General features: G+C 45.5%; 2 protein-coding genes across 5 annotated transcripts; one reads left to right on the top strand and one right to left on the bottom strand.

The window, feature by feature from the left end:
- The first annotated feature begins 10,530 nt into the window (after nt 1-10,530).
- On the top strand, nt 10,531-33,454 carry PCNX4 (pecanex 4). Of its 4 annotated transcripts, none has more exons than XM_075614815.1 (12): nt 10,531-10,668; nt 13,104-13,156; nt 13,849-14,592; nt 15,201-15,380; nt 15,988-16,499; nt 18,296-18,396; nt 22,008-22,130; nt 24,829-25,192; nt 27,899-28,002; nt 28,370-29,418; nt 30,061-30,247; nt 32,677-33,454. In XM_075614815.1, exons 3-12 carry the CDS (start codon nt 13,904-13,906, stop codon nt 32,926-32,928), a joined length of 3,561 nt encoding a protein of 1,186 aa, XP_075470930.1. In that variant the 5' UTR covers nt 10,531-10,668; nt 13,104-13,156; nt 13,849-13,903; the 3' UTR covers nt 32,929-33,454. The 4 variants fall into 4 exon arrangements, with proteins under 4 accessions (XP_075470930.1, XP_075470932.1, XP_075470931.1 ...); XM_075614816.1 differs by lacking the exon at nt 10,531-10,668 and adding an exon at nt 11,514-12,899; XM_075614817.1 differs by lacking the exon at nt 13,104-13,156 and having other exon boundaries at nt 10,557-10,668.
- A 1,535-nt stretch (nt 33,455-34,989) lies between these two features.
- DHRS7 (dehydrogenase/reductase 7) lies at nt 34,990-45,507 on the bottom strand. The gene is made up of 7 exons (XM_075614819.1): nt 45,171-45,507; nt 44,700-44,852; nt 43,574-43,680; nt 42,477-42,716; nt 39,988-40,110; nt 36,290-36,505; nt 34,990-35,779 (listed from the first exon to the last, which is right to left on the bottom strand). Exons 1-7 carry the CDS (start codon nt 45,301-45,303, stop codon nt 35,741-35,743), a joined length of 1,011 nt encoding a protein of 336 aa, XP_075470934.1. The 5' UTR covers nt 45,304-45,507; the 3' UTR covers nt 34,990-35,740.
- Nucleotides 45,508-71,941: the final 26,434 nt, after the last annotated feature.

The following is a 71,941-nucleotide window of genomic DNA, read 5'->3' on the forward strand; positions in this document are numbered from 1 at the left end:
TCACGTGACACGGCCGGCGCAAGGAAAAAACAAATGTCTCTGTCTCTTCCCCAGCCGTCCGCATTGCAGTACGGCGCACCGCGACCATCGCCAGCGGTATAATCAGTTGCATTGGATGCAAGCTACCTTGTTTTGGCGCCACACTACGCCGCGCGCGTTTTTGTGTATAATCACGGCCTAAACTTCTCTGCTGAAGAGGCGGCGAGTGTGTGCGACTGACAGAAATCAGCGAAATCTGTGTGTGCGACTGACAGAAATCAGCTAAATCTGTGTGTGCGACTGACAGAAATCAGCGAAATCTGTGTGTGCGACTGACAGAAATCAGCGAAATCTGTGTGTGCGACTGACAGAAATCAGCTAAATCTGTGTGTGCGACTGACAGAAATCAGCTAAATCTGTGTGTGCGACTGACAGAAATCAGCGAAATCTGTGTGTGCGACTGACAGAAATCAGCGAAATCTGTGTGTGCGACTGACAGAAATCAGCGAAATCTGTGTGTGCGACTGACAGAAATCAGCGAAATCTGTGTGTGCGACTGACAGAAATCAGCTAAATCTGTGTGTGCGACTGACAGAAATCAGTGAAATCTGTGTGTGCGACTGACAGAAATCAGCGAAATCTGTGTGTGCGACTGACAGAAATCAGCGAAATCTGTGTGTGCGACTGACAGAAATCAGCGAAATCTGTGTGTGCGACTGACAGAAATCAGCTAAATCTGTGTGTGCGACTGACAGAAATCAGCGAAATCTGTGTGTGCGACTGACAGAAATCAGCGAAATCTGTGTGTGCGACTGACAGAAATCAGCGAAATCTGTGTGTGCGACTGACAGAAATCAGCTAAATCTGTGTGTGCGACTGACAGAAATCAGCGAAATCTGTGTGTGCGACTGACAGAAATCAGCTAAATCTGTGTGTGCGACTGACAGAAATCAGCGAAATCTTTGTGTGCGACTGACAGAAATCAGCGAAATCTGTGTGTGCGACTGACAGAAATCAGCTAAATCTGTGTGTGCGACTGACAGAAATCAGCAAAATCTGTGTGTGCGACTGACAGAAATCAGCGAAATCTGTGTGTGCGACTGACAGAAATCAGCGAAATCTGTGTGTGCGACTGACAGAAATCAGCGAAATTTGTGTGTGCGACTGTCAGAAATCAGCTAAATCTGTGTGTGCGACTGACAGAAATCAGCTAAATCTGTGTGTGCGACTGACAGAAATCAGCGAAATCTGTGTGTGCGACTGACAGAAATCAGCGAAATCTGTGTGTGCGACTGACAGAAATCAGCTAAATCTGTGTGTGCGACTGACAGAAATCAGCTAAATCTGTGTGTGCGACTGACAGAAATCAGCGAAATCTGTGTGTGCGACTGACAGAAATCAGCTAAATCTGTGTGTGCGACTGACAGAAATCAGCTAAATCTGTGTGTGCGACTGACAGAAATCAGCGAAATCTGTGTGTGCGACTGACAGAAATCAGCGAAATCTGTGTGTGTGTTATTACTTTTCACTAAGGCTTGGTCCCCACTGGGCTACTGCAGCGCTCGCTATGGGGGGCGCTGCGGGGACAAGAGCCGCCCCTCAATGGGGCCAGGCCCGCTGCGAGGAGCGGCCGCCGCGCTGCGCAGTGCGTTTTTCCTGCAGACAGGAAAATTGTGATTAGTAGTAGCGATGGAGCGCTAGGCCACACCCCCCGGCGGTTCAGCCAATGAGGGCGAACCTGCAGGGTGAGGACATGGCCGCGGCCCCCCACCCTCCTTCTTTCCCCCTCCAGCAGCTCACTGCAGACCAGGGAACTCGACGGCAGGCGCGGCAGACGCGCGTGCAGCACCGCCAGCGGGGCCGCAGCCTAAGGAACTTGTGCACTCCCCGTTTCCCTCCATAATGCTGAGGGAGTCTTGTTACTGGCTTTTGTGGGTTTTTAACTGCGATGAATCACAGATAGCACAAGGCTGCGATTATAGTGGCGGCGCGCAATGCTGCGCTCCGTTGCGCGCCGCTGGAACAAATGAATGTAGAGCGGTGAAGGCGCACGACCAAGCGTGACCAAGCGCGCGATTTCTGAAAATACAGCTGTATTTGTTCTTGTAGCGCGACGGCCGTGTCTCGGCCGCGTCACGTGAGCGGTTCAGTCATGAGAGCGAACCGATCCCTTGATGTCACGGCCACGCCTCCGCCACGCCTCCCTGTCACCTCCAGCCTAGTTCGTTTCGCCCGCGGCCATTACAACCATGGCCAATCGTATTCATTTAACTCTCTAGGCCAGGAGTGGCCACTCTAGTCCTCAAGGGCCACCAACAGGTCAGGTTTTCAGGATATCCCTGCATCAGCACAGGTGGCTCAATCAGTGGCTCAGTCAAGTCAAAGACTGAGCCGCTGATTGAGCTACCTGTGCTGAAGCAGGGATATCCTGAAAACCTGACCTGTTGGTGGCCCTTGAGGACTGAGTTGGCCACTCCAGAACTAGGCACGTTCACATATTTTTTTTTTTTTTTACTTAAATTTTTTATTGAGCATTTTTTACATACGAAATAAGAATTAACAAAACATATAACAGATAAAAGGGGGGGTCGGGAAGGTGGGGGAGGGGTAGAATTTGTAAAAATATAGCATTGTACACAGCAATTTAATTACCCCATGTATCACTCTGTTCCAAATATTCTAATCTATATATGGGGGTATACCTGCATGGCGAAACCAAGGGGCCCAAATCTCAGAAAATTGCGAGGTAGAGACGTTCAGATAGGCCGAGAGTTTCTCCATATTAACTATATGCCAAATATTGTTATTTATTTGGTTTAAGGATGGGGGGGCAGGTTGTTTCCAATTTTTGGCAATTGTACACCGTGTAGCATTTAACATTTGGGCTCACATATTTTTACCAAGTTTTTGTCCACAGGAGAATAAGAATTCTTTACATAGTATAGGTTCCTGCTATAATGGCGTTTTCCCTGATGAGAGTTAGCAGGATTAATCATTTCCTTTTTTTTTCAAAAGATGCAACAAAATGACTCCTTAGTTATAAAACTTAGGATCAAAATGTAGCATTTCACTAATAAATCTCTAGCCTATTTGGGAGGGGGGGGGTTATATTTGTTTTCTTTCTAAGGCCTCGGGCATGGTCAGCGCTTAGGCGCTGACCCGTGCTGAGGCGCGCTGCTGCTCAGCACTGAGCCCCTGCAGCCGCAATGAGAGCGGCTTTAGCAAGGGCTCGCGCACGCGTCCGCACGCCTGCGGAAGCGTGTGTCTTACCAAATCTTTAGTTTCTGTGCTTGCCGGAGCGCAGGGCCGGTCACGTGAGTGGTTCGCCCAATGAGGGCGAATCAGCTCCGTGACATCACTGGCCCGCCCCCAGACACGCCCTCGGACGGCGCGCGCTCTAAGGCCAGGGAAAGCACCACTTTCCCTGAGCCTCAGCGAGCCTCCGCACGGCTTCAGTCTCTATGGACTAAGCCTAATGACACGTTGGCTGGTATCGATCTCGGATGCTAAGAAGGAGTAGGTGACACTTTATCACTGATTTAGGTGCCTGTACATAAACGTTACCTTATGTTTTTGTAACTTGACCTAACAAAAGGACAGTTCGTATGATCTGCTCTTTTGCGTTCTTTCTTTTCTGTTTACATTGATTACATCTAATGTGTTTAACAGAAACGATGTTGCCTTTGGACCAGTGAGTAGCAATGTGGTAAATTGGACAATCGCCTTAACTTTAATGAACTGGGACGGCCCTGTTCACAAGTGTACCATCTGTACTTCCCAGGTTCTATTAGCTAACACCAGTGACCTCACGTAAGCACAATAATGTTAGACCAATTATGTAATTAGCTTTTCTGCTGCTGTTAAATGAGGATAAGGATAACATTAGGTATGTTTGATGTTGAACAGGTATATTGGCTGTAATTAGTTGCTGAAGAACAAATCTGCATATAGCCGCACAAATGCAGCAAGATTAGATGGAAATAATGGCTTCAGTGCCATGCTTAAAAGAGGCACGTATATGAAATGTCTGTAACCCCCCTACTGGGATTACTATTGTCTACTAAAGGGGTTAATAGGGAGTTAGCAGGTTAATGTATAGGAAAATCCCTAGCTAAGTGTAACTAATTCCATATAGCTCATTTCATGTAGGTAATGTAATGTTGCCAAAGTAGCTCATCTCAGGTGTCCCGTCACCTGACATGTATGAGTCCTAATAGGCTAAGGATGGCGGAATGTTGCCCAATTATAGGTGTAGGATGAGGATATCATACAGGGGTATAAAAGGAGCTGCAGAAGCATCTAGGCTCCTGGAGGACACCAGAGGAGGGGAGATTCACTGTGTTAAATGTATGGTGTTAAGGTTATGTCTTGTATGTGTAAAGTATGATCACCTTTTTGTGGTTCTGAAGTTAGGGAAGAGGGGCCCTTACCGAGGAAGGGCCACTGGAATAGTCAAGATGCCAACTATTAAGGGGTGTGTGTGTGTGTGTCACACAAGTAAAGGATCCCTAGATCAGGGGTCCAGGGAAATTTCACAGCGAGTTGATCTAACGCCATCTCTACGCCTACGCCTATGCACACCAGGTTGCCATAGTATGGACTGGTAGGAAATTGTAAGGAGGAGAGGTAGATGGGAAACTCGATAGAAGTACACCCCTACACCGAGTCCTGGACGGTTCCTGGCAATGCCTCCAGTTCACTGGAGACCGAGATTGCATGTCCCCCGTAACCCAGGGCAAGGGATGGTGACCCCATGTGTGCCTCTCTGGGAAGCTATGTGAGCGCCCAGGGAAGAAGGATGTATGAAACCTGTCTGTATAAATAAAGTGACCGGTCTGTCTAATAAAGTCCCTGGCGCCCTTTTTACATCTGCTTACAACACCAGCCAGCCCGGACCCCAGCACCCTGAGAAAAAGGTATGAGACTCTTAAGCACCAACACCCAGGAACGCAGACAGGAGGGAGAGCCGGGGCATGTGTCCCAGGCTCGGTGGCCTGCAGGGGGCCTGGCCGGGCACAACTTCTTTACCTGGATGCCAGGCCTCGTTGCCTCCAGGCCCCGGCTCTCCCCCAGCTGTGGGCCTCCCTCACTGACACTGTCAGACACTGAGCCTCTGACACCGGAAGCTGGGCCCAGCTTCCGACACGCACTGGCACGAGGGAGGCCCGGCGTGGGACAGTGTCAGTGAGGGAGAACCACAGCTGGGGGAGAGCTGGGGCTCGGTGGCAATGAGGACCGGCAGCCGGGCTCTCCCCAACTGCGGGCCTCCCACGCAGAGCCTCTGATGCCAGCACAGAGAGTGAGGCCCACACAGCTGGGAAGAGCCGGGCACCAGAAGCACGAGACCATCCCCAAGGTAGGTAAGTCTGTATTGTGTATATATTGGGGGTGGGGAAGAGGAAGGATTTATTTTTTTTTTTTTTTTTTTTGGGGGGGGGGTTATTTTGTATGTATTTGGGGGTGGGGTTTTAATTTTGTGGGGGACTAATTACTGGGGGGGGGGGGGTTGTGTGTATATGGCCAGGAAGGGGGGGAGGAAATGAGTGTGGGGAGGTTGAGTGAGAGTAGGGGAGAGTGAGAGCAGAGAGGGGGTAAGAATGAGATGGGGGAAAGCAATACATAGGCAGAGGGAGGGAAATAGAGGCTCACGGGGTGTGAAATGGGGGTGGGGGCTCGCAAGCCTGCCGACACAGGGAGGGGGTGCCCCGGTCATAACTCTAGTCCTGGGCCCCTGGAAATCTGTCGGTGGACTTGCCAACACCTTCACAACCTATTCCACCACAAACTATTCCCCTCTTTCAGAGCCAGGCACACAGGGGTTACACGTTGTTGTAATAGCAGAGGATGGTCGATTCCTTTTTGTAGAAGTGAGTAGATTTGAGCTACGCCATAGTGTATTTCAGCAGTTCCCATCAGAGATCCGGCTGGTCGCGGCTCAGTCCTCAAGATTCACCGAAAGGCCAGATAGGGCGACACATACCTGAGCACGGGCCTCCGTAATATGTAGTGCCACGTTAAGTGGTTTGTTACATGATCATTATAAACATCTTAAAAACCTGGCCTGTTGTCAGCCCATGAGGACTAAGTTTGACCAAGCCTGGTCTCTCTACCTCTCTCCCAACAATGCATTGGTCTAGAGCAAGCATGGTCAACTCCAGTCTTCAAGGGCCACCAACAGGTTAGGTTTTTAGGCTATCCCTTCTTCAGCACAGGTGGCTCAGTCAAAGACTTCCCCCACCTGTGCTGAAGCAGGAATATCCTGAAAACCTGACCTGTTGGTGGCCCTTGAGGACTGGAGTTGACCACCCCTGGTCCATAGTGTTCCAATCATAGCAGTATAGGCATGACATTGTGCTGAAAAGCAACCTTCACACTTAGAATACAGGCTGGTAAAAATGAACTCCTGCATTGCTAGTGAGATTCCCTCTTCAGAAGTTGGGGGGCAGCTATCTTTGATGTATGACCCCTGGAAGGCAGAAGTACATTTTAGATTGATTACTAATTTTTCTGCCGTCTACATTACCCGTAGCATCTATATCACAGAATTTATAATGTAATGAGGAATGGCTCAGTGAGTAAAGATACTGACTGAGAACAGGGGAACCTGGTTCAATTCCCGGTGTAGGCTCCTTGTGACCTTGGGCAAGTCACTTTATCTCCCTGTGCCTCAGGCACCAAAAACTTAGATTGTAAGCTTCACGGGACAGGGACTGTGTCTACAAAATCTCTCTGTAAAGCGCTATGTAAAACTAGCAGCACTATACAACAACCTGCTATTGTTATTATTATAATGTTGGATTTTCCCATACATCGAAATGGAATCCGGAGCTTGGTGCGGACATAGGGATCAAAATGGATTTCCTGCTACGCGTTTGTTTAGTTGATAACCATGTTACTGATTTTTCCAGCAGCCGAAGAGTTAAAGCACCAGCTAAAGCGCTAGTAAGTCAACCTGTTTCTGATAAGTGGAAGGTAGGTGACACTAAGGTTGGTATTATACCGAGCGCATGCGCGCAAGCATGCGCCCGCACGGCAATGAAAAATACCTGTCTTCCTACGACCGTGTATCCACTGCCGACGCGTGCAAGGCAGACGGCGTTGGCGCGGCAGCTTGGTGGAAATACAAAGAAATTTGTATTTTCAACGGCTGCCGTGACGCGTGACCCTGTGAGCCAATCACAGTGAGGCCTACCCGTGTGACGTCATGGCCACGTCTCCTAGCCTCGCGCGTCATCGTTTGGCCTATAGGCACAAAATGCGTGTGCCACATGCATGCGCAACGTCATACGCACACCCGCACTTAGTATAATACATGCCTAAAGGTGGACACACGCCTTTCTGATGACCGAGGTCCATCTGCATTGTGTCAGTATAGGACATTGCTCAAGTGCTCCTGCAGTAGATCTCATTCTTGCAGTTTGAAAGACAACTAGAGAGCAATCCTCCATTATTTTATTGAATTCACGTATTGTATGTTTAATACCATTCCCCCCCCCCCCTCTACATCTTAACTTGTGAATGAAACCTTCGTCTGGCAATTCTTGTGTCCTTCCGTTGGGCAGTGACGAATCCCATGTTTTATGCTAAAGCTCATAATTAGAGCAACCTAGAGGTTATGTTGATTCTACTATAAAGAGGCAGTCCAAGCGGCACTAGACATTTTTGTTTTTTAATATATGCAGCCTTTTACCTTTATTGAAAACTAATTACCTAAGCTGACGATCGATTGGTTTTCCCGTGATGATCAGCACAGATCCAGCTTCCCAAGGTTCACTAAATGGCCGCCTTTCACTTTCAAATCAATCCTTCAGTCAGTGTAACTCAGCAGCTACCATGTATTCTTATATTACTAAGGTAACATTATCCTATTGTTACAGTTTGCAGCTCAAACTGATGGAAATATTGGCAACAAATTATCCCAAACCGGAAAGTGTTGCAAAAACCTTGCACTGCTGGGGAGGTGGCTAAACAAACTCCTATAGAACATCAAAGGATTCTAAGCATATTAAAACGCATTATAAATAGCAATAAGAGTTGAATAATTAAAAAAAAGCAGTATTATCTATTACAGAACTGATTTATTTAAAAAAAAAAAAAACATGTAGGATATTGCTTGGATTGCCATGTAATATCTAAAAATGATTCTAAATAACATGCTCCAAACCACACAAGTTATACATCTCCATTCCCACCTCTGACAATTGTTCTATTTTATGGAAGGCACCTTGAGGGGTATTGTTCATTGAGCTTTAGCATTTTCTTTCTTTTCACACATTTTATCCCGGTCACATGAAAGGTGTTAATACAAAAACAAACCGCTTGTAAAGTAAGCCGTGTCCTCATGTTCTCACTCTGCATTCTGTCAATCTTTCTGCTTCAGCAAGGAATGATGTCAAAGAAAGCTGCTTCACATTGTGCTTATCTATTTCTCCAGTTCTTGGGAGTTCTGCTGCCGCAACAAAAGTACCACGCACAGCTGTTCCATTTAACACAGCGGTGGCCAACTCTAGTCCTCAAGGGCCACCAACAGGACAAGTTTTCAGGATATCCTTGCTTCAGCACAGGTGACCGTGGCTCAGTCAAAGACTATGCCTCTGATTAAGTCACCTGTGCTGAAGCAAGGAGCCTCTGATTGAGCCACCTGTGCTGAAGCTGGGGTATCCTGAAAACTTGACCTGTTGGTGGCCCTTGAGTACTGGAGTTGGCCACCGCTGTGTTAAATGGAACAGCTGTGCGTGGTACTTTTGTAGAGAGAGAAAAACAGAAAAGGTGCAGCTCTAGGCCTAATGGAAAATCCGCCGCTGCCTGCAACCCCATACAGCGCAACTCTGATATCTTGTTACACCCCATCTCACATCTTGCGCTCGACTCAAGGTCTCTTCATTGCATCTTTTACCTCTACAGCCCCCGTGACATAAACCGTTATCACTCACCTCTCCCTACATATGGGAAGCTCTTCCACTTAATATTCGTCATGTGGCTTCTCTTTAGACTTTGATAGCCCAGGGGAAAATTCACCCCCTAAAAGACGCATCCTCATTCCATGTGACCTCCCGGGCTGTACTTTTACTCAAACTGTCTGCAAGGCTCCCAATATATACTTATATCAGTGTTTTTCAACCAGGGTTCCATGGGCATCCCTAAAGGGCTCCCTGCAACTTTCTGCTCAATTTACAATTGTATCAAATACAGAAGAATTAACAATGCATCTGATCTCAGACGCGCTATTGGAGAGGGTCGGGGTTCCTTACAATGTATCTGATCTCAGACGCGCTATTAGAGAGGGTTGGGGTTCCTTACAATGCATCTGATCTCAGACGCGCTATTAGAGAGGGTTGGGGTTCCTTACAATGCATCTGATCTCAGACACTATTAGAGAGGGTTGGGGTTCCTTACAATGCATCTGATCTCAGACGTGCTATTAGACAGGGTTGGGGTTCCTTACAATGCATCTGATCTCAGACGCGCTATTAGAGAGGGTTGGGGTTCCTTACAATGCATCTGATCTCAGACGCGCTATTAGAGAGGGTTGGGGTTCCTTACAATGCGTCTGATCTCAGACGCGCTATTAGAGAGGGTTGGGGTTCCTTACAATGCGTCTGATCTCAGACGCGCTATTAGAGAGGGTTGGGGTTCCTTACAATGCATCTGATCTCAGACGCGCTATTAGAGAGGGTTGGGGTTCCTTACAATGCATCTGATCTAAGACGCGCTATTAGAGAGGGTTGGGGTTCCTTACAATGTATCTGATCTCAGGCGCGCTGTTAGAGAGGGTTGGGGTTCCTTACAATGCATCTGATCTAAGACGCGCTATTAGAGAGGGTTGTGGGTTCCTCAGAATTTCACTTGGGGTTCCTTAACCAAAAAAAAATTGGAAACCACTGACTTAGATTGTAAGCTCTTCAGGGCAGTGTTATTTACTTACTGAACTTATTTCCACTGTTTCTTCCTTTCCCCGCTGTACTGTAATTTTGTAATGCGCTCTATATATATAAAATTATTCGTACATACAATGGGATATATTGAAAATTGCGACACAAACACCGCTATTCGTTTCCTTTGCGTTAATAAAATCTGACTCATCAGGCAGCAGTGACCTCACCTGCCGCAAAAACGTAGGAAAACGCAAAGTGTTCTTGGCGTAAACGCCAGGAATTTTTTTTAATTTGCACTGCGTCAATGCCATCATTTTAACCCCTTGCATGCGAGTTACCATGTGGGGTTTGCATCCTGAGGTGAAATATTACATTTACTTATAAACACAACTATAGAGATAAATTATTATTATTTTTAGAAAAACAGCCAATTTTACCACAGGGGAAAAAAATGGAATTAAAAGCCATGAATATCATTGTATATTCTGCATTAGTAGACACACACCCCACCCTCCCGCGTGGCTGTGGAAATACAGTGAGCTGCACGTGCTGGGGGGACAGCAGCAGCAGCAGCAGCAGCGCGCGCTACCGGGCCTCGGGGACTACAGAACGCGCGCGCGCGACGGTCCATGCGTGCCCCCGCGAGCGCGCCACCCTTCCCTCCGCTCTCTGTTTTCCGAATTGGGGGGGAAGGGGGGTGAGGGAGTAAGGGGGGGAGAGAGGGAGGCAAATGGAGTCTGTGTTCGGTACACCGGGGCTGGCACCCGCCTGATGAGCACCGAGGCCCGCCAAAGGGAGGGGCGGGTGTGACGCGGTGAGTGGAGGGTAGTCAGAGGCCTGGGGGAGGGGGTGTCGCCATGGTAACCAGCACCTGGGGGGGGGGCACATATGGGGGAGGGTCCTTGCGAGGTCCCCATCACTCACCCACATGTTCCCCATAGCACTGACCCTGGGGCTGCATCACAAGCAGGAGCCTGCAACATTGTTGCACTGTACGAATAGGTCAGGGGGGCTCAGCTCCAGACACCCCCCCCCCCCAACAGGTCAGATTTTGAGGACACCCCTGCTTCAGCACATGTGGCTCAATCGAAAACTGAGCTACTGATTGAGCCACCTGTGCTGAATCAGGGACAGATTGAGCCACCTGTGCTGAAGCTGGGATATCCTGAAAACCTGACCTGTTTGGAGGCGGAGGAAGAGGGGCGGGGACTGGAGCTGAGCACCCCATAAATAGGTCACACTGTATTAGGCCGCGCTTATAGTGACAGCGACGCGACGTCGCATCAAAACAAATGCATTGCTGCCGTCGCGTGCGCTTATAGTAAACGCGACGCGCCGGCTTGGTCACGATCGCTGGAAGTCATCTCAATTTGATTTTTCCAGCGACCGTAGCCTGACGTCACCGTCGCATCGCCGGCACTATAAGGCTGCGTCCCCGCTTGCGCTGAGCGGGCGGCACTTGCGACAGTTACGTATATAGATACATGTATGTCCCCACTCACGCTGTGCGCGTGCACATACGCTCGGCGCTTAGGTAAACAAAAAAATTATACTTTTCAGCGCGCTCAACTATCCGCAATGCCCCCAGCGCGCGTGTACATGCAGGACACCCGGCACTCATGCTTGGAGCGCTCTCCAAGCATGAGCGCGCTCAGTGCCAGCGTAGACTTACCATTTACCTCCACTGGTGCTGGATGGAGATTCTCCCACCCCACCCCTAGCCATTCCTATGCAAATTTCCCAATCTGTGCAGCTTGCCACAAACACATATAGTGCGCCTGCGCAATAGGTTGGCATAAATAGGGCCGGCTATATTTTCACTGACCAGCACTGAAGGGGTTAATTAATTACTTTTTGTGTTGATGAACAGTGGGCCACCCTTAACACTTTCGCTGCTGGATGCTTGTGTCCTCTTCTTTCCCCAAAAGCCCCCCCACCACCCCCCATCCCGGCAGTGAAAGGGATAAGGTGCCCCCCAATATATGGAAAGGCTGGGGTCTTGGGGGTAACTGCCCCTGGACCCTGTTTAAAAGTACTGTAGAATTATCTGTCATCTTTCACTTTATTTTCTCTCTTTCGTTAACCTGATCAATAATGTGATTTAGAAATACTCCTAAATCAAGGCTCCTGTTTTGGGGAGAAAACCCACTCTTTTCTGTTGGAGCCTCTTGTGGAAAAAAAACACAGTATTGTGATTTATTACAGCAATTTGGTTCTAATCACAGTTGGGGAATGGCTGCATCACTATTGTCTTTATTAAGTACTATTTGAGCCCATAGCTACATATTTCTACTGTTGTATGTGATGTGTTATTTGTAGTTGCAAAATAAGATTTCTTACTATTTAGATTAAAGGGTATAAAAGGACTATATTGTTGTTGGTGCATTGCTATTGCAGACACTCAAGGTTTTAAAGCCGGGTATAAATATAATATATTGTTTTTTGTTTTTTTAAATCTGAACCTGACTGTGGGTCCTCCGAGCAATTTGGGGAAACAAAATGGCTGCCGAGATCAGGCGCTCATTCTGACGGCCAATAGAAAAGCTGCAACGTACTCTGGAGATGGAACTGTGGCTTTCTATAGGTGTCCCCGACTGCCATATCTGTAGTCCGCCACCATATTTGTATTGTTTTGTGTGGACAAATGGGTACATGAAAATTACAAAAAATCTCTGGAATTGTGGTGTCCCCAGATGTCGGGGGGCCGCCAATGAGTGCCGGTCCAGGTTAAACAAATAACCCCACGCCGCGATGCTGCTTTAAATGCATCTATTATAGGCACCTCCTGACTCCTAGGCCCGTCACCTGAGTGGCTGGTGTTGGGTGTCAGTGTTTGGGGTTGCTATGTGTTGAGTTTACAATAACTATGGGAACTGTAGGTGGGCAGATATAAAACTTTTGGAAACACAGAGGCACAAATTGCCCATGCAGACAGAAGTGAAAACCTTTGGTTAAAAACTTTTAACCATGTACAGCCCTGCAACGTTATCATGGAAAATAATGGTTCTTATTAACTGCACCTAGATGAATATGCATAAACTAAAGGTATGCTTTCTCCCAAAGTGAACGTACGATGTCTTCTGTCATATTACAACATAAAATAAACATGTTGCCAAGTTGAATTGCTGTGTGTAATGAAAATGTAGTCCTTTTTTGTTTCAGTATTTTTTGTTTTTAGGAAGGGATTTAAATGCCTTTTGCACCAAGAAAAGACTTGTTTACTGATGTTAATCCTACTTCTTTTGACAGAAAATCCAAAACTTGTGATGCAAAACAGAGAGGAAAATCCTTTCCTTTGGCTGGTAATAATGAGCCTAACCATACCTTCATTCTTGTGTTTATATTTCTCTTTCATTTCCCACTAGATGTTATGTTCCTCTGGCTGGGGATTTCCTTACCCATTGGGTCTGTTCCTACCAGTACATTCACTATGTACATGACTGTCTTTGTCTTTCACATTGTGCTGTTCTGCATAATATGTTCGTACAATAAATAACATTATAATAAATTATAAATAAATAATATTGCACATAAATAACATTCATAATTTCAATTAGTAACTATTGTGATTTCTTACTGTAAAACACTTCATACTGAGTTGCCTTTGGGCTTTTTTAAATGTTTTATTGTAAATAGTCTTGCATCGTTACATGGATGATATAGACTAGGGGTGGCCAACTCCAGTCCTCAAGGGCCACCAACAGCTCAGGTTTTAAGGATATCCCTGCTTCAGCACAAGTGGCTCAGTCAAAGACTGAGCCACTGATTGAGCCACCTGTGCTGAAGCAGGGATATCCTGAAAACCTGACCTGTTGGTGGCCTTTGAGGACTGGAGTTGGCCACTCCTGATATAGACTTATCCTCTGTAATGTTACAATTGCGAAATGGATAATTATTTACATTCTCATTTACCATTTAAGTGATATTCCTAATAAATCTGTTTTTGCTACAAAGTTCAGTGCTGCTCTAATGTACGTATCCTTTTCTTGTTTAGGTACTCTTCCACTTCACGGAAAATGAGCCCATATCCGGATTTCTGAATAATAAGAATGGGTCCAGATGTTCCTTTGCTAAATGATTATAAACAGGAGTTCTTTTGGAAACGCTTTCCACAGACTGTTTTTGGCGGTCCTCGGTTCAAATTGGGATATAGCGTCCCACCTTACATCTATGTCAATCAGATCATCCTTTTCCTGACACCATGGGTTTTAGGGGGTGTCGGTACAGTGTTGTGCGAGCTGCAAATACTGAACGACTATTACACAGCAGCTCTCTCAGGAGGATTGATGCTCATTGCAGCAATTGTCATCCAACTTTTAAACCGCTATGCAAGACAAAAAACCTCAACTGTCCAAAGGCTGCAAAATCAAAACGCCCTGACGGATGAAGACGAATATGACTTTGCTGGCTGTCTAGGCTCGGAAACTGTGAAATTCATTATCCCAGGCAAGAAGTTCATAGCCAACACTGTATTTCATTCCATTCTAGCTGGGGTGATGTGTGGGCTGGGGACATGCTATTTGTTACCATACCGAATAAATTTGCTTTACAGCAATATAGGAGGAACAGTTATGATCTTTGTGTTTGGCTGGGTAACCATATGCATAGGTGAATACTCATTAATTGTCAACTCCGCGACAGAGACTGCGACCTTCCACGCACAGGACACATATGAAATTACAGCTCTTCTGAGACCTACCTATATCTTTGCTTTTATTGCAGTTGATCTTGCACACAGGTAAACTTTACAGGGTGCTAATTATCGTTCTTATCGTTCTTATTGTGCTGATTATTTCACTTTCTTTGACCATGCAAGTTTTTTTTTTTTTTAAATATTTAGGTACCAGTTTGTGTTTTTTCAAGTGATAGAAGAACTTAGATTTTAAGGAAGTGGTTGACGGCATAATACATTGTCTCCTGAAACCTGGCAATCTTTAGAGACATCTTTTCTATCCGCCGACACAGCTGATTGGGTTGTTTTTGTATGAAATTCTCCTATGATGTCAATGGGGAATTTCAACTGAAAATGGCCCAATATGCCAGCTTGGCAGATATAGAATAAGCCCATAAGGATCCTATTCTACAAAGTGAAGTCCATAGGGCTAGTATTGTCGCTATTGCATTTAATAGAATAAGGCCCCAAGCCTCATCTGCTAAAAACTGCAAACCTAGAAGCAGCAGTCTACCAATGTCTGCTAGCCTGACCTTGACTACCAATAGGCGATGCCAATGGAGTTATTATGGCTTAAGCTTCAACCCCCCACCCCCTTACCTAGAAGTCACTTATTAATTTACCTTTGCAAGTCATATCTTGTTTAAATATTTTGTATTTCCTTTTCCGCGTAGGTTTACGGTGAACGTGCCGGCCTTAGAATGGGCAAACCAAGTCTTGCATGTTCTGTTTCTGTTTCTGCCGTTTCTTTGGGCGATGGGAATTCTGCCGCCATTGGATGCCCTCGTTCTTTGGGGAATGGAGCAAACACTTGAGTTTGTCTTGGGCGGCTCACCTATGTCTAGCAATATAAGGTACAACATACTTTATTATTTAATTTTTACTAGCAGTGTATGCATTTAAACAGCACATGGGCACATGCTAGATTTGTTTTCTTAAAGCTGCAATTTTTTTGTCCATTTTATTTTCCCTTTAATATGTGCATCAATACAATCCACACAATGATAAGTAATTAGCTAAATTGCAGATCGATCCCTTCTCCTGTGATCGATCGGCAAAGATTTGGCTCGGTTGTTCACTAAATGGCAGCAGAGGAGTATTCTGCAGTCCGTGGCATGCATATGCATAGTAATGACAAAGGTCTGTGGAGAAGCTCATGTGACCAGGCAGTCACTAGATACAATTGGTGCACTGCAAGAGAGAGGGCAGGGCTCAAAAAAGGGTGGTCCAGAGTCTGTTTCAGAAGAGGAAGGGTATGTGACTTTGTAAATGGTTGCTACAGATACAAAAAAGGCTTGTTACATTATACTACATTAAAAATGTAATTCAGGGTTGTTTTAAAAAAAAATGCTACAAGTATTTTCTCATACTACAGAACTGATTTATTTAAAAAAAAAAATACATGTAGGATATTTCTTGGTCTGCAGCTTTAATGCAATTTCTTTTTATTTTCTTCTGCAGGTTGTTACTCATGTTTGTCATATCTACGGGGACAACAATATCATCATATTTCATCCCAAATACTATTGGTTTGGTATTGTTCATAACGGGATTTGGATTGATCCTCAGTCTTAATTTAACAGAGATTGGTCTGGCCTTTCTGCACCGTTTGAACAGACACTTCTCCTTCACGAAGTCAAGTAATTTATACGGTTCTTTCCGATGGCAAGTTGGCTGGAAGGAGACCCTTTTTTATTGCATCCTTCTAATCCTAGTTCTTCTAGAAGCGAGCCTGTTGCATCATTTTTGTTTTTCTACCTTCTCCATAACAAGTCCCCAGGCTATAATTAGTTATTTTTTGATCGTACTTCTAGTTTTTTTATGGCTTCTCAAAGAAATTCAAGGTGCTTACCTATTGGGGATTATAAGGAATCCCTTTTACCAGAAGGACATTCGGATCTTAAATGTCTTTCTGAAGAAACAAGGCAGGCTACAAAAAGCTGCTGTTGCCAGAAGAGTTTTACTCACTTTAGGTAAGAAAATGTACATTTTGTTTCCATTGGCGACAGTGTCGTGACATTGAGAGCAACAGAAGCTGAAATGTGCCTGGAATGAAACGGATGAACTCCTTTTTAGTTTGATTCTGATATGTACGCACCAGGAAACTAGTAACTGCTGTAGTGGACGCTGCACTGATATTGACTTAGGCAAGCAACGCAACCCATATCCGTGCTGGTGACGTGTAAAGGATAACGTCATCCTTTGCAACGACAAAAAAAAGCTTGAAAACCAATCTATGCACGTACCGCAGGGTAGATGCAAGATCCGCTACTCTTCACAATCACCGGGCCTTGCAGCCTAAATGTGTTATTTTCTGACCTGTAATTTAATTTGAATTACAGAAGAAATAGAGTATGAAGTAGATGCTACACAAATAAATAACCTACCTAGCATACCTATTGAAGCAGCAATCCTCTTAAGTTGAACAACTATATCAGGAGTGGCCAACTCTAGTCCTCAAGGGTCACCAACAGGTCAGGTTTTAAGTATATCCCTGTGTAGCACCTGTTCCCCCTCCCTCCTGCTACGGAAGATCTGGCCACTACATGGGTGATTCCCTGGTGCTATAGCTCCCCTGCTTGGTACAGGAGGTCTGAGTTTCTCCGCGGTTGTTGTATAGGAGCAGCAACAGGGCAGGCTTTCTCCTTCTCATGGTGCAGCGTCTCCATCCCATGAGGATCCTGGTCCCCACAGGCAATTCTCCTTCACAATCACCACACATTATGGCTGGTAAAACGGCATCTTTATTGTACAGGCAGCATGGCATCATCTCCATTCCCTGGAGCAGACCCCAGGGGCTTGAGGCCCCAAGAGTCCCTCCTAATCTCCTTTACCCTCTTGCAGGGAAAAGTGTATCACTCCATATCACACAGCTTAATCATAGCACACTCAATTTGGTGGAGTGCCAGCTTTTATACCCGGGGGGAAAAGCTTGTAACCCCGCCCCATAACAGGGCAGATCTAGGTACTGACAGGCATCCCACCATATACATGCGACCCAGTCAGTACCCTCCCCAGGTATGACACTCCAACTGCCGGTTTAGGCCTGCCCCTGGATAAGGCAACATCGTACCCATCCAGGCTGCAACTGCAGGCTAGGCCCTGCGCAGGAGTTTAACCCCAACACTGCCTGTTCCTATCAGGACTTATACTAGTGTTGAGGCCAGTGGAAGGCTATAGCCAGGGGCACTTGGCTACATCTACTTCAGCACAGCTGGCTCAATCAGTAGCTCAGTCAAAGACCAAGCCACTGATTGAGTCACCTGTGCTGAAGCAGGGATATCCTGAAAACAACCTGTTGGTGGCCCTTGAGGACTGGCGTTGGCCAACCCCGGATTACATAATCGTCATAATTTATTTATGACGTAAAAACACGCCTCCACTTAAGGGGGCACCGCAAAACATTACAGTCAGTTTGTTATATACAATTATTTTTGGTAGACAGGAAAACCAGGCGTCCGGCACAGTGGTAAAGTTGCTTATCAATTCACTGGGAGCTTAATGTCCATAGCAGTTATACAGTGGAAGTTAAACATTAAAATGCTGGTAAGTAGGAGGTGAATATATCTTTCACCTATAGATTCCAGCTGTGTCTGCCCCAGGAGACCCGCGTCAAACATTGTAACAAAAAGAAAAATGCAATATGGATTGCTGCCTTAAATATTTAATACTGATATATATTTTTTAAACATTCAAAACTGTAGCAATTAAATGTATTTGCAATTATACACTCTGAAAAAAACAAGTAATTTTTTTTTTTTTTTTTTAGTATCTCCATTTGCTATGGTTGCATATCTGTCGCTAGATTCCTCGCTGAATAACCTTCATTCTGTATCCGTGTGCATCGGATTCACAAGAGCCTATAGAATGGTAACGTATATAGTTTGTCGTTTGCGTTTCATGGGAGGCACACATTGTGATGCTGCGCGGGTTTCAACTTCCAATTTTTGTTTGTTTTCACAAAGAAAGAGTTACAAATATGAATTGACTGGACAATGTAAATCCGAAATTTATGAATGGGAGTGTACAACGTAGGAGCACAGCAAAAAAAGTGTTTCCAGCAGGAAAAAGATAAGTTGAGGGCAACTCCAAGTTAAAATAAAAAGGCTTTATTAAATCAGCTCACAATGGAAAAGGTAGGTGAAAGAAACGCACCAAAGTGTTTCATCCCGTAGGACTTTATCAAGGTGTCAATACTTAAAAAATGCTTTAACATTTATAAGGTACCTGTTCGCGCCAAAACCGGCCATGATTACGTGTCCAAGCCCTCTTTCCAGCCTGCCAGAGCAATCTGGCACCTCGAGTGACATCATGGACCCGCGGCATTGCCTCGGGATGAAATGCGTTGGTGCGTTTCTTTCACCTACCTTTTCCATTGTGACCTGACTTTAATAAAGCCTTTTTATTTTAACTTGGAGTTGCCCTCAACTTATCTTTTTCCTGCTGGAAACACTTTTTTGCTGTGCTCCTACGTTCTACACACCCATTGCTGCTTCTACTGTGGAGGATTGCACGCCCTAGAACACTGGACACCTTTATGGGCAGGTAATGGGCAATAACCCTCATATACTTACCTAGCCTTATTATTGGTGATTATTCTACTTAGTGGGGGTTAATATACAAGGGCCATTGGTTGTGGTTGTCAAGTGGACACCACTAGGTTCCTTATCCCCCCCTATACATTTATGGACTTCTAAATTTTCATGGGCAGTTCCAGTGTCTTCATCAATGCTTATACAATATATGTATGAGACATCATGCTGAGAGTATACACTTGTGTGTGAGCACCATTTTCTCCAAATCCGAACTTTATGAACACTGTAAAGGCCCTTGAAAGGGTTTCTCGGTTCATGTTGGTACCGGTGAATTGTTTCAAACTTTATTGTGAAAAGTGAACAGGATTGCATTTTAGAAGCAAGGTAGATGATCAGAAGAACAGCCGCTCCTTATAAAAAGATTGCATTTTAGATTGTAAGCTCTTCGGGGCAGGGACTCCTTTTCCTAAATGTTACTTTTATGTCTAAAGTGCTTGTACCCATTATGTGTTATTTGTTATTTATATTATTATGTCACGTGTATTACTGCTGTGACGCGCTATGTACATTAATGGCACTTAATAAATAAAGACATACATACATTTATTAATTGAACGTACTGAATGATGTGAATGCTTCTAGTGTAGTCATACGGCACCATTGGTTAACCCACAGGTGCGCAAACTTGTTATACCCCCATGTTCTCTGGTATCTCCTGCGGCATCATGTGTCGCTGCGTAGTCATGGCAACGCATCGTCACTATCAGAAGATGCAGGAGGAGAAGGTAAGAGGCACTTGCAGAGCCCCCCGCACTCTCCCCCTGGCAATCCATATAAATGTTGTGGGGAAGAGCGAGGGGCCTCTGTCAGCGCGGGGATCGGTTCAGCGCACCCCTGCATTAGTTAGTTGCACAATGGGTGGATGCAACCACCAGGCAGATTTAATTCCGCCTAACACTGTTAAGTCAAAGACCACTATTCAGTATGCTCTAAGACTGGGGGGCGCGAGAATTTCTAGGGGGGGGCGCGGCGGTTACAGAGGCCCTGCGTTCTTCCCCACAGCATTTAAATTAAATGCTGGGTGAGGCCTCTGTAACTCCCTTACCTGCTCTCCTCCGGGTCTTCAGCGATGGGTCGCCATGGCAACGTGCGTCAAATGATGCGGTGGGGTCACGTGACGTGATGTCACATGACCGGACAGGGGGCGTGAACGCTGTGGCTGCCAGGCAGGGGAGCGCAGCTGAAGAAGTTTGCGCACCCCTGCTCTAAGACACGGGATCTCAACTCCAGTCCTGAAGACCCCACCAACAGGTCGGGTTTTCAGTATGTCGCTGCTTCAGCACAGGTGACTCAATCAGTCCCTGCTTCACCAGAGGTGGCTCAAGCAGTGGCTCAATTAAAGACTGAGCCACTGATTGAGCCACCAGTGCTGAAGCTGGGATAGCCTTAAAACCTCACCAGTTGGGGGGTCGTCTGGACTGGAGTTGAGAACCTGTGCTCTAAGGCCTCGTCCAGGGTAGAAGCAAGCGCGCTGGTGCTCGAGCACCTTGACATCATGCTGATCGGGCGATTCCTGGCCAGTTACTTGCGCGCATAGGGGGGGTCGTCCTCATTGGCTGAACCGTGCACATGACCAGGGCAAGCGTGAAAAACACAAAAATATTTGTCTCGCCAAGCATCGCGCCTCTACACGCTCACGTGCGTGCGCAGCATGGGCCCAACCATTTAATTGTTAGCGTGCGAGCAAGCTCTCAGCCTGGACGCAGCCTAAGGCTGCGCTTATAGTGCTGGCGACGCGACCGATGACGTCACCCATCGCCACTGGCGAAAGTTGTAATTTGATTTTTAGCGATGTCACTGGCAACAAGGCCAGTGCGGGCCGCGCAATTTGATTGGTTTTGAGACAGTCACATGTGGCGACTGTCTCTAAAAAAATCAAATTTTTCCCGGCTTTAAAATTTTTTGGTTGCGACGTTGCTTTGTCGCCGTCGCGCTTACTATAAGCGCTTGCGACAGAATCAATGTATTTGATTTGGAGCGACATCGCGTCGCCGTCGCAAGGCACTATAAGCGCAGCCCATGCTAGTGAAGAGATCAGCTTCATTTGAATGAATGTTACTAAAATCTTCAGTGTACCCACACAGAGAAGAATTTGGGGAGCAAGTGCAAAACCGGTAGAAGAAGGTCACAAGAAAGTTTGCAGTGGGAAAAATGTACAAATCCTGTGTTTGCTTGCTTCACATGGCCGCGCTGTACCCTGTGCCTGATTCACAACCCTACGATCACCGATCACTGGCTCCTTGGAACTGTCAGCGCTGGTGTTCTTGCAAATGCAATAACATGTATGCTGCCGTAAAAACCAGAGCTGCATGAAAGTCCAGGTTTAAAGAGGCAATCCCGGCGGCACTTTAAAAAAAAGGATTAGATCGGCAGCTTAGGTAATTCGTTTTCAATAAAGGTAATCAAAGGCGGCATATTAAAAAAATGTTTTTAATTATATATATATTTTTGGTTTAAAGTGTTGCTTGGATTGCCTCTTTAAAGAGAAAAAAGTAATAAATGGAAAATACAGTATGCGTGGAGTAACTTTCTCCGTGAAAGGCGCATGCATATCTAGACTACTCATTTGGCACAATTAAAATGTTAAACATTTTTTAGGGTTTGCCCATAATCGGGCATTCCATTATTCCATTGAACCACTTCACAAAATGCATGTTGACGCAAGTGAATGAAGGTTCTGAGAAAGTGGCAGGTTAGCGGCTACATTCAGTTAGGATTTTAAGAAATGGAATTGTAGATTTAAGTATTCATTTCTGTCCTGTTGATGAAGCAGAGATTTCATCCAAGTATGTATATTTCTAAAAATAATGTCCCATCTCACAGGCATTGTATCAATAATGTGATCATGTTTGCGGTATTTACCATAATCTTCTGTTTATTCAATAGGTCTGGCAGAATACAGAGAACGCACTGTTTGAGATGGTGACTGTGTCTATAATACAGCTATTGGTGTTTAACACAAACTTGTGGTGGAACATAAGGCTGGATACAGGGATTCGTCTTCTACTGGTAACTTTTAAATAAAAAGAAAAAAAAAAATATATATATATATATATATATATATATATATTTAATCCCAGCCTCTGTCTAAAAGCTGTGTTTAAAACAGCATGCATTGGCTTGAGGATTGGCTTGTGTAATACGAGCTTGAGACAAAAGGTGGCACTGAGTGCTCATTTGCATGTAATTTCCCAGAATCCCTTGCTGCAGTGGAAGCGCTGTATGCTGGGTGACAATGGGGAAAGACAGGGTTGCAGACCTGTCTAAGACATGCAAATGAACATACAGTAATATTTACAGTTGCTATATATTTAATGATACGCACGCACACGGACGCACACGCACACGCATACACACGCACACACTACCTGGTCCTTTAAAACATGATACTTGTTATCCCTTGTCTCTTTTACCTTTTAGCCCTTAAGCATTCCCTCCCCTTCCCATTCCTTTCCTCTCTGGCCCCATCTTTATCTATCCTTTTTCTTTATCTTTTTTATGTTAAAAAATAAAAATAATTTGAAATTAAAAGAGATTTATATATTGATATGCAACATACAGAAAATAGTAAAGAAAAATTATGAAGATAATTGTTTTTACTAAGATAGATGTATAAATATTGTTCATTTATCAAAATTGTACATGTAAGAAGTTAATTTATTTAAGTAAAATAATAAAAAAATATTGAAATAAAAACATGCTACTATTTTGGCCTGAAGTAGTGGCTCAGTGATGGTCACTGTATTTGAAGCAGGAGAAACCCATTTGTAATCTCAATTTCACCTTACCTTGTAACCTTGGGCAAGTAATTCTCACCCTGTGCGTGAGGCACTAAAATGAGATGGTATGCTCTGTGAGGCCGCGACTTATTGTGCCTGAAAATCTCTGCGTACAGCACTGCATACATTGCCAGCGTTATGTAAGAAAAAACAGTATTATTATTTTTGCCTTCAAAATATTGTGGGTATTGCTGTGAGTGGCACATAAACGCCCATAGCTCCAACCTCACAGCAACTTCATACCCAAGCATCACAATGTGCATGGGCCTGCTGTTTCTATCCGTTATCAAAGATGGTAGAGGACTTGGGAGTGGGGCAGAAAATTGGTTTGGGGGGGCCTCATCCTCCCTAATCGTTCTCCCATAAAAACACCCTCATTGACACAGGAACAATTAATTTTAGAATTTGGGGGAAAATTCATCAAGTGCGGGTTTTGGCTGGTGCTCCCAAACAGGCTTTAACTCCCATTGAGTTGAATATGGGATAATGCTGGATCAGGTGCGCTAACACATACCGGCGCTGGCTAAATCTGCCCCTTTGTGCATATAGTAGTTACATACAGTACGTAGTAGGTTGAAAAAAAGACATGCTGTATGTCCAAGTTCAACCTATGTTAGATTAAAGGCACAATCCAAGCTGGCGATAGTTATTTTTTTTTGCAACTAATTGAAGCAGGGGGCCTCCGGAGCTAAACCCCATTAATTTCAGGTCTGGGGACCCCCTTGCTTCCAGAGATACCTGCCTCCGTAGGGGGTGCCGGGATCGCTCTGCTTTATAAAGCTCCAGCGTCACGTGGGCCAATAGAAAGCCGCACCGGATGATGTCACGGCTTCCTATTGGCCCGCAGGGCGTGGAAGTTTTGAAAAGCAGAGCGATCCCGGCACCCTCTTCGGAGGTAAGTACCTCTGGAAGCAGGGGGTCACCGGAGCTGAAATTAATGGGGTTAGCTCCGGAGATCCCCTGCTTCAATCCTATGTTTAAAAAAATCACCCGCTAAGATTGCTTCTTTAAGACGACAGATACTTATCCTATAATTATAATGACAATATATTGATCCAGAGGAAGGCAAACGAAAAACCCAGTTAAACATTATCCAATGATGTCTCATAAGGGGGAAAATAATTCCTTCCTGACTAACGGGAATCCGATCCTTTCTTTCTTTCTTTATTTTGGTATATCCCTGTATACCTTTCCTTTCTAAAAAGATGTATAATCTTTTCATAAAGATATCTACTGTATCTGCCATCACCTTCTCAATATACATGGGCATCATTTTAGTTTTAACCAAACGGCACTTAACTAATTGATTTAAGTACTGTACCTTCCAAGTTTATTGAAATAGAATATTTTCTGCTTGTCTTGTATTAGCTGATCATTGTTGTCCAATGAAAAATGTTTGCCATGAAGATAGATAACCCAACATAAAACATTCAGAAATTCAATAAGAAGGGCAGATTATTACAGTCTAGTTAAATAATTTTATGTAACACAGAAATCGTTACTGTTCGAATAAATATGGCATTCCTGTATATATTTCACTTTTATAAGCAAACCCACAGTGATGCAGGCTGTCACCAGCCCATTTAATTTGTATCATAAATCTCATCCGATATTTCACACTTTTCAAATCCATCTTGTTAACTATTTCAAAACAGATATACAGATAAACATGTATAACGGTTGCTGAACTATTTGTTCTAAATGTCCTTGGAATTGAAAGACACTAGTGTACAAAAATATCAAAAGTTCATTTTATTTATAAAACTTATTTTTTTTAGGGTTCAGCAAAATTTCTGCAAATTCAAAAATAGAATTGGAGGAAAATGTCTTAAAAAAAAAAAACTAAAACTAGGGAACGAGCTAATTAGAAATACATCTTGAATTGACATTACATTTTAGCAATGTGTTGTCTTTGTCACTATCCACAGGTTGCTATAATTCGGGATCGGCTATATCAGCTGGTCTCGAAGCTGCAGTTTGCTGTATCTGTTCTCCTGACGTCCTGGACGGAGAAGAAGCAGCGACGGAAATCCACCACCACTCTAATTACGTTGAACGTTCTCTTCTTCCCTCTGGTGCTGACCTTGGTCACCCTCTCGGCGGTCCTCTCTTCGCCTTTACTTGCTCTCTTCACTCTTCCCGTCTTCCTGGTAGGGTTTCCCAGACCTATCCGAAGTTGGCCGGGAGCAGTGGGAGTTACAGCCTGCGTTTGCACGGACACGGTGTATTACCAACAGATGGTCCCAAGTTTTGCTACTGCCCTGCAATCTGCATTTGCTTCTGGTAGCCTAGGTAGGTGTGATGATGTGATGGGGTATATCAGGGGTGGGAAATCCCAGTCCTGCAGGGCCGCTAACAGGTTAGTTTTTAAGGATATCCCTGCTTCAGCACAGGTGGCTGACTGAGCCAATGATTGAACCACCTGTGCTGAAGCAGCGATATCCTTAAAACCTGACCTCTTGGTAGGACTGGAGTTGGCCACCCCTGGGGTATATTCACTGCGGGCCCTTTTGGCACGTACTATGTCTGCAGTCATGAAGAATGTAATATTTAAAAGCCCATCTAATCATGCGTGTGTAACTGGATACATGCATAGCAACAAGAAGTCCGTTAGTTACGAAACACCAGAGTTTTGCAATATTTCGAATACAAATTAAATATGGTTTTCAAAGCTCATGTATCACCCTATAAAAACTAGCTCAAAAAGTGCGGGATAAGATAACTGGCGACCGGCAGTAATTGTATGGTCTGATTTCTTTATATATCTACCTAGAAATAATCTGTACACATATCCTTAGCACATGTGGGTCAACAATTGAGTGTGCACATGGGTTAAACATTGGGTGTATATATTGTGTATTATAAAAGCTTATCCAACACACTAGTCAAATTAGTTTAATGCTACCAGGTAGGTCAGAATGTGTGTTTTTTTTTTTTAAATATGTGTAAAGTGTTTACAACCATAATAAGTTTGGAAACCCCCATGTGTAATCTAGTTCAGCGTAGATGCGCTCCTCTTATGTAATACGTATTTTCTCTCTAGCCGTTTACTTCTGTTACCATGGTGTGTTGCCACAGCACATGCATGGAGTATTACAATCAGACCGAAATACAGTACTGTGCTCATGTTACAAGTCATGTATGTTAGGAATGGCAGTATCAGTTACACACACGGCTACATCATAGGAGCAAAAAACAAGATGAAAATATCTTTAATTCAGTATAACACAAGAATGTCACAGAAGCCACGAGGCAGACAGTCACAGAAGCCACGAGGCAGACACAGTCACAGAAGCCACGCGGCAGACACAGTCACAGAAGCCACGAGGCAGACAGTCACAGAAGCCACGAGGCAGACAGTCACAAAAGCCACGAGGCCGACACAGTCACAGAAGCCACGAGGCAGACACAGTCACAGAAGCCACGAGGCAGACACACCAATCCTCACCTCTCCTACCCCCACGTATTTGCTTGGCCCCACTCGCCAGGCATATGAATGGATCTTTGTATAGCTCCCACAGTATACTTGGCGCTTTACAAAAAGAGACACACAAGCCGTACAGGGAATTATAATAAGTGGAACAAAGTCAGACATTTCCCTGATAATCTGCATTACTCAGCAGTGAGCCAATCGGCCCAGCCACCTACCAACTGCCCCGCTTTCTCCCTGCCCTGGGAGCAGCACCTCTTTCACCCTCCCCAGGGAGCCGCGGGACACCGGCTGAGAAACACAGCTTTACATGCCAATGTAGCAAGACTTCCGGTCTCCGTTACCGCAGCTCCGCACACTGTTTGCCGCGGACACGCTGCGGGGGGGGGGGGGGGGGGGAGGGCATGCTTCTGTATCGGACCCCCCACAGTGATAATTCTCTTTGTACGTGGGCTGCCACGGTTGCGGTCACGCAGTTTGCCCCCTCCCCCGGTGCTGGAGACAAGAAGTCTCACTACATTTGTACGAACATTATTAATAAGCAATTGCTATATATGTAGTGTCCCATAAAACCTCTCTAGTATTGCTTATTCATTTGAAGAGAACTGTAAAGTTGGAGTATACCAGTTCCTGCACAGGGTGGTCCATAACCAGATTTATTTATTATTTATAATTGTAGGTCGGTTTATACTTTAGACCAGGGGTGACCAACTCTGGTTGTCAAGAGCCACTAACAGGTCAGGTTTTCAAGATATCCCTGCTTCAGCACTGGTGGCTCAATCAGTGGCCCCTGACGACTGGAGTTGGCTTCTCCTGCTTTGATCGTTTTTAAGATGAGGTGAAAGCGTGTTTTCTGTTCTAGTTTCTTGTCTTTGGTTTAACAACCAAACTGGAGAAGGCCACCTTTCCTATGATTATTTCAGGCAGTCGTGTAGGCCAAATCGTGACTTTTTGTGGTGTTAAAACAGCAGTACAGGCAGTCCTCGGTTATCCGACACAATGCGTTACTCAAAATGGCGTTGGATAGCGAAACGTTGTAAAGCGAAACACACTTTCCCATAGGAACACCGTTTAAATGAAAGGTTCCGTTCCTGAAGGCATTTTTAACACTAAAATACACCAAATATTTTATGCAGGCAATAAGATACGCAGCACACACATACATTATATAGTATATACTGTATTATATATATATATATATATATATATAATATAACATAATAAATAATATATTATATAGTATAATATAATATATATACGCTCTTGCGACGCTTTGCAACGTTGTGTATGTGTGTGTGTATATATATACACACACATACACACAAACAATGTTGCAAAGCGTCGTAATAGCATTGGATAAGCCGTTTTGGCGTTGTAAAAATGAACATAGGATGCATTGCACAGCGTTGGATAAGCCATTCGTTGTAAAACGAGGACTGCCTTTATACGGTAGAGCACCATGTTTATTTTGCATGGGTTTTTTACAGTTGGGAAGGAGCTGAACCCCATTAATTTCCGCTCCGGGGACCCCCTGCTTCCCGAGATACTTACGTTCTGTTATCTTGCAGGTCTGGTTACACCTGGATCTCACTTTCTTTGCCGCTTTCAAGATAGATTAATATGGCTGCTGGTTCTGGAACGGGGATACACCTACTGCTGCGTTAACATTAAGGTAAATTCATAGTCCGTGTAAAGGAAACTTGACATTTTTGGGGGTTTCCTGGCAAAATATGAGGCGGTTCCACCATACTGTTCCTATAAGGCTGTAAAAGAATATTCTGTAGTCCTCCTCGGGAATGAGCTGTAGTAAGTTGTGTGATGTTTTCTCTTCAAGGGGCTATTTAATTTATTTTTTTTATATATATAAAGTGCATGTTTTGCTCTAACAAATAATTCAGAGTAAATGCAAAAATGTTTCCCCCCCCCAAACATACCTTGAGTAATTCTGTACCCAGTATTGTGCTTTTGAGTTATACAGATACTACACCATAATGAAATAAGAAACAAATTAACTCATTCTAAATCCTTTTATTGAACAGGGGTTAGAGCTGCAGGAGACTTCTTGCCACACAGCCGAAGCCCGGAGAGTAGACGAAGTATTTGAAATGGCCTTTGAACAAGCGGAAAATACAGGAACGTTTTCTCTTAATCACCATTTTGGAAACATCCTGACGCCGTGCACTGTTGTACCAGTCAGAGTGTACTCGGATGCCAGAAATGTGCTGTCTGGGATAATCGATTCCCATGAGAACTTGAAACAATTCAAAGACGATTTCATCAAAGTACTTTTGTGGGTGCTGATACATTATTGCTACAAAAAGTCAAAAGTACACAAAGCCGCAGACACCGAGGAAAATGAAGATAACAAAATTGTGCCGCCTGAAACGCACTATCAAAGAGAAGGAACACGTACCGTACGAACGACTGGTATTGTAAAAGATGCAGAAAGTTCTAATGAAGAAGAGTTTGACGAATGGTCGGATGAAGACATATTTGAGATTCTTCCCCACGCAAAGAAACCTGGAGTGAAAAGAATTGGGACTTTAGCAGATGATGCTTTGCCTATCCCAGGATGTGTTCAAACACAAAAGGCAGATACTTATGTAGTGCAAGATGTATCTGTTGATAAACTGTATTCTCTGGTTGGATTTGGTCTTCCTGCTGCTGACAAAGGAAAACCCGCTCATCTTGAACATTTTAATCTGGCAGAATTTAGCTGCTCGTACTCAAAGTTTCTCGGCATCCCTGAAGACTGGATATTGGTTTCATTAGCGAATTTGAAAATGAATGAAATGAAGCAGATATTTCCATTAGACTGGTATGAGTTTGTTTTGGGTCAGCTAGATTTCCATCACTTGAACGAAAAGCCGCCTACTCTACTTGGTGAAGTAATCAAGGAAAAATCGTTAAGAGATCTGTATATTCGAGGGTTGACGTCCATCTATTTTGCTTTCTTTGGCATGGAAAACACAACGCCTACTTCTGCTTGGTTATTTAGAACATATTTAGGGGGCATCCCTTGGTCTGTTTCTTTGGACTGGCTAACTGGGAAACCAGAGTTATTTCAACTTGCACTGAAAGCATTCAGGTATATTTTCTTGTATAAAATTACAGCAATTACCATTCTTAATGACTTTACTACTGGAAAGGCTAGCAACATGATGTTAAGCTATATTTGTTTGTGTGTATAATATAGAAAGAAGTAGACTAGAATATGGACATTAGTTCGCAATGTAAAAAAAATAATTCTTGTCGCTCATTCTTTTACTTAGCACTGTATTTCATTTATCTAGTACTGGAGTGGCCAATGCTAGTCTTCAAGGGCCACCAACTGCAGCAGGGATACCTTAAAACCTGACCTGTCGGTAGCCCTTGAACTAGAGTTGATCACCCCTGATCCAGTACAATCTTATTACATATGTATAAGTAGTGTAATATTTTCACCAACGTGATGTAATTCATTTTGTGACTAAGCCTGCACATGGTGAAGGAACAGGAACCCAAGTTGGTTGGTGCTTCTACTTAGCAGGGACTTTGTATTATAAATTTGTTGTAGAAACTGGTCCAACGTACATTACTTTCGGTTTACAAAAGCGTGACGTGTGGGTAGTCCTTTATGACTGTCCAACAGAACATCTGTTCATGGACTTTTTATCACGTAAGACATTGTGCCTCCAGTTTTAACAGTAATTGGAACATGTATTTCACAAGGAACATTTGTATTTGATAGGTATACATTTAAGCTGATGGTTGATAAAGCAAGTTTGGGCCCATTGGAAGATTTCAAAGAGCTTCTCAACTATCTAGAAGAGTATGATAATGACTGGTATATCGGGCTGGTATCAGATGCTGACTGGCAACAAGCAGTTTTGCAAGAGAAACCATACCTGTTTTCCCTAGGTCATGATCCAAACATGGTAAGAAAGCTAACCGCTGCTATTGAAACACTTACGTCTAAATAGTGTATTGTTCAACAGCCAGAAGGGCAAAACGAAGTCTCCTTTCCAGAATTCTTTTTTTATATTTTTGTTTCCTTGTGTATTTGGGAGCATGTTTCCAATTTTGAAAAGGTAAGTATTTTAAAAAGTAGCACATTTTAACTGATGTATCTGTTCCCAGGGAAAGCAGCGGGATGTCCCTTGCGTGGGGTAAAAGAAGCAGGTTGGGGGGTGACTGGTGGACATGCAGCTGCACTCATGAGCTCCTTGCATACGCTTGTACATTACACAGGGGAGAGTTTGTCCCTTTTATGTTTACCCACCATTACCTTACTGCAGGGATGTTCAACTGCAGTCCTCAAGCCCCCCTAAACAGGCCAGGTTTTCAGGATATCCCAGCTTCAGCACAGGTGGTCATTTGAAGACTGAGCCATCTGTGCTGAAGCCGGGATATCCTGAAAACCTGACCGGTTGGGGGGAGGAAGAGGAATTGAGGACTTGAGTTCAGCACCCCTGCCTTAGGCCAGGTACCCAGTGGCTGCTGTGGCGCGCCACACAGCACAGCCCTCTATGCAGTAGGTCCCAGTGGCCATGTGTGTGGGCGCGCAAAGTGCTGTGACGCGTACGCTGGCAGGGAAGATAAGAATGTTGTCTTCCCGTGCCGCGGTCACGTGCTGAGCGGGCAGCCAATGGAAAGGCAGATATGCCCCGTCATGGCCACAACCCCCACTCGCTCCCTACAGACCGCACAACGCTGCTTTAACTGTGCACGCGCAGCCAGGACGCCAGGCGCGCGTGCAGCAGTGAACTCTGGGGCCTTAGCTTTACTGTGTCTTGAGAAACAGATAAAAACAGACACTTAGACAAGCTGCAGAACTAACTCGTTGAGAATATGGTTATTGCATTGGATAAGCACAATAAAATGTTTAGAGCCGCAGTGTCTAATTTGCTTACCAGCAGAGTAACTTGGCACGCTTAGAAAATACGTTACTAAATGATAAACTGTAGGGCAAAGTTTGTGTACAGAAGTATGACCGGATTTATATCACTTGTTTCGAAACCTCATGGCAAACTGTCACAATGTCACAATGACAGATGCTCTGTACTCATTTGGAAAACAGCAATCCTTCCTGCCTGTGTATTTATCGAATTGGAACCGGGGGTCCGGCCGCACCTGCACCTCGCTATGTATTCTTTGCTCTCTGGGGACCCCTAGGTTCTTGAGATTCTTGTCAGTGTTTTTCTCCTCTTTAAATGAACTCAAATGGGCGCCAAATTTCGTGAGTCAATAGGAAACTGTCCCCACGTCACCAGGGAGATGTTGCGCCTTCCTATTGGAAAACCGTTTAAATGCCCAGAAAGTAACACCACCAACTGAGGCGATAAGTAAAAATAGCGCGGTTTGACTTGGGAGGAATATATATATATATATATATATAAATATATATATATTATTATATCGAAGCAATATCCTACATGTGCTTTTTTTATCAGTTCTGTAGTATTGGATAATATTTACTACCTTCTTTTATTTTAAAATGCCAGTCCTAATGCCATTTTTAATGAGTTTTAATATACTGAGCATCCTTTGACTTTTACAGCAGGCTTTAGCCCCCCCCCCCCCCCCCAGCAGTGTAAGATATTTGTAATGGTTTCCTGTTTGTGATAAGTTGTTGCCAATGTTCCCAGCAGTTTGAGCTGCAAACTGTAACTTTAGATAATGTTACCTTAGCAGCTACAATGTATTCTTATATTACTGAGTCACACTGACTAAAGGATTGAGTTGAAACTGAAAGGCGGCCATTTAGTGAGCCCTGGGAAGCTGGATCTTTGCTGATCGATCATGGGAGAACAAATCGATCGGCAGCTTAGGTAATTAGTTTTCAAAAGTAGGTAATCAAAGTCTGCATATAGTAAAACATTTTATTTTTAAAGATACATGGACTCTCGCTGGACCAATTTGCTTTATATTTGTTCCACTGACAAAATGAACAGGTCAACAATGAATTTATGGCAACATTCGATACATTTACTTCCTTTCTACGTGCCATCCACCTTTTTTCTATACACAAATCCGTTTGTCAAAAACTGGTACTTCCAGTGGTAATCAGGAGAACATCTTCCCAAGCGTCCCACCCCCTGGTTTATATTGGAGAGTAGGTGGAACAAAGTTTTTACCCCTTTTGAAATAGCAGAAACATGTATCTGTTGTAATCTGATAAAAAGGTAGATACTGTATACACCTGCCCTTCTCTAACTCGGTACAGAAATCACATACTCGTTGCTTTGAAGGTATTCGAGCCGCTGATAAATATGTTTATATTTGATATAAACGCTGATAAGAATGTTAAGTACAGCACGTTGGTGATAAACCAAAGATAATAACGATGTTTCTTTCTCTTGCTCAGGGAGTTTACACCGGAAGAGTCCTCACCCTTCAGGAGCAATTGGTGCAGGTTGGGAAGTTGAATGCTGAAGCAGTGCGAGGTCAGTGGGCAAATCTGTCGTGGGAGCTGTTGTACGCCACAAATGATGATGAAGAACGCTACAGCATACAAGCGCATCCGGTGCTTCTACGCAATTTAACAGTGCAAGCAGCAGACCCACCCCTTGGATATCCAATTTATTCTTCCACCTCTCTACATGTGCCTTTCTATTAATCCCTGCATACATCTAGGTACCGTGTTTCTGCATGTCCAGTGGAACATGATCTCTTCACTTCCACAATAATACAGGGGTGCTCACGACCCCCCCAATAGGTCAGGTTTTCAGGATAACCCTGCTTCAGCACAGACTGAGCCAGTTGATTGAGCCACCTGTGCTGAAGCAGGGATATCCTGAAAACCTGACCTGTTGGGAGCTCTTGAGGACTGGAGTTGAGCACCCCTGCAATAATTGATGCTGCTGTTGGACTTGGTGTCCAGGCATGTTCCTTTGGCTTGCCTGTTTGTTATTTTATAATGACGTGCATGTACATATTCCTTCACATTACCTCTAGACAAGTGCATTCAGTGGCATTTATCTCCAAATACTACAGCGATCCGACAGGTGACTTACATCAAACAAGTCATTGCTTCCCATGTACTGTATATACTGTTACAAATATGTGAAGAACCACAACAATGTTTGAACAAAATGTGTATAATGTATAACATTTTCTATAAAATATAAATTGATTGTAGTAAATATCAGAGTCTGTGTTTTTGCCACGTGGGTTGTTTACATAAAATTTGAGTTGGTCGTTTTCCAATGTACTTGGCCACAGTGTGGGGTTTATTATTTCTTAGCTGGGTAGTATATATTTTGGTAAAAAATGCACATAAATAAAAATGCATCGTGTGTACATACGCAGGCAGAGGTTCCGATTTTTTTGAATGATGAACTTTGGCTTTACTGGACTGACAGAAGGTAAGAGGTCCACACTGAGAATGTGGTATGAAAAGGAGCAGGAGGAATGGATGGTGGATTCTGATTTTTCAGCTAGCAACATGATACTGTGATGTGTGATATTTCAAGGCATAGCTCAGCTGAGATGAGCCTGCTGTATAGCAAGGCAGACAAAGCCAGGGCGGGAGTTACTACTCCCCCACACAACTAATACAGACATAGCCTTCCAAATATAACCAGTACCTCCTCTCTAAACAGCACACGCTGTGACCTGAAGTCATTGAAAGGTTCTGCTGCTTCTTATCTGGAGTACAAAGAAATGTAGGGTGTCTCATATTGGCAATGAGGCAAGAAAAAGCATATAGAGTGACCCTTCAAGGAAAGGGAAAAAAAAAAAAGAGTACACTTTGATGGGCACCAGGAATGTTTCCATAAATACCTTAGTTGTCCTGCTGCAATGTGTCTAAATAAGTTCCCCCGGAACGATCAGGTGGAATCTGGCTACCTTTATTGTAATGAGATTTCTACTGCTGCAGAAGCACAGGAGCACGAGGACGAGGTTCCCCACTCTGCTGACACATATTTGCAATGCGAACATTCCAGGCTGTGAAAGCTTTATTGACCAACACAAGCAGTATAAAAATGAGACATCTGTCCATCCAACCAAGGAACTTCTGCTTTGAATTTGTGTTTATTTTACATTAGCTGATATACCCGGCGTTGCCCGGGAGGTAAATCCGTAATAGGTAGTATTATTTATAAATAGGGTAAGAATAGGTTGAGTATTTGGTGGAAAGGTTGAATAATAATATTGAAAAGAAACATGGAAGAAAATGTAATACGATGTTGTTTAAAAATGGTTTATTGTAAACACACCACACAGTACAGTGTATATTTTGGTGACATAAGTGATGTAAAAATGTGAGGTGTGTGTCCCGCTATGGTGTGAGCGGGTGCGAGGAGTCGGTGGGTGTTCAGTACGGGTGGCGGGTGGGTTGCGAGTGCTGGCTGTGGGTGGGGGTCCCGCTAAGGTGTGCGGTGGGGGGAGTAAGGCAGGGGCTGGGGTAAGGCAGGGGCGTGGGAGGCAGGGGTGTGGGGGGGGGGAGGCAGGGGCGTGTGGGGGGGGGGGGGAAGGCAGGGGCGTGGGGGGGAAGGCAGGGGCGTGGGGGGGGGGGGAAGGCAGGGGCGCTTTGGGGGTCAAAAACAGCTGGGGGGGGGTAAAAACAGAGCGGGGGGGGGTAAAAAACAGAGCTGGGGGGGGTAAAAAAAACGGAGCTGGGGGGTAAAAAAGGGAGCTGGGGGGGGGGTAAAAAACGGAGCTGGGGGGGTAAAAAACGGAGCTGGGGGGGGTAAAAAACGGAGCTGGGGGGGTAAAAAATGGAGCTGGGGGGGGTAAAAAAACGGAGCTGGGGGGGTAAAAAACGGAGCTCTGGGGGGGTAAAAAACAGAGCTCTGGGGGGGTACAAAACAGAGCTGGGGGGGGTACAAAACAGAGCTCTGGGGGGTACAAAACAGCTGGGGGGGTACAAAACAGAGCTGGGGGGGGGGGTAAAAAAAGGAAGCCCAGTTAGGCCCCCCCCCCCCCCAGCAGCAACAGCTGGCGCCACCACCACCAGGGAGCATTTCCTCACCTCAGGCAGCAGCAGCAGTGTTGTCGGGGGTTGGGGACCCCTGGGTTAGAGCACACCGGCCAATGAGAGCCATGGGAGGGCGACGGACCAATCAAATGGTCTCCAAGATATTCAAATTTATATATATAGATTTGATCAATCCCTGCACACACCGATGAGTACGGATTAGCCTCTGGCTTCCAAGTGGTTGGACCCAAAGAAAGTCTGACCTTGTTGAAAATTGGTGGTAGTCAAAAGTTTCTTGTGTATATCACATTTTATCATTGAAGAAGTTTGGTGAGGCCTAATTCTAATCATTCCATTACCTAAGGAAGTTAGCGATTCACTCGAAACAGTGGAATAAAGAGATGCAAAGACTGCTGTTCCTGCTCAGTGATGTGGGCGTGCGTGTCATCAAAAAATGGTTTCGTTAGGTATTCAGTATTTGTTTGTACTTCAAAATGCATGTCCTTAATTACGAGGTCTTTTTAGTAAAATATGAAGAGTCTGCATCCTGCAATAAAGATATTAAAATGTTTCTGAATTAGAAAAGATCTGTAAGAAATGACATCTTCAGTTTAGCAAAGAATAAAATGTGGGACAGATTCCAGCGTAATCCCCGGCTGAATGCCATGTGTTTTGTTTCATTAATAACTACATTTTACTTAACTCTATTTAAAAAGAACTTCATGTCTGTTCTGCCACTAAGTGATTGAATGTTGTTGATTAGGTTAATTTGAGTGGAGTGTATACAAATACTACAGATATACAGGCTGTCCTCGGTTATCCGCCGGAATCCGTCCCGCAAACCGCCGTCTGATTGCGAACCATCGCATCCCTGTTAATCCGCGGCGGATAATCCGTTCCGACGTTGGATAATGCATTATCTGGCGACGGATTACGGACAGTCGTATAGTGAGGACCACCTGTATGTGTCTGTTTTAACTCCACCCCGGTTACTTTTCCTAACTGGATGATGTCTTTTGAGACTGAACGGTGTTTAGACACGGTAAATAGTACATACCACTCCACTCTTGAAATTCTGTATCCTTCTTTGGCCAAGATTTTCTGTTAACCACCAGGCCCATGAAGGAGCATATTGCCACAGGTAACATATTAGTAAGAATGGATGATGCGAGATCCAGGTTTCTTTAAGATTGTTTGCAGTGGAAATCAAAATAAGACGAGCGCAACGTCCAGTTGACATCTTAAAAGACTGATCCGCTCTTATTGTTTGTATCTAAAATAAAATAGTGAACAATTATTACAAAAGGTGGTTGAAAATGAATGGTGTGGTTTTGAGTAGGGTGTTTGCTCTTTCCCCCCATCTAGGTATGAAGCAGGGGGTCTCTGGAGCAAAACCGTTCATTTCCGTTCTGGCCAGTGGCCTAGCTATAGCCCAGGGGACCACGCTCTTGAGGGCCTGCTATCCTCTCTCCCCCCCCCCCCCCTCTGTAGAGACAGGCCCGGTAAGGCCCCAGCTAGGCCCTGAGCCACCCCAGCGGAATGTTGCAGGGAAGGCCCTAGATAGGGAATCTTCCCCTTTAGTAATATGGTAGTACTGTTGCGCTGGTGACCGGACGGCTACGCGGCGCACTGCGGCCTGGGACCAGGCTATAGTACCCAGAGACATTGTGTGTGAGACACTGTGGCTGGAGCTCGCACTGAGAGGGTGATCTGGACGCTTAGTATCATGGGGATTTGTGTCGGGGGCCCTGCTACGTGGGACCCGCTCCAACCCATCGCGCCAAGCAGCACCTGGGTACTGGAGTACCCAGGCAGCCCAACGTGCACCTACATCCACAGGGGGTATGCAGCGGGCCCCCGGTGTTAAAAGATAAGCCGGTAGAAGAATCAGCACTTGTTAGAGGCAGAGAAGGACGGCAGGGGAGGAGCGCGCCCCGCTGTCTGACCCGGAAGTCTTTCTTCTGGTGTCTGCTGCTAGAGCGCGCTCCTCGCCTCGCGCCGCCCTGCTCTGCCTCAAGTGCTGATTCTTTTACCGGCTTATCATTTAACACTGGAGGCCCTCCGCCGCCGCATACCATCCTCCCGCGTCTCTCTCAATTACTACAGGTAGGCATGGAGGGGTGGCGGAAGGGAGGAGATCTGATGATGATGATGATGGGGAGGAGAGCTGAGTAGGGATGTTGAGAGAGGATCAGAGAGAGGATGGGGGTAAGGAGAAAAAAATTGCAGTCAGTATCATATTACTATTTAAATAAATTAAAAGTGTATGGTGAATTTTACACAACTTTGGAGGAAAAAAAAGCTATTGAATCTCATTGTGGGTGCAGAGAGGTTCCCACACTCTACTTTACCCATCTGATGTGCTCGTCTCCAATCAGGAAGCGGACAAGCAGGGTTGCCAATTAACCGACCAGAGCCCAGGGACAGAGTCCTGTTAGAGTATCCGTGGTCGGTAAGCAGGCAAAGGGTCAGGGCAGGCGGCAGTGGTGCAGAATCCAAGCGACAGGCGGAATGCAGCGAGGTCGGGGTCAGCAACAGGAATTCGAAATGAACAGGGATGCCATAGGGATAGGCAAGCCACAGGGATAGGCAAGCCAGAGGGATAGGCAAGCCAGAGGGATAGGCAAGCCAGAGGGATAGGCAAGCCACAGGGATAGGCAAGCCACAGGGATAGGCAAGCCACAGGGATTGGCAAGCCACAGGGATAGGCAAGCCACAGGGATAGGCAAGCCACACGGAAGGCTAAGAAACTAGAGTCCAGGGTGGCCAGGAACACAACAAAAAAGTATACAATGCTCAAGCCGGGGGCTGGAAGTCACTGGCTGATATTTAAGCCCTTGAACAGATATAGCAGGCATGTAAGGGCCGGTTCCAGCCAAAGCCTGGACTGGTCCCCTTACAACCCAGTGGGGGTTTTCCCATTAGGCCCGGGCCTAGGGCGGCAAAAATGTCCGCCCCCATATACATTTTCCTCACTCTCTGGCCTATCGGGCCTGATGGGAAGGCGCTTACACGTGGCGGCCGCCTCCTTGCTACCACCCTCCTCCATTCCAATCCCAGCGTCAAATGACGTCATGTTACCGTGGAAACGTGACGCCGTGCGTTGGTGACGTCCGTGGCCTCATTTAACGCAGGGATTTGAATGGAGAAGGGCGGCAGCAAGCAGTTATTTCTAACGATACCAGTCACTGTCGCAAGCGCAGAACGTGCATTTTCCAAACGAAAAAACTTAAGAGTTATTTGAGAAGTACCACGGGATGAAGTGGATCGAGTTTACTCTCTATTGAGAATCAGGCCGCCTGTCTTCTGAGAACGCGTGTCTTCTGAGAAACGATAGGGATCCCATCATTGACGTGTTTGCTGAGCGAAAAGTACGGAAACTTCTGACTTCAAAATAAATGGCGACTATATGAGTAATCTATATTTTATATTTATACGTGTGCGGTATATTTAATTTTGAATCTACAAAATACATTGATTCTTAATGGGGCCCTGAAAAATGTCTTTGCCCGGGGGGCCTGCTCATGCCTAGCTATGCCACTGGTTCTGGGGAGCCCGCGACTCCCGGGATACATGCCTCTGATGGCGATTCCCGTCGCATCCCCGCCTGGGTGAAGAATACAGATGTTTATATGTCCCGATGTACGGAAGTACGGAAGTCATTGGGAAGTTGCAGCTTCCCATTGGCCCATGTGGCGTAGGAGCTTTAAACCTACATAAGGAACAGGCGGCACCTGCGGAGGTTGGTATCCCTGGAAAAGAGGGCTCCCCGGGTTAAAACGAATGCAGTTCAGCTCCGGAAACCCCTCGCTACATACCAATTAAAAAAAAAAGGTTTACAAAAATTGCTGGGATGCGCCATGAAACTACAAGTTGGGATGCGCACAGACGTGGAATATTGCCGCAGCCTTAGCTCTTTACCTTGTTATGTGTGTTAGATACTAAGCTGTACCAGGGATAGTGTCACAAACTTAGCGTAGTATTTGGAACAGAATATGCTTAAACCCGGCAGTGACAATGTAACTGCTGGGAGAAGGAAGGATTCAAGCTAAACATTAAAGAAACCATAAAATCACTATTTAGTAAACATGGCTCTTAAAGCACTAAACAATTGTAACCTTTTCTGAAATAAAAAAAATACAAAATGTTGTATACATGGGAATGGAGTAGAGCAGGGGGGGGTGCGACCCCCAGGGCCCCCCCCCCCCCCCGGGACTGGCTGCGGGGGCAGGGTGCGGTTTACAGAGGCCCCGCGCACTTCCTGAAGACATTTAAAGCTGTATACCTTTACTTACCTTGGCTCCACACGTGTCGCCATGGCAACGTGGCATGAAGTGGGGGTGAGGGAGGGCGCGGAGGTGAGGTGACCGCCGGCAGGGGAGTGCAGGGAAAAAAGTTAAAATGTTTGTCCCGGGCCCCACGATTTTTGTTGGCGGCCCTGCCAACAGGTCAGGTTTTCAGGATATCCCCGTTTCAGCACAGGTGGCTCAATCAGTGGTTCCGTCAACTGATTGAGCCACCTGTGCTGAAGCAGGGATATCCTGAAAACCTGACCTGTTGGTGGCCCTAGAGGACAGGTTACTCCTGGGGTAGTTAAATATTTGGAACATCTTTGATCAAAACATTTCTTACTGTAGTCTAACAAAACACTTCACGATCAGAAGTGTTAACATTTGGTTAACAAGTAGTGGTTTACTTGTGATAACCAGTAGTGTCTGCAGGTGTCGTGTAAAGATCTGGTTAGGAATAGTTTACCTTGTCCACTTCTTCAGTAAATGCATTGTCCAATACGTTGGACTGCACTGGTCCAGGGCATATGTTGCTAATAGTTATATCTGGAAATGCACCAAGTTCAGTCCTCAGACTATTGAAAAATCCCTACAAGACAATAGATTACATGTTTACATCATTTAAAGGTAGCAATGTCTTTTACACACACAAATCTTTCCTCCCCCGGGCCAGATTAAGACATTTAGAGGCCCTAAGCACTGAAAAGATTACGGTGGCGCCTCTATGTAATGTAAAATAAATACGAAACCGTAAAATAAAATTTTATTTTTCGAAATGACAAAACTTACATGTACTGTATGCTGAAATTAAAAAAGCTTTTTTTTTTTTTTTAAATGTCAAAAACTGCTTCATTTTTGATTTACCAATAATTTATACAGAACACAAATATTTGGCATTATTACCATTACTTACTTACTAATAAAACAGTATAATACTATAATACCGGACGTGGCCTGCAGGCTTATAACGCTTTGGCCAAAGGGTTTAACTAAATGACCATTACTCGGGAGAATATTATTATTGAAGCATTTAACTACTGTATATACTATTTACTATATATTTTGTCACATTGGATGTAGCATTGGGCCTCTCTGTCTTTTGCTGTATACATTTGGCCACGCTCAGTAGCACTCCTTTTGACATAAATATACAGTATATATGATGTGGTGGGTGCTGGGGTTAGAGCTTGCTGGGATTGTATGTTTGATAATACTTACATTTGCTTTGAAAATAATTGCAGTATTGAAAATTCGCCCACAGTTTTGTACATACGAAATACTGAATTTTTAAACAAATCTATGCTGTGTCATAGGGGGTATATAGGGCAGATATTCTCAGGATCAATTAGTATGGCCCCTAGAGAAATGCATGTCCCACAGAGGGCAACACAGAGAAGGACACAGGATGTCAGTGGAGCCGCCTGGCAAGCAGATCCCCATGTTCAGTAGTGAATACCCCTGCAGAAGTGTCAGTTCCACGACAGGGAAAGTCAATGTCCAGTGTGTTTTGAGGAAGTGACAGTTCCCTACCAGGGATGGATAGTGACCAGAGAGAGTCTATTACCGGCCAGGATCAGTGAAGATATTAAAGGGGGGTCCTGGCCATCAAGGGCCATGCACTCACTCATGAAAGGTAAGACTGTTACCAGGAGTCATGCTTATATAAAGTGAGGAGTGTTATTTAAACGCCTATACAGAAGAATAGCATTGCATGTGATGTATGAGGAAATGTATAAGGTACAACAGCCTGTGTTTGTGACTGTATGACGATGTTCCCATGCAAGGGAACTCATAATAAGAGTCCTTTTGTACCACCCAAAAGCTTCTGGCACCATCACCGCCCAACCGACCATAACAGCCACTGAAATAAGGGAAATGATTGCCGAGTTGGACATTAGACCACGCATTGATGTAGCCCCCTTAGGCTGCGTCACCACTGGCGCTGACCGCGCTCATGCTTGAGTGGTGATGTCACCAACCCTCCAAGCATGAGCTCGGGTGTCCTGCGAATTTTGCGAGCACCAAGCTTGGGAGAGCGTACGTGCCTGCGCATGAGCGCGCGCGCACACACCGCGTGAGCGGGGACAGGAGAATTCACTTTGCACAAAGTAAACTCGGCAAGCGCCGCCCGCTCAGCGCAGTGGGGACGCAGCCTTAGGGAGCTGGGCAGAGGGGGCTACACACATTTATAATGGGCTTCTTTTTTTCTTCCAGCCCATTAGGCCACCTAAAATAAGCATTTATTGACAATGAAAAGAATAGAATTACTGCAGTCAGCATAAAAAAAAGACAAAGGAATTCTGCATAAAAAAAAATGTTTTTCTTCTTCACCGCCTTAGATTTTAGACAGTAGTATTTTGGGATTTTTTTTTTTTTTTTTTACTTTTAAAGCATCAGTTCAAGCTGCTGTTTAAAAAAAAAAAAATCAAAAGAAATAATTCCCCTTTAATACGTGCATCAATACAATCCACACAATAATAAGTAATTAGCTAAGTTGCAGATCGATCCGTTCTCCTGTGACAGATCGGCGACGGTTCGGCTCGGGGGGTTCACTAAATGGCTGTCACTGCAGCAGAAGAGAACCAAAGATGCAAAGTTCTGTGGGGAAGCTCATTGCACCAGGCAGTCACTAGATACAATTGGTGTACTGCTAGAGAGAGGGCAGGGCTCAAAAATGGGTGTGCCAGAGCCTGTTTCAGAAGAGTAATGGAATAGGACTTTGTAAATGGTTGCTATAGAAACAAAATGCTTGTTACATTACAATACATAACAAAAATGTCATTCAGGGTTGTTTGAAAAAAAAAAAAAAAATGCTACAAGTTTTTTCTCAAAGTACAGAACTCATTTTATTAAAAAAAAAAACACGCAAAATCTTGCTTGGTCTGCAGCTTTAATGTTAAATTGTCAGAAGTTAAGATGCAAGTTACACACAGCGATAAATAACCGGTGTCCTACCTGGAGGGCATGTTTGCTAGCGGAATACCCAGATGACAGGGGAACTCCCATTAAGCCAGCGAAGCTGTTTATAGTAACAATCTTGCCTTTCTTTCTTTCTACCATGTGCTGCAGCACATACTTCGTTACGGAAATGGTCCCCAAGTAATTGAGCTCAATTAAGGCTCGATAAACATCCAAGCTTGTATCCACAAACAGCGAGCGCTGGGAGCGCCCGCTGTTATTCACCAAGACATCAATCTGGGAAAGAAAGTGCGCTGTGAATATCACATGATGTCAATATTTCGGATTACTGTTGATATCCATTTTAATGAGTAAAAATAAATGCGTTTGCTAATGGTTAACGCCAGAATCCCCCACTCACAAGGTGGGACTTTAACCTTCTGAGGCCCTAAGCCAGGGGTCTCAAACTCAGTCCTCAAGGGCCACAAACAAGACAGCTTTTATGGGTATCCCTGCTTCAGCACAGGTGGCTCATATGTGGCCGCTTCGGAGAACAGGGAATCCTGCCCTGAGACTTGTAGTGTGTAACTTGACCTAAATAAGTCCTAAGGATCAAAATAATGCATTAATGCCTTAGAAATATACAAGACGTGTTGTAAATGAGTTTTTATTGCGTTTGGAGCAGGGGAGCCTGGTTCAAATCCCGGTGTCGGCTCCTTGTGACCTTGGGCAAGTCACTTTATCTCCCTGTGCCTCGGGCACCAAACCCCACGCTCTTCCCCTCAACAATAATGCTGATTGCCGGGGGAGAGCACGAGGCCTCAGTAACTCTCTTACCTTTCCTGGCGGCATCTCCTCCTGCACGGTCCCCCATCATAGCACCGCGACGTCAAGTGGCGTCACGTAGCCATGGCAACGGGACGCCCTGTGGTGCTGCGTTGCCATGACAACGGGACGCCGAAGGTAAGAGGGCCTCGCACCGGAACCCGCGAACATCCCAGCCAGTCACGTCTACGGCCTACTAAAAATTCTATATACAGCGCTGCGTACACAAGCAGCGCTATACAAAAGAGGGGGGGGGGGAATGGCACTATATACTAAAATCTATAGCTAAACTGTTGTTGTGAGACAATGTAGCTCAAATTAACACTTACTTTACCGAAATGCTGCAGCACTTGGTCTGTTGCCGCTTTGTGTGTGCTTATCTCAGTCAGATCCAGGGGAACAACCAGGACATCTTTCTCTTCCAAACCACTGGTTTCTGAAGATCAACAAAAAAAACAGAATACAGTACAGCAGGGTCCTCAATTCCAGTCCTCAAGACCCCCTCCTCTCTCCCAAGAGGTCAGGTTTTAAAGATATCCCAGCTTCAGCGCAGGGATATCCTGAAAACCTGACCTGTTGGAGGGTCTTGAGGACTGTAGCATATGTGCGCCTGTAAATACAATAAATTTACATTTTAACCCATTTCGCTACCTGACAGCGAAGGGTTAAACAAAACGCATAGGTCCCTCAATAGGGATTTACTCTGTACCTGAAATCCGGCTGGAAAAGTAGGTTTCAATGAACATTCTGCTTTTAGGTCAATATAAAGTTTCAGTTTATACTTTGTGTAAATAAAAGTACAATTAAATAATGGGAAGCTAAACTAATATTGACTAGGAAGCCAAAAACACACAATGTGTGTGCACAATCATTAATGGTAAAAAAAAAACCAACCATTGGCTCAGATCCACAAAAGGATTTACACTTCAGCACACCACGGGAGTAAAGATGTGCTACAGTTTAGCACCGTTTCGTGGACATGGGCCTGACTTTGTAGCTCACGCCGCACGTTCACAAAAGGATGAAAATAGTTTTGCTGCTAAAAACAAACAAAAAAAAAAAAAAAAACACAACAAAGGTTTGAAATCAATTGATAAAAAAACTTCTGTCCAGAAATAACCAAATCACAAGAATCTTTCCCACAAATTCAAATGACCCTAAAGTTTGTCCAAAAATAGGATTGTCATTTAAAACAAAAAAGTAATTTTCTAAATACAGCCAGTCCTCGGTTATCCACCGGAATCCGTTCTGGGAGTAGCGTTGGATAGTGACACCGGTGTAAAGTGAGTCCCATGTTAATCAGTGGCGGTGAGCGTTGGATAACGCATTCAGGCGTCGAAAAACGGCCCTTAGGGTTGCATTGTAAAGCGTTGGACATGCCATTCGTTGTAACGTGAAACGTTGGATAACGAGAACTACCTGTACCTGCACAATTAGAAAGGAACGTTCACTCACCAAGACATTTTTGTTTTACCCTGCGCAATTCATTTTCTCTTCTCGCTGACAGCACAAGTGATGCCCCCAACTGGGCTAATTGATATGCCAACTCTTCTCCGATGCCACTTGAGGCGCCCGTCACCCAAACGACATTACCGGCCAGCTTGCTTTCTGCAACAGAAATATGCCATGCGGAATATGGAATAAACGACAATAATGTCCGTCCTACATTCATGCATTTTATTTACAGCTTAAAACTGAACGAGGTCAATGACATCTCCATAAAGAACCCCCAACAGGTTACCATGCCCCCACAACAAAATGTGCAACATGATAACATCTAGAGCGTAAGCTCCTGGGGCCAGGGACCGCATTCCTATTGTCTCGACATATATGTACCCTTTTTTTGTCACAGTTATTTTCCTCCCTCCCGCGTTGCGCTGCGCTAAGGAATATGTTGGTGCCATACAAATAAAAGATCATAGATACCTGGAGTGTGCCCTAACAGTTCTGCCCAGAGTAAGGTGAGGTCAGCATCTGCTTTAATAAACCTGATGAGCTGTATAAGCCAGTACAGCAGCCAGCACACTATCAGTAGCATTAGGAGAGAGAGCAAATCCATGGTGGATCCAGCAGCGAGCACAGGATACTCAGACAAGGGGTGGGCAGACAAGGGGTGGGCTTCCTGCCCTCTGTGTCAGTGACTTGCTGAACTGCCCCCTGTGTCAGTGACTTGCTGAACTGCCCTTGTATTGACTGAGTTTCCAAACCCACAGGTTTTGATCCTGGATGCTTTGCACGTGACCTTGGTCTGTTTCCGGTATGTAGAAGGTCCCGCCCAGGAAGCTCAGGCTCTCCGTCCTCCAGCCTGTGTGACTCATCAGATCTCTTGTGTAACTGTGTCTCCAGCTCCAGGATGCAGGGCTCCCAGCCAGAGCTGTGCAGGGAGGGGCGTTGTTTGTTGAAATGCTGCACATATGTGTGCTGACATGTTCTTTGTCATATATTCTCTTTGTATATGCAAAGCATTTGGCTAATACCTGTTTGTAACTCATGTATGTTCCTTAGGTTGATGCAAATGCATGGTATCAACTTATATCTGCCTTTGCATTTCATTTTGTGCAGCAAATAAAATGATATCACGTGTGAGCATATTCAGACAGGTCTGCAACGCTGCCTTTCCCCATTATCTCTTGGCATACAATGCTGTCACTGCAGCCAGGGATTCTGGGAAATGACATGCAAATGAGCGCACTGTGGCACCTTTTGATTTTGCAAAGACATGAAGACATGGCCAGCATTATAATTAGGAATTCCGGACTGCTGTGTTTATTGTCAAATCCGTTGGGGGGTTTCTTTTTTTCCCCCCCGTTTTAATTTTATTAAAAAAATCCGTGTTCACAACGGAGAGGGAATAAAACGACACATTTGAATCTGGAGTATATCGTTCACTCTATTTTAAGTTTCCATTCTCCGTGTGTGTCTCTTAACGATGGCTAAAAGTGGTGGATCTCAATAGGGCGTGACGCTTAATTTCCGGTTAAAACCAATAAAAACCGTAAATGCAAGATTAATTAGTGGTGTTTTTCATTTAAAACCCAAATCTCTATAATATAAATGTAACAGATCTCAACAGCTCTCTTAAAATATTAAATATTGCTTTTACATTTTAAATATCCTTATAAATAAATACAAAATACCACTTTTGGTTACATGTCTCACTGATTGAGCCAACTGCGCTGAAGCAGGGATTGCCTGAAAACCTAACCTGTTGGAAGCTCTGGAGGACTGGAGTTGATAACAGGAAGTTAATGAATGCCTAAATGTGTTTGTCGCACAGAAAAGGCAGCGTAATACAGTTCTCAATGCTGCTCTGTGCGACGCTTGCAGGCTGCTGCAGCTGTGACTACTTTAATTGGATTAAAAGATTATTTTCATCAACTGCAAGAGTATTTTCAATAAAGCACACAAATATTACCGAGTTTAATCTGTCAAGAAGAAATATACAAGGGGTTACCTCCCTTCTTAAAATGTTTTCACACGCGTCTGCACACTTTCCGGTACTAACATGTCTCATATGGAGAGATCGTATGACCTGCTTCCCGGAATGTGCCGTGTGTATTATACCTCGGATAAAGCTCATGCTGATTTTATTTTTTTTGTAATATATCCTTGCAAAACTAATCTGCACCATTCCAACTCTAGCTTCTGAAAACATAACTGACCAGTTTGTTTGTTTCCTAATCAGTTTTCCTGGTTATACCCAACGTAAAAAAAAAACTGTCTGTGAGTAGGTTACTGGCTCTGCACTTCTTTAACCCAGGCTGTGATGAAAAGCTGTGTAATGCGGCAGACATAAGTTTATAGGGGTCCATGTTAAAATGGGTGAGAAGTAAAGAGTGACACCCTGTGCTCATTTGCATGTCGTTACCCAGAATCCCTGGCTGCAGTGGAAGCACTGTTTGTTAAGCCAGCGGTGTGCAAACTGGGGGGCGCGGGTGTTACAGAGGCCCCGCGCTTCCCCGAAGGCAATTAAAATAAATGCCGGGGATCGCGTGAGGCCTCTGTAACTGGTTTACTTACCTTGGTTCCAACGACGCGTCTCCATGGCAACCGGCATGAAATGATGCCGCGGGGTCATGTGACGTCACGTTGCTATGGGGCTGTGCAGGGGGGGTGGGGGGCGCGAGCCGGAGGGGAGAGGAGAAAGGGGGGCGCATGAAGATAAGTTTGCGCACCCCTGTGCTAAGCGATAATCGGGACAGCCAGGATTGCAGACCTGTCTGAGACTTGCAAATGCGCCACAAGTGGGATTTTTATTTACTGTATACTGTAGGATTTTTGTCACTTTTTTTTTTTTACCCGCCATAACTTTTTTCCTGTTTGCTTTCCTAATAAATGTGCAGGACGTATTAATGTTACTTTTTACACTGTAATGCGATGATTATCCACAGTTAAATGTTTGTTTGTCCATGATATCTTTTTAAAATTACCATTATTATTGTTATGGAACCAAAGATGTCCTGGCCATCCCTGTGTTCTGTTTACTACCCGCTGAAAATCAGGTCAATTAGGGTGTTCACTTCTTTTAGAGATGTCACAGTAACATTGAGGAAGTCACTTTATCACATATCTTGCATCACATAACAATGTAAAAAATATCTGTGCTGAAGCAGGGATATCCTGAAAAACTGACCTGTTGGTAGCCCTTGAGGACTGGAGTTGGCCGACCCTACTCTACACTAGAAGTTTTTGCTGGACTCGTAATTCTGACCTGATTAAACTTTCCAGAAATCTGCACGGGTGTCTTTGAACTTGAAAGACCTATTTCTCTACCCAGAGTTATGTAACCTATTTCCTTTGTGCGCTGGACAGTGAGAATGCGATTGGAATAAGCTCTCCGAGCTTGGGTGTCTACATGTCCGCTGAAATAAAGTATTTGCATCTTAAAGCTGCAGACCAAGCAATAGTCCATTGATCGCTCAGGTGACAGACGCGCGCGGCTCTGTCGCTCGCTCGCCTGCACTATATCTGAGGCCTAAAGGCACAAGCACTTTCAAGGTAAGAAATTGAGTAGGGAGTTGTGCGTGCGTGCGTGCGTGTGCGTGTTTTAAATAAATCAGTTCTGTACTATGAGAAAATACTTGTAGCCTTAAAAAAAAAAAAATGAATGACATTTTTTATGTATTATAATGTAACAAACCTTTTTTTGCATCTATAGCAACCATTTACAAAGTCACACCCCCTTCCTCTTTTGAAACAGGCTCTGACACGCCCCTTTTTGAGCCCTGCCCTTTCTCTAGCAGTGCACCAATTGTATCTAGTGATTGCCTGGTCACACAGCACTTTGCATCTTTGGTCCTCTTCTGCTGCACTGACAGCCATTTAGTGAACCCCCGAACCGAATCTTCGCCGATCGATCACAAGAGAACGGATCTATCGGCAACTTAGCTAAATACTTATAATTCTGTGGATTGTATTGATGCACATATTAAAAGGGGAAAAAAATAAATAATATTAAAAATAAACAGCAGCTGGGACTGCTGCATTAAAAATACATTTTCTTTGAAGACTATATAACGCTTAAAATCTGTGAAAAAGTAATGTCAAACACGACCCAACACCCAATGCCTTGATTATTTACCCCCTCGCCGCTTTTCTTTTTCTGTATCCCACAATTTATTTGAAAATGTAAAAAAAAAAAAAAAAAGATTTTCTTTGTTTTTTTCCCTCTAAAGCTTGAGTCTTTATAAAATGTAGTACGCAGATTAACCCCATATACCAGCATTTTATGTCGTTTGGTCAATATATTTGCATGAAGAATGCTGGGTAGGAAGAGGAGAATAACATAAACCAGATATTGTGGATAAGGAGACAATGAAAGTGTGTGTGTGTGTGTGTGTGTGTGTGTGTGTGTGTGTGTGTGTGTGTGTGTGTGTGTGTGTGTGTGTGTGTGTGTGTGTGTGTGTGTGTGTGTGTGTGTGTGTGTGTGTGTGTGTGTGTGTGTGTGTGTGTGTGTGTGTACACGGACTTGGTAAGTACAATGTTGATGTGGTGAGTCATTCATTTATAAATAGTGGCAAGACATGATGAAATCTGTAAGTGATTAGAACTGGTAAGCTCGGGGAAGGACAGGATCAGTGGCGTGTCATTGATATGACACTGATAATGTAGGCCAAAGAGGGAATTTAGAACAAGACCTGGAATATGAAAGAGAAAAGAAAAAGACCAATTACCAAGCCCCAAGTAGACAGAGATGGGAAAGGGAATCCTTCCCAGACAAATTAAAAGGACGAAAAAGGTAAGGCGTAAAATAATTAAACAAGAAAACAATTTGAAGAACTATGTGACTGACTGTTACAGCCGGTAAACATATCAAGAAGAATTAGAACAGGAGAGGGGGCTATTTAAAGCTGCACACCAAGCAATATCCTACATGTTTTTTTTTTAAATTATTATTAAATAAATCAGGTCTGTACTATGCGAAAATACTTGTAACTTTTTTTAATCAACTCTGAATGACGTTTTGAATGTATTATAATGTAACAAGCATTTTTTGTTCCTATAGCAACAATTTACAAAATCACATCCCCTTCCTCTTCTGAAACAGGCTCTGGCATACACTTTTTAGAGCCCTGCCCTCTCTCTAGCAGTGCTCCAATTGTATCTAGTGACAGCCTGGTCACACTTTGCATCTTTGGCCCTCTCCTGCTGCACTGACAGCCATTTAGTGAATCCCCGAACTAAATCTTCACTGATTGATTGGCAACTTAGCTAATTACTTATTGTGTGTCTTGAATTGATGCACATATTAAATGGACATATTTTTATTTTTTTTAAACGGTAGCTTGAACTACTGCTTTAGTGGACAGAGGCCCTTATTAAATATGTAAATACGACATGTTCTGGTCATCAGTAGGACTGCTTCATGGGCATATGGGACAGATGTTGAAGATGGAAAAAATAAGACAGCAAATCATAGTTTTGGATGGAGTCATGGAATTCTGGGTGATATTAGTAATACAGTGTACAGTACATTCAATATTTAGATCATTTTTTTTGCCAAATGGTGAGGGGTGTGTGAACACTGACCTCTAGCAGTTAAAGGTTAGTTTGTGATTCCCTTCAATTTGCCCCTTGTCTTTACGTGTAATCAGGTTTGCCCCCTTCAACTGATGGCCAACCCGGAGAAAATGTAAAAACAAAAAATTCCCTTACTTGGCGGCGTGCTGCGGTGGCGTCTCCCGGCATCCTGCTGCAACTCCCCCTCCGACGGTGTTACCATGGCAACGGGGCACTACGTGGCGTCACATTGCAAACGCAACGCAGCCATGTTCAATGCAGTTGAAGGGGGAATTGCAGAAGAATGCCGGAGACGCTGCCGGAGACGCCGCCGCCGCAGCTGGAGATTGACAGGCTAAACCCGTGGCCCAGAGGCAAGTACCCAAAACCCGGAGTCTCCGGGTCAAACCCAGAGAGGTGGCAACCCTGCTTGCAATTGTATAACTGACTCTCTGCATTCTGAGTTGACTACGAGTATGTGAGTCAGTAAAGGCCACTGTTGGTATTAGCACGACTGGTCCAGATTCACAAAAGGGTGCTAAGTTTTAGCACACACTTTGAGATCTGGGCTTGTGTGAATATGCCCTCTGTCTTCCAGGGAAGAGAGATTTGTTGGTAGGTTAGAAAACAGCCGGTCAACGCTAAGTTTTTAGTGACTGGTTTAATGACAGTCTGTTTGAAAGTAGAACACCTTTTTACCATAAAAGAGAATCCCTTGAGTAGTAATGGATGGAAGGAGCAGCGGAGAGAAGGTTATGTCAAGGAGGAGAGGTAGTGGTAAAGTGAACACAGGCGCAAACAAATAAAAAGTGGACACTAATAATAAGTGACTAATCAAAAACTTAAATAAGTGAAAAATGTGATAAAATGTAAGTAATTAGTTTCACCCCCTGCTCTGGAACCCACTGGAAGGGGTAGTCTTCACTCTTCCCCCACAGTAACAGCAAAACACACAAAATCCACAGGGAGCATGGGGAGGAAACAAAAATAAATTTAAGTGCAGCAAAAATGACAATGGGAAAAAAGCCTTCAATTGACTGGGCTCTAATGAATTGACTACTTACAAGATGTAAGAGTCAAAAAGGCAGGGTTGACTCAAACGGTCAGAGGTAAGTGGATGATGCAGTTGTCATCAAGGTGGATCAGGTCCCCAGGATCACGTACCCCAATGTAGAGAGAAAAACTGGCATAGCGCAGATCACTCAAGATAAAAATAGCTTTATAACAATAAAATATTATACTCACATTCTAACAATAAAAAACGGGCATATCACACTGCATTAGTGTAGGAAGATTTTAGCCAGCTGGCTCACCGTCCCACAACGTTCCCCCACTCCTCCGCCTCAGCCTCCAGTCAGCTGTTTAGACTGCTCCGACTGGCGTGTGACGTCACTTCTGGTTTCGCCGCTCGGTGAGGGCTGGATCCTCCTGCAACTTCTCTGCTGTATGCTCCTCTCTGGATAAGACTCCCAATCTACGCGTTTCGAAAGCAACTGCTTTCTTCCTCAGGACACTCCTCCTCCTGAGGAAGAAAGCAGTCGCTTTCGAAACGCGTAGATTGGGAGTCTTATTCAGAGAGGAGCATACAGCAGAGGAGTTGCAGGAGGATCCAGCCCTCACCGAGCGACGAAACCAGAAGTGACGTCACACGCCAGTCGGAGCAGTCTAAACAGCTGACCGGAGGCTGAGGCGGAGGAGTGGGGGAACGTTGTGGGACGGTGAGCCAGCTGGCTAAAATCTTCCTACACTAATGCAGTGTGATATGCCCGTTTTTTATTGTTAGAATGTGAGTATAATATTTTATTGTTATAAAGCTATTTTTATTTATTTATTTTTATCTTGAGTGATCTGCGCTATGCCAGTTTTTCTCTCTACATTGGGGTACGTGATCCTGGGGACCTGATCCACTTTGATGACAACTGCATCATCCACTTACCTCTGACCGTTTGAGTCAACCCTGCCTTTTTGACTCTTACATCTTGTAAGTAGTCAATTCATTAGAACCAAGTCAACTGAAGGCTTTTTTCACATTGTCATTTTTGCTGCACTTAAATTTATTTTTGTTTCCTCCCCATGCTCCCCGTGGATTTTGTGTGTTAAGGAGGAGAGGTAGTTCAAGGAGTTTTGTTTCTAATCAGAACACCAATAGAGGTAATAAAAAAAGAAGGATAAAAGGTAAAGATTAGTAGAAAAGAAGATGAAATGATTTGTTGAAATAAAAGGATTTTTGTAGGGTGTGATACCTTTTACCCAACATAGAGTTCTTCATAGATTAAACTACAGTGTACAGAGCTTTTGAAACCTCTTAGGCCACATCCATAGTATGAGCGACGGCGCAAGCAATGTTTCGCACGCTGAAAACAAAAGGCAACGCGCATGGCCAGAGAGCGCTCGTGCACGAGAGCGACGAGGCCGCCAATGCTTGGCGAGACAATTTTTTTTTATTTTCCCGCGCGACGGTCTGGTCACGTGCGTCGTTCAGCCATTGAGGGCGAACCGCTCACGTGACCTCACTGGCACGCCTCCGGCATGCCCTCGCGCAATCCTACAGGCCACGAATCGCTTCTAGTACTTGCGTGCGTAATGTCATGCGCTCTGTCGCTAGGGTTACCAGGCGGCTTCTCCAAAAATACTGGACACAATGGTGAAAGGTGCGACGCGCCCAAGACACACACACCCCTCTCACCTCTTTCCGCTCCATGCTGTTTTCTCCTCTCTTTGGCCCCACCCCCAGGATCCTGACACCACCTCCTGATGGGTTGCATTACCCAGCAGCAGCCAATCAGGATGGAGGAAACTGTCTAGCCCCCTAGAAACAGCCCTGCTCTCTCCCTGCTCTGGGAAATCCCGCAGCCCCCCCAAAGCCGGTCAGGTCACTATGTTCAGACAGGTAATATCAGAAATACATGTCCAGTATTATCTATCATTTATTACTGGACAGAGTATCCAAATACAGGACAGTCCGGTTCAATACTGGACACCTGGCAACCCTATCTGTCGCGCACGCGGCGCCTGTACTCAATCCGAGGCTTTAGGGATAGAAATAAACTCTGAACAGAATCTTCCAGTAGAGTGGTGAGAGGAGTATAAACTAGTGGAGCTACGCATGCGTCAGAGGTGTGTGCATAGCGGAGTTGTGAAGCTGTATCAGGCTGTTATACTCACTCACACAGACCCGCCAACAGCTTTCCTGAGGCTCACGGCTGAAGTTTTGACCTGACCAAGTTGTAAAGCAGGTGGGAGGGGGGGAGGGGGGGGCTGTCAGCCTGTCAATCGTGGGGTGAAGGCTGCTTGTCAATGAAAGGTGGAACACTATTCAGCATGGGCCCGGCAGAGAAAGGGGCCCTACCGATCACAGAAGCTGCACCCGGCTTCCGGGATCGGGTCCCCCTCTGCTGCCGGACACCCTTCCCCCTGTCCGTAAACGTTCTCTAAACTGTGAATCAGTGAGGGGATTCAATATTGCTATAATGTCATGAATCCAGTATCTTGAGTTAAGCCATTTTTGTACGTGTCCAGAAGTTGAATATATTTTATTTCCCATGGGATTACTGATTTCCCATCAAAATTAAAATATATGAAACTTCTGGACTCTAAAATCAACACAGAGTTTATCTCCACCTCCATCTCATCACTTTAGGATATATAGGTCTCCTTCCTAACTGCGCTGTCACAATACACTTAAAGAAAAACCCTATGAGGTTTCAAAAGCTCTGGACACTATCATTTCATATCTGAAGGACTCATTAGAGTCAGGGCCGCACGACGGGGGGAGAGCTGGGACAACTGTACTAGGCCCGGCGGCTGCAGGGGACCCAGCCAGACGGTGCTGGAAGTTTGGTCCGTCCAGGGGACAGTCCCAATATCCGGATCCGGCTGCTGGGTCTCGATTGGCTGTCCGGCGCCTCCCCCTCTCATGCAGTGGGCCTCTCTCCCATGATGCGGCCCGCCCTCCTGCGAACGCGCCGGAAGTTGGACCCAACGTCCGCATCCCCCCAGCGCTGCACCAGAGGCCCCCCCCCAAGGTAAGAGGTGTGTGTGTATTGTGGGGGTAGGGGTTTCATTATGTGTATTGGGGGAGGAGGGTTATTGAGTGTATTGGGGGGAGGGGCAAAGGTGGAGGTGAGGTGGGGTTGTAAGAGGATGGAGGTGTAAGAGAAGGGACTGAGAGAATGAGAGGTGGGGTTGTTAGAGTTGGGGGGGGGGTGAGTGATAGACAGAGGGGGGTTCTCGCAAGGCCACCAACACTGGGGGAGGCGGGGGGGGGAGGGGGAAACGCTAGTCCTGGGGAGGATGTCTGCGGCGCTGAATGTAGGTGTCACAACTTACAATAAATCTGCTCTTCTCCAGAACAGGACGACTAGATCTTTGTATGGAGGAAAATATCTCTGTGCAGCTCAACCCCGTTATAGCGCGATCCGTTACAACGCGAATCCGCTTATAACGCGATGCACGCGTGGCTCCCAATTTTCATATTTATGAATACTTTACAACACGATTATTGGTGTCTTACATACTTTATTGTACAATGCATACAAGTGTACATTATTTCTAACGCGATCCGCTAATAGCGCAATGTGATTCTTTGGACCCCAAGCACAGCGTTATAAGGGGGTTGAGCTGTATTTGTCTATTTGCTTATATAATTTGCTTATCTCACCACTTTAATTGTGATTCGTCACTAGATCCAGTGTGCATGTATTTATTGCAATGCTAGAATAGCACAAATGCATCGTTACATAGTGATAGGCAAATTATACGTATGTACTTTGATCCTTATATTCAGCCACGGCAGCATAATACTACAATTCACCGCTGACCTTTAAACAGGATCAAATGTATTTGAAACAATCCGAGTCTGCGTGCTCTGATATTTCTCATGGTAACGCTATGATGGGGATTATATGAGTCATGAATGTACCAGTCTGTATCCATATCAGTCTGCATCCAACGCATTAATCTTCTGTCATTTCAGCTTTAAAGGGATAAAAAAAAAGAAAGCTTCTCTGGATGTGTATGTTTCTTGCTTAATTGAGCATTTCCAGAAGTTTGTGCAATTGGGATGTGATGTCATAGGGTTATTAATGCTTTCAAAATGGCGCTTTCTAATTGTGGTTATTTAATCTTAGGCTGGGATCATACTGTGTGCGATTGTGCGTGCGTGCGCACCAAGCACAAATTGCAGGATCCCTTCGAGGCCGCTCCTAGTGCGCGCGACTACGTTATGAAAAGACAAAAAATGTGTCTTTTTCAAGCGGTGGCCGCGTCACGAGAGCGGTTCAGCCAATCGCGGCGAACCAACTCCGTGATGTCATAGCCACACCCCCACCACGCCCCCTCATCGCCGCCAGCACTATGAGTACGGATCGCTTGCAGCCGCGCGGCACAGTAGGAGCTCGCACTCTCGCAAAGCAAGCGGAGTGTATGAGCTCTGCCTTACTGGTTAAAGCAGTAATTACCCCAGGAGGGAAAACAAGAGGGTCCCGGAGCTGAACAGTGTTATTGTCAGCTCCGGGGACAGCCGGCTCCTGGGATACATACTGGTAAAGGTAGAACTGGTTCTTCCTAGTATTTCAGACTGCCACTTTGTTTCCCAAAGAGCAGGGATGGCCAACTCCGGTCCTCAAGGGTCACTGTTCTGACTCATGCACACTGTGGCTAGTGAGTAGAGGTAGACAGCTCAACTCAATCCCTATTCCAAAAAAGGGGAGGCTTCAATTCTTCTGAAATGTTTATTGGGGACACAAACAGAAATAAAAATGGAAAAAGTACTGAGGAAATACACACTAGGGGAAGGGAACAAGTAATGGTAATACATATGGATAAGTAAATTACAAAGCTTCTCACAGGGGAGCAGTGGGAGACCTCTGCAGCAGTGAGGCATCCTGAGAAAGAGACAGGACATGACCCAGACAGAGATGAAATAGGTAGGACTGCACCAAATGGCAAGGGGGGGAGGAGCAGCCCAACTCAAAGAGAAGAGAAGGGGGGTTTCCAAGGCAACAGGGGAGAAAACAGGAAGTGTTGGAACAGGAGACAGGACAGCCACTAACAGGTCAAGTTTTCAGGATATCCCTGCTTAAGCACAGGTGGTGCAGTCGAAGACTGTGGAAGCAGGGGTATCCTGAAAACCTGACCTGATGGTGGCCCTTGAGAACTGGAGTTGGCCGCCCCCGCCTAGAGGAAACTGCAACGCGCTACTTTTACTCGCAAGTATATAGGGAACCAAGGGGTCCCCGGAACTGAGAATAGTTCTTTTCTGCTCCAGACACACCCTGGTTGCAATCTTGGCGCGAGAAAAAAAAAAGAAAAAGGGAGTGTTGAAAGGAACACAAACAAGGGGAACGGCTGCTTTTAGATTTTGGAACAAATTACTTTATTTGAAGCTGTTCACAAAAATATATTCAGAGACTTTCAAAACCAGACCCAATAATGTTCTGGACAAGGCCACACTACAGTACCTGTACAGTAGGTTCAGCTCAGTAAAATCGACTTACAACTCTACAAATTAGGTTTTGATTTGTCTTGTAAGCTGTAAAGCAAAAGCAGCGACAGCCTCAAACTGACGCGTTCCAAAGGCTTTCAAATAGAAAAGGGGTGCGCAAACTGGGGGGCGCAATCTCCCTTGGGGTCCAGCGGTTGAGGCCCCATGGTCTTCCCCAAGGCATTTAAATTAAATGCCGGGGGACCACGCGAGGCCTCTGTAACTCACCGTGATTCAGCTGGCTTCGGGCGACGTGTTGCCATGTCAATGTGGCGTCAAATGACGTCGCTGGGTCTCGTCATTTGACACCGGCACACAGGTAAGGGGGGGCGCGAACACTGGTGGAGAGGGGGATAGAGAATTCTAGAGAATAGAATGCAGTGACACTCAAAAACTCAGTGACAAAAGTAAAATAGGCATGTAAAGTATATTTAACGATTCAGACATAATGCCCCTTCTTCAGGTTCATGTGCCCGTGTTCCACCTGAAGAAGGCATGTCCCCCAAAATGTTGGGCATTATATCTGCATCATTAAAAAGACTTTACATGTCTATTTGACTTTAGTCACAGAGTTTGTGAGTGCCACTGGATACTGTTCTCTATTAAAGTCTATTTCTGCTGGGTTTCTGGGTTTCCTGCTAGAGCACCAACCGCCATTTTGAAAGGCGTGAAGTACGATCGCCATCTTTGGATCCTTGGGAATTTATCCAGAGGATAAAGGGCCGTCTTTGAGACGGTCCATTGATTCTGTATCATCCTTGTTCCAGGATTATTGTCATATGCCGTTTCATGCAGCAGACAAACGCTTTATGGAGTCCACATAATAAAGTGAACAGAAAGCTACAAAGTGACATGCCCACACTGCTAGCTCATTTGCATGTCACAACCCAGAATCCTTCTCTACAGCTTAACCACTGTTTAACATGAGAACGACGTGAAGGAAGCAAACACACTCATGAGAATCCTAGCTTATATGCACACACAGAAATAGGTTTTACGTTTCGGAAGTCACCTCTTCGGTTTACTTTTGGGTTTGTACGCTAATAATACACTAGAACAGTTACTATATTCTTATTCAATATAGATTTGTTTTTCTAAGGCAATAGTGCAGAATTATAGTCATTTGTTTTATTTCTTTACAGGGACAATCAATGTAGCACAGGAGTGGCCAACTCCAGTCCTCAAGAGCCATCAACAGGTCAGGTTTTCAGGATATCCCTGCGTCCGCACAGGTGGCTTAGACTTTGACTGAGCCACTAATTGAGCCACCTGTGATGAAGCAGGGATATCCTGAAAAACCTGACCAGTTGGTGGTCCTTGAGGACTGGACTGAGCCACCTGTGCTGAAGCAGGGATATCCTGAAAACCTGACCTGTCGGTGGCCCTTGAGGACTGGCATTGGCCACTGCTGATGCAGTATCTTTCTTGTCCATTCACCAACTTTCCCTGTTGATTGACCATTAAAAGCCGCAGTGTGACCAGAACAAATGACATTGCGAGGACTTTTAACCTAGAAATATTTGGACAACATGAAAGTATGTGAAAGACCTTTTGAAGTGCATTAAATACAGTGAATACTTTGTCTGCAGACATCTTCACTAATTATTAGAAACGCAAGAGAACCTCGCAGCCCTCTCAGAAGTTCTCCGTGTGACAGGAACCAGAAGCAATGAGTCCATGCCAAGCATCAAGCTTGCCATAATATTCAGTGACTCTGATTTATATTATGGGTGTATATAAATCAGATGTGCTTATTTTACAAGACGACGAGTGCCCAAAACCTTACCTGATGTGTACTGGCAGCGCGTACTAGTATAAATCTGCACAAATACTGCTGCTTAGTAACAAAATAACAGATTGTGGAGTATTACCTATACTTTAAATATTGCTGCAGAAAAAAAGAAGACCCTTTTTTTTGTACAAACTGGGCAAGTGACCAGGAGGAAATGAATCTGAGCTCTGCCCTAATTTCCTGAATGGCGACCTACGTGTATTTGAGATAATGTAATATAGTATTAGAAGAACAAAACACAGAATACAGTACTAGTAATTCCTTTTGGATAACATTGCCAGTGCACATAATACAGGTCTCATAAAGCTCTATATCAACGAATTTAAAGTTTAAGTGGTACTAAAGCATGTAAGTAGGTACATAACCAGAGTTTCCAGGATTAAATGTAACATCTACCGCTAGTCCCAAACCTGTGTCAGAATGCAGCGCCTTAAAGCAGCGAAACGTTCCAAATACTTTTTTTTTTAATGTACTTATCATCCTTTGGTTGCTACAGCAACCCTTTAGAAAGTCAGATCCACTTCCTCTTTTGAAACAGGCTCTAACACGCACCTTTTTGAGCGTTGGCCTTTGGTAACAAAGTATCACAAACAGTTCTGTTGCTGTGTTCCAAACAGCAGACTATTACTCTGAAAGCTGTAACAATAATTGTATGTATTGTATGTCTTTATTTATATAGCGCCACTAATGTACATCGCGTGGTAATCAAATAAATAACAGATAATATCAATAACAGATCCTGGGAATAAGTGCTTTAGACATTAAGAGGAGTCCCTGCCCCGAGGAGCTTACAGTCTAATTGGTAGGTAGGGAGAACGTACAGAGACAGTAGGAGGGAGTTCTGGTAAGTGCGTCTGCAGGGGGCCAAGCTTTATGTATCATGTGTTCAGAATATCCACAGTGCTATTCATATGCTTCTTTAAGCAAGCGTGTCTTAAGGTGGGTCTTAAAGGTGGATAGAGAGGGTGCTAGTCGGGTACTGAGGGGAAGGGCATTCCAGAGGTGTGAGGCAGTCAGTGAAAAAGGTTTAAGGCGGGAGAGGGCTTTAGATACAAAGGGGGTAGAAAGAAGACATCCTTGAGAAGAACGCAAGAGTCTGGATGGTGCATAACGAGAAATTAGGGCTGAGATGTAAGGAGGGGCAGAAGAGTGTAAAGCTTTAAAAGTGAGGAGAAGAATGGAGTGTGAGATGCTGGATTTGATCGGAAGCCAGGAGAGGGATTTCATGAGGGGAGATGCTGAGACAGATCTCGGAAAGAGTAGAGTGATTCTGGCAGCAGCGTTTAGGATAGATTGTAGGGTAGACAGGTGAGAGGCAGGAAGGCCAGACAGCAGGAGTTTACAGTAATCAAGACGGGAGAGAATGAGGGCCTGAGTCAGAGTTTTAGCAGTCGAGCAACAGAGGAAAGGGCGTATCTTTGTTATATTGCGGAGGAAAAAGCGACAGGTTTTAGAAATGTTTTGAATGTGAGGGGCGAATGTGAGAGAGGAGTCGAGTGTGACCCCTAGGCAGCGTGCTTGGGCTACTGGGTGAATGATCGTAGTTCCAACAGTAATGTGGAAGGAGGTAGTAGGGCCAGGTTTGGGAGGAAGTATGAGCTCTGTTTTAGCCATGTTGAGTTTAAGGCGGCAGAGGGCCATCCAGGATGATATAGCAGAGAGACATTCAGAAACTTTGGTTTGTACAGCAGGTGTAAGGTCAGGTGTTGAAAAGTATATTTGTGTGTCGTCAGCATAGAGGTGATAATTAAACCCAAAAGATGTTATTACGTCACCTAGAGAGAGTGTATACAGAGAAAAGAGAAGAGGTCCCAGGACATAATGTGTTACACTTGGTGATATAACGTTACGTAAAAACGGCAGCATTTCACAGACTGCAGCACAAAGTTAGAAGGCGGCCATTTCGTTAGGCACACAATCAGGATCTTTAAAGATTTATAACAGGAGCCCCAAACAATTGCCAGCTTAAGTAAGAATGTAGAATTATACATTGTCACACGTTTTACATATAAAAATATTAAAATAAGGAGAATATAGTATTGCTGCTTGAACCACAAGGATACTTCTCAATTCTTCTGCACAGTTAAAAAAAAAAAAAAAAGTATTATTCTATTATTTTAGGGTTCACCCGTAATTTTTTAATTTATAGTTATCAAAATCATTAATGGACGTTATTTCCCATGAAATTAACGCATACCCACAAAGCTAATTGGGTGCAAAACAACAACTGTTGTAGCTCTCACTAGCACAGGCATAACTCAAGGGTTCTCAACTCCAGTCCTCAACACCCCTCAACAGGTCAGGTTGTCAGGATATCCCTGCTTCAGCACAGGTGGCTCAATCTTCAACTGGGCCACTGCTTGAGTCACCTCTGCTGAAGCAGAAATATCCTTAAAAAGACTGAGCCACGGATCGGGAGGATGGTCTCGGTTAAAATGAACATACTCCCTAGTTTACTATACTACTTCCAGACCCTCCCGGTTCCCATCCCTGGCTCAGAATTAAAAAACCTTCAAAAACTAATCTTCCACTTTATCTGGCAAGGCAAAAAGCCTAGAGTCGCCAAAACGGTTCTTTTGGCCTCAAGGGGGAGAGGAGGACTAGGAGTTCCAGACGTAACAAGATACTACCTAGCCGCACAACTACGGCAAGTAGTGGTTTGTAACGCCAGCCCAAAACAATACTGTTGGCTAGGTATAGAAACACACTATGCCGGGACGCCTTCACTACCAGTTTGCCTTTGGTCCATGAGCAGGGAAGACATGCTAAGCAACAAATTCAAACTAGGCCCGATGAGACACACTTGGGAGACCTGGACGAAATGCAGATATAAATTTAAGCTCACGACACCTCGCTCCCAACTCACACCAATCTACAAAAACCCAAAATTTCCACCTGGATGTGAGCCCAGACAATTCGATCAATTTGAAACCAAAAATATTAGAGCAATTGTCGACCTCCTGAGCTTCGGGGAGTTCCTGAGCTACCAAAACTTGCAAACCAAATATGAGATAGTAGGGCTGAATGTCTTCAAATACCTACAAATTCGGCACTTTACCCAAACATTATCCCCAACGTTGGAATTTCCCCCTCTCACTGGCTTTGAAAGGCTCTGCAGGGAGTCCGGCCATCAGAAAGGTCTAATAACTCAAATCTGTGCAGAACTGGAGAGGGCCTCAGAAGCCCCCACACATGACTATATGCTGCATTGGGCAGCAGAATTGGACATCGTTATAGACCGAGAGGACTGGGAAAGTATTTGGGAAACAGCTTCAGGAACTTCCATATGTACCACAATAAAGGAGAATATATATAAAATAATGTTTCGCTGGTATCTCACCCCAGCCAAAATTCACCAAATCTACCCCCTGGCCTCGGATCTGTGCTGCAGAGGCTGCAGTCAAAAGGGGGACATGGCCCACATCTGGTGGTCATGTCCAGAAATTCAGAAATACTGGGAAACTATACACAATCTTATAAAAGAGGTCACAGACCTCACAATCCCGGTTGAACCGCTGACCTACCTATTGGCCAGGCCCCTAGAAACACTGGACCGAGCAACAGGCAAATTGATCTCCTTTATTCTCACTGCGGCGAGATGTGCGGTGGCAGCCGCCTGGAAGAAAGTGTCCCCCCCCCCCTCCAAACAGACAGTAATAAACAGAATTAACGAAGTAAAGGAAATGGAGAGGCTGTCAGCGTTTCTGAAACGGTCCACCACTGCCTTCTACAATATATGGGACCCGTGGTTCACTAGAATGGCCCTGACACACAGGAACGCCACTTAAGGATAGAAGTAAGAGCCACAATGGGTGACGGAGACTAAATGCACATGCCAAGGAGAGGGGGTGGTACAACTACTCCCCCCCCCTCCCCCCCGCTCTGTTTTTTCCCCTCCTGCTCTTCCCTTTTCTATTTCAACTCTCGCGTCACCCCGATAGACCCTGGAGGAACAGGGGGACGCCGAGACTTTTCTTTAATATGTTAAAAATTGTGTTAGGCCACAAATGGACTGTCATAGAAAATATGTTGACTGTTATAACTGCCTAAATAAAAAAATTGAAACAAAAAAGACTGAGCCACCTGTGCTTAAACAAGGATATCCTTAAAAAGAATGAGCTACTGATTGAGGCACCAGTGCTGAAGCAGGGATATCCTTAAAAAGACTGAACCACTGAGTGAGGCACCTGTGCTGAAGCAGGGATATCTTTAAAACCTGACCTATTGGGGCAGGGGCGCAATAAGAAAATCTGATTGCGGGGTGCAGTCGCGGCATCGTGACGTGGCGACTTGTTGCCATGACAACGCGCCGTCACGTCGAGTTGGCATGGCAATGCGTCGCCATGTGATGACGCATCGCCATGACGCCGCAATGCAGATGGAGGAGGGCTGCTCCCTTACAGAGGTCCCGCTCTCTTCCAATGAGTTTCATTGCTGTGGGGAGGAGCGCGGGGCATCTGTACGCGCAATAGCAATTCTTGTGGGGTGCATCCTTGCACCCCCCATGGTTGCACTACTGTGTTGGAAACTGAGTCTTGAGGACTGGCGTTGAGAACACCTGGTTTAATACAATCTTGCGTTTACACAACCGTGCGTTGGTTTAAAATAACATTGCATTAAACGTGCCATACCTACAGGTGGCATTCATCCAATCCAGACCAGGAAATACAGGTTTTTCTGTAGGTTTGGGGATGTATACAAGTCACTTGGTACTTTACAAAAAAAAGAGGTTGCTCTCTCCCTCCCTTGTGGACGGGCGTTGTTAGGGGGAACGCCTCTTTAGCATATACAGCTCAACCCCCTTATAACGCTGTGCTTGGGGTCCAAAGAATCACATCGCGCTATAAGCGGATCGCGTTAGAAATAATGTACAAGTGTATTCATTGTACAATAAAGTATTTAAGACACCAATAATCGTGTTGTAAAGTATTCATCAGTACGAAAATTGGGAGCCGCGCGTGCACCGCGTTATAAGCGGATTCGCGTTGTAACGACGTTGAGCTGTAATTTGCACTAACGTCCGTTATTGTAAACGCAATGCCCCATCCTGGCGAAAACAGGACTTAAGCAAGGAAATGGAAGCAGGCACACGGTCTTTCTGAGGGTGCAGTTTATTGTGCCACCAAAAGGTCCAACGTTTTGGCAGTGACTGCCTTTATCAAGGAGGTCATAACCTAATGATATTGACCTTGAAACATACACAAAGCAGCAGAGTTTTTTTTTTTTGTATTATTATACGCAGCCTTTGATTACCTTTAATAAAACGAATTGCCTAAGATGCCAATCGATCCATTCTCCTGTGATCGATCAGTGAATAATCCTCCTCTCTGGGTTCACGTAATGGCTGACAGTCAGTGGAATGCCTCAAATACACTGTAACCTTATATTATTAAGGTAGCATTGTCTCAGCCACAGTCTCAGGCTGGGAACACTGCAACACTTGTGATCATTTGTGATCATTTGTTACCAAAGACCTTGCACTGCTGGGGAGGTTTGCTAAAAACCTGCTATAGCAACCACAGGACGCTCAGTTAAAACTCATTAAAAATGGCAATAAGTTGATTTTTTTTTTAAATGCAGTAAGTATTATTTAATAATACAGAACTGATTTATTAAAAAAAAACAAATGTAGCATATTGAATGTTCTGTTGCTTTAGGTATAACAAGACATTAAGATAGGGTAACTTCATGTAAAAAAGCAGCAGGGACTCTGTGCAAAGTACGCTGCACTGAACCATGCTTCGTGCAGCTCTTTCTGAGAGGATCCCAGGCAGAGACGGCCTTAGGTTTTGAGGGGCCCAAAGCGGCATGCTGCCAGCGGGCCCCCCCCCCCCCTCTGAGAAAAAAAGTGGGCTTACCTAGACGAGCAGCCCTCCACTGTCAGCGTCATGACGTCACTGCGTCATGTGACGCCACATTTTCATAGCAAAGCGCGTCATGTGATGTCATGTTGCAATGTCAACACGACGCTGCAGAAGTCGGCCCGCTGCGGGTAAGGTAAGAGAGCACACACACCACCCAGACACCCCCACCTCTCTGCCTATCCGGTGGTCCCGCGCTCCCTACTCTTTCTCCTCCTGTCAGCGCTGGGATCCAACTTCTGGCCGGAGGTGGGAGCTAGAGAAGGGGGGGGCCCCACGATTCCTCCTCCAATCAGGTGAAAGTTGGATCTGGCGCCGAAAGGAGGGAGTTCTGGGCTTCCGAAGGCACGGGACCCTTGCAATAAGGCCGGCCCTGGCTCAGGCCTCACCGCATGGTTTCTAAGTATACACCAAGACATCCCAAAAGAAAGAAAAAAACACGAGTGCACCGAAGTTGGTTAAAAATATATGTTTTGAACAATTAAACAAGCATAATATCCTCACTTACAATTAGGTAAGTATAGAGCAAGATGGGTAGTGAAGTTCGAATGGCGGTGTTCCACCGGAGCGCTTGCAAGACACCGCCTGCACGCCACATCAGCATAAACCAGAAATCACAGTGTCTGCAAGTTACCCCAACGCGTTTTACACTCATACCTTCAATGATAAATCACTCAATGGTGCTGTGTGGATATGGGCCTTGGAAGCGTCACCCAAAACCAACGCCTGTGGATTTTTATAAATATTTGTGCTTTGTGCTTTGCCATCAGGGAATGGGCTGTGAGCCGCGGGCGGATTTGAACATCTGCCGCCCCATGGCACTTAGCTGTGGCGGCCGCCCCGGCCTCCTTCTGAACCGCGACGTCACCGACGTAACGTTGCACGGCGTCACAGTGCCACGGTAACGCGACCTCATGACGTCATTTGACGCTGCCACGTCGCGTTGCCATGGCAATGAGACGCCGTGTGACGTCACGTTGGTGACGTGCTGCAGTTCAGAAAGAAAAAGAGAGCAGCAGGTAAGGGGGCGGCCGCAAGAGCCAAGTGACTTCCCATCAGGCCCGATAGGCCTGGGGGCGCGGCAAAAGTATATGGGGCCGGACATTTTTGCCGCCCCCACATTTTGTCGCCCTAGGCCCGGGCCTAACGCCCTAATTGGAAATCCACCAATAGCTGTGAGGCTTCTACAAGCACCGGGTTTATTATGGAAGAGCACATCTCAGTTAAAATGACACACACTAGGGTAACTTTTAAGTGCACTTACAGACATAGTTATCTTGGTCCAATTGCTGAATTAGTGAAATGGGGGGCTTTAGAGCAGTGGTGGCCAACTCCAGCCCTCAAGGGCCACCAATAGGCTAGGATTAGGGAGATCCCTGCTTCAGAACAGGAGGCTCAATCAGTGTCTCAGTCGAAGAAAGTGGTGTGATTTAAGAATGTTCTACATCAGGGGGTGGTCAACTCCAGTCCTTAAGGGCCACCAACCGGTCAGGTTTTAAGATATCCCTGCTTCAGCACATTGAGCCACCTGTGCTGAAACAGGAATATCCTTTCAACCATACCTGTTGGTGGCCCTTGATACGCCTATATGGTATATTATCTTTAGCTGTGCATGCAATGTCTTGTATATAATGTATAACCCTGTTCACTTATGTTACTGTATTTGTAACCATGTATTTGTCATCATAACTCAATATTTTACCCGTCCCATTTTGAAGGTTGTAGCAATCCTAAAGCAGCAGTCCCGCCAGCTTGGTATTTTTTTTTTATTTTTAACTTACCCGAACCGTGGGGACCCCCAGAGTTGATCAGTTGTCCCCCACCTCTGGGAAATCCCTTGGTTCCCAGACAAAAATACCGGCCAATAGAAAGTTGCATCGGAAGGTGACGTTTCGACTTTTTCTTTGTGACCCTGTGGTCATATTTGCATTTTGTATGTCGAAACCGGCACACACAAAAAAAATGACACCATTCCCCTGCATTCAATTATTGAATTACCGTTAATTCACAATGCCCTGTGGGGCAAAGAATGTTATGTTTTTCTGTTTATACTTGTATATCCTGTGACGGTCCCGTTTTTTCCGGAACACCGTGTTTATAAGTATACACTTATATATAAATATATAAACATAGCCAGCCACCACTGAGACCAAAAATGTCGAAACAACTGTCTGTGAGTAGGGTTACTGGCTTTGCACTTCTTTAACCTAGGCTGTGCTGAAAAGCTGGGTAATGCGGCAGGCATACGCTTATAGGGATCCATGTTAAAATGGATAAGAAGTAAAGAGTGACACCCTGTACTCATTTGCATGTCATTACCCAGAATCCCTGCGGGAGCATTGTTTGCTAGACCAGCTAAGCCAGCGGTGCGCAAACTGGGGGACATTTGTCTGGGGGGGCGCAGGCGGTTGCAGAGGTCCTGTGCTCCTCCCCAAGTTATTTAAATTAAATGCCGGAGATCGCGTGAGGCCTCTGCAACAGTAACACTTTCCGGGAGATTCAGGCGCGTCTCCATGGCAACGCGGCGTCATTTGACGCCACGGGGTCATGTGACGTGACGTCACCGGTGTCAATGGACGCCGCGGGTCACGTGACCCTGGAGCGCCATTTGACGCAGCTGGCAGGAAGGAGAGGGGTGTGCAAGACGGGGAGGCCAGGCAGGGGGGCGCAGCTTCAAAAGTTTGCGCTCCCCTGTGCTAAGCGATAATGGTAAAAGACAGGGTTGTAGACCTGTCTGTCTGAGACATGCCAATGCGCCACAAGTGCTATTTTATCTTAGCTGGCGGTGGCTCATTGGAAAATCTCATAGGGTAAAATGAATGGAGTTGTGACTTTCTATGAAACGGAAGTAGCATACTGAGCATGTGCAGAATGTGAGGATTCGCCATTCCGGCGGTTCTGTCCCCTTAACCGTCACCTGTCCGTCAGGATCTAGAGGCACTCAGAGAGGGCATTTCAGCGGTGGTTCGCATGCGCGGCGCGCGAGCAGTGCGCGGACTCTGTCCGTCTCCGCGGGTCCCGTCCCCAGGATGCGTTCCCGTTCCATTACCAATGACGCGCGACGCATGCGCGGTGCACACTCTCCCCGGCGTCCTGTGGTCTCCGCCTCTCGACTCGGGGTGTCTTAACATATCACACAGGATATATATATATTTTTTTATATAATATATTAACTGTCATAATTATGTTTACAAAAAGTGGTGCGTGAGGATCACGCCTGTTAAACATATATAATCATTGCATTTCATTAATGATTCTGTACAGGCATACCCCGCTTTAAGTACACTCACTTTAAGTACACTCGCGAGTAAGTACATATCGCCCAATAGGCAAACGGCAGCTCACGCATGCGCCTGTCAGCACGTCCTGAACAGCAATACCGGCTCCCTACCTGTACCGAAGCTGTGCGCAAGTGGGGAGACTATAGAGCCTGTTGCACATGTTATTTATATCAGTTATGACGATTGCAGTACAGTACATGCATCAATAAGTGAAGAAAAGATAGTGCTTCACTTTAAGTACATTTTCGCTTTACATACATGCTCCGGTCCCATTGCGTACATTAATGCGGGGTATGCCTGTACTTTAGTTTATAATTGAAATGTAATTAAACACTTTTGCACGTGTAACAAGACTAAGGCCCGGGCCATAGACATGTGGGGAGAGCGGAGGCGCGCTAACGCTGAGGCTCGCCTGCTTCAGTCAGCGCGATTGCACGGACTTGCAGGCGAGCCAGCGTGCGCGAAGGGAGCCGGGGGGAGGTGGTTGGAGGCGGGGCAGTGACGTCGCTGGGCCAATCGCCCGCGACGCACTGACGTCAATGTCACGGCACCGACGTCACGGCGCGTTGACGCTGCTGTGCTGTGATTGGAGGTTTTCAGCCGACAGCGCGCTGAAAAACAGCTTGGCGCTCGGCTGAAAACTCCATCTCGTCAGCACGCCTGCGGACGCTCGCGTGAGCCCCTCTCAAGGCATCCTCATTGAGGATGCAGGGGCTCAGCGCGGAGCGTCCGCACGCCTCAGCACGGCCTGTCCGTCTATGGTCTCGGCCTAAGAAGTTTCACTTCTAACCTGTGTGCTCGTCACACCCATCATTTTTTTAAATTTACTATAAGTATATGACATAAATCCATAAATATGCACTTAGATTGTAAGCTCTTTGGGGCAGTGACCCCCCCCTTCCTATTGTTACTGTCTGAAGCGCTTATTCCCAGTATGTGTTGTATTATTATGTCACGTATATTACTGCTGTGAAGTGCTATGTACATAAATCGCGCGATATAAATAGAAATATACATACATACATATACTGCACTTGTGCTCAACCAGATTTGCCAACCCGGAGAAAATGTTAAAAAAAAAAAAAATCCAGTACTTGGCGCGGTGGCGCCTCCCGGCATCCTGCAACTCCCCCTCCAACTGCAGTGAACATGGCTGTGCGGCGTCAAATGATGCTGTGTTGCCATGACGAGATGCTACATGATGTCATGGCGCTACGCGACGTTACGTTGCCATGGTAACATGATGCCGCATAGCGTCATGACGTCACTTAGCGTCTCGTTGTCATAGCAACGCGGCATTTGACGCCGCGCAACAATGTTCACTGCGGAATTGCAGGAGAATGTCGGAGGCGCCACCGCAACAGCACGCCGCACCCCGCCGCCACCCGGAGATTGACAGGCTAAACCCGTAGCCCAGAGGTAAGTGTCCAAAACCCGGAGACTCCAGGTCAAACCCGGAGAGGTGGCAACCCTGTGCTCAACTCCAGTCCTCAAGACCTGCCAAACGGTCAGGTTTTGGGGTCCCTTACAATACATCTGTTCTCAGACGCGCTATTAAAGAGGGTTGGGGTTCCTTACAACGCATCTGATCTCAGACGCACTATTAGAGAGGGTTAAGATTCCTGATGTAACCATGCCACTTATGGCTACTAACCTGCCCTACTCCTGGCAGTAAACCCTGGTAAAGCAGGCCTGCCAGTAGTCAATATGGGTTTTCCCCACTCACTGGTGCTGCACTTGAGTGACAGTGGGAGGCGGTGACATCAGGCCTGAGCATGTCCAATCATGAGACAGACCTGATGCCCTCTTCCTGGCTATACTTAAGAGCGGTGCCGCCCCAAATTTAGTAGTGCCTCTACCCCCTTGAGAGAGGCAGGTTACACAGCCAAGAGCCTGACTATTGGGCCTTCTCTGGCCCTCTTCCTTTCAGGGGAGAGTGAGTGTGTACCATACCTCTGCCTCTACTAGAGGGGCAAGGTAGAGCTGGGACTGCTGCGGGTGCCCTTGGCCTGTAGTGAAGGTCCAGGGACCATCCTTCAGTGGGAAACTAGGAGAAGGACTGCATTGGGCAGACGATTGACGTGTACTGCTGTTGGTGTACAGACAATAAACCGTTCCTGTTGTTATACCTCTGGCCCGGTGTGTGATCTTACGGGGGGAGAGGTTATCGGTTCTACAGTGGGAGCTCATCTTCAGTTCCCTGGAGCCTACGGCAGATGGAGGCACTGCACTGCTAAAGATATGTTGGGTATGAACCCCAAAAGCCTAGTCCTGTGTCTCCACAACCATCAGCGGACGACTCAGCCCTCCTGTTACCAGCAGGTATCATACACCACACGACCAGTAATGGCAGAATCTCTCGCAGGGTGGGGGAAACACTGTAACACTTACAATGCATCTGATCTCAGACGCACTATTAGAGAGGGTTGGGGATCCTTACAATGCATCTGATCTCAGACGCACTATTAGAGAGGGTTGGGGTTCCTAACAATGCATCTGATCTCAGACGCGCTATTAGAGAGGGTTGGGGTTCCTTACAATGCATCTGATCTCAGATACGCTATTAGAGAGGGCTGGGGTTCCTTACAATGTATCTGATCTCAGACACGCTATTAGAGAGGGTTGCGGTTCCTTACAATGCATCTGATCTCAGACGCGCTATTAGAGAGGGTTGGGGTTCCTTATGTAGCCAGGTTCCCTTTTTGCGAGCTGACCCCCCACCCCCTCATTCTTGGGCTCGCGAGGAGGTGTGGGGGCAGGTGCGCGAGCAGCGCGTTACCTCGGAGATGCGGCCGGTTGCCGGGGACGCGATCGGGCCGTTGCTAGGGCCGCGGTCGCGTTGCTAGGGTCCCGGCGGCTCGCGGAGCAGGGCGCCGCCATTGCCAGGTGCGTTGCGCATGCGCAGGGGCTAGGAGCGCCGGGAGGCCCACAGACAGGTCGCGCATGCGCAGTGAGGGTAGTCAGCCCCCAGTGTGCACAGGGGCAGAGCCACATGACCCCAGGGCTACAGTATCTCCCTGCTCAGCAAAGAGATACATTTCGTGGGCTTGCAGCACGTTTTGGCAGTTGGTGACCGGCGCAGCTAGGGGAAGGAGGTACGGTGCAGGAGTCAGTGACTCCCTGCACTAGGCCAGCAGTCCCCTAGGTCCCAGATAGCCCTGAGTCACAGTAGCTGAGTGTTGTAAGGACAGGCCCTAGGTTAGGGACACTGCCCCATTAGCTATTTGTTAGTTAGGGACACAGCGGACGCTGCGTTTCCTGCTGAGAGACTTGGGCTCAAGTCTCTGTCATTAAAGAGAGCTGGACTATCTTCAGGGTGGGATCGCCCCTGACGGATCACCACGCGGGTGGATCCTGGATATCGTGTAGGAGCTCGTCTGATCCTTTGTGAAGCCAGTTGCAGGCCCGAGCACTGGAGTGCTCGGCAGATAATCTGTAACAACAAGTGCACCAACAATCCTATTAGCTTTAATAGTGACTGCGCAGTCACACATATCCTTTCTCTGTAGAGTGCTGGACATTGTGTGAGGTTACTGGACACGGGGTGGGATCACCCGGTGATAGGGGATTAGCGTCCTACGAGACGCAGTAGTCAGTGTCTCCTCTAGGGAGGGACACCTGTTGATATATATGCAAGTACGTTTATGGTTGCTGCAAGTAAAGTCATTGATTGTTTACATACGTTGTGCTGGTTATTTATATGTGTCCTGCGAGGAACAATTCCTGCTCTGCTAGGAACCATCGCAGGTGGAGGCGCTGCACCGAGTACAGGGATACTCTTAATATAATTGCCCCAGGTTCCCCATGGCGGAAGCTCAGCCCTCCTGTGAGCCTAACAGGTAAAGCACCACACCTGGTAACACTAAGTTCCCCGCACCCACACTATATCTGCGATTGGGTGGGGTGGAATATCCGTTACACTTACAATGCATCTGATTTCAGACGCGCTATTAGAGAGGGTTGGGGTTCCTTACAATGCATCTGATCTCAGACGCGCTATTAGAGAGGGTTGGGGTTCCTTACAATGCATCTGATCTCAGACGCACTATTAGAGAGGGTTGGGGGTCCTTACAATGCATCTGATCTCAGACGCGCTATTAGAGAGGGTTGGGGTTCCTCAGAATTTCATTTAGGGTTCCTCAACCAAAAAAAAGAGGTTTGTTCTCAGCTAAACTTGTCCAGTGCCTTCAACACAACATTAAATATTTTATTACAGCAAAAAAAGAAAGGGAAGGATGTAACAATCATTTTATTTATTCACTAAATAAGTGAGCACCTCA

This window comes from Ascaphus truei, chromosome 9, assembly GCF_040206685.1.
Source record: "Ascaphus truei isolate aAscTru1 chromosome 9, aAscTru1.hap1, whole genome shotgun sequence".
Classification (NCBI taxonomy): domain Eukaryota; kingdom Metazoa; phylum Chordata; class Amphibia; order Anura; family Ascaphidae; genus Ascaphus; species Ascaphus truei.

Excerpts from the sequence above, each read along its gene's own strand:
- DHRS7 (XM_075614819.1), bottom strand. The coding sequence starts at position 45,303 with ATGGATTTGCTCTCTCTCCTAATGCTACTGATAGTGTGCTGGCTGCTG. Across the intron at positions 40,111-42,476 it reads CTAGCAAACATGCCCTCCAG|GGATTTTTCAATAGTCTGAG; the intron begins GTAGGACACCGG and ends ATTGTCTTGTAG. Across the intron at positions 35,780-36,289 it reads AGAATTTCAAGAGTGGAGTG|GATGCAGACTCTTCATATTT; the intron begins GTATGTACTATT and ends TCTTTATTGCAG.
- PCNX4 (XM_075614815.1), top strand. The coding sequence starts at position 13,904 with ATGGGTCCAGATGTTCCTTTGCTAAATGATTATAAACAGGAGTTCTTT. Across the intron at positions 22,131-24,828 it reads CAGGGATTCGTCTTCTACTG|GTTGCTATAATTCGGGATCG; the intron begins GTAACTTTTAAA and ends CACTATCCACAG. Across the intron at positions 30,248-32,676 it reads TAGGTCATGATCCAAACATG|GGAGTTTACACCGGAAGAGT; the intron begins GTAAGAAAGCTA and ends TCTCTTGCTCAG.